This window comes from Zeugodacus cucurbitae, chromosome 6, assembly GCF_028554725.1.
Source record: "Zeugodacus cucurbitae isolate PBARC_wt_2022May chromosome 6, idZeuCucr1.2, whole genome shotgun sequence".
NCBI classification, from domain to species: Eukaryota; Metazoa; Arthropoda; class Insecta; order Diptera; family Tephritidae; genus Zeugodacus; species Zeugodacus cucurbitae.
The window spans coordinates 15,173,298-15,235,062 of NC_071671.1; the positions used below are offsets into that span (position 1 = coordinate 15,173,298).

Genomic DNA, 61,765 nt, shown 5'->3' on the forward strand with positions numbered 1-61,765 from the left:
TTTAAGTATCAACATTTTATTATGATTATTATTTACTTTTATGCTTAGATTATGAATAATATATATAAATGACTTTAAATAAAGAACTAAACGATCTTAAAAAAAAAACTAAACCAATCTTTAATTAACAAAATTGAGATGGAAATGGTAAGTCAATTGCATAAGTCACCCAAAACTGTATCAATTTAGTAGAAACTATAAAACATAGTGGCACTTTGACTGAAGAAACGGTTCGCGCAATAAAAAGGCAATAAAGTGAGCCGATGTATGCTAGAAGTCTAAAAAAACAGCCTTCGCAAGCTTAGCGCATTTGGATATTCCCATAGAGCTATTATGGCCTTTACAAAAAAATCAACGCTTCTAAGAATTTCAAGAAATGTTTTTGTTATCATTGTTTTTTTTCTGAATTCTATTTACAAGGTCATCTAAAGAAACATAACTGAATATTTAATTTAGCTCATTCTACGACCAACACGAGTCTCCCGTGTCAACATGCTCTTAAACAACAGTCGATCTCTGTAGTTAAAGGCTGTCGTCTCGCCTTGACGCTCATTTGTGGCAACATTGTTCTCAACGTTGCAGTCATTGTTGCCGCAAGGATGCTGCGATAGTCATGATGAGCATGCAAACTGGAACAACTGCAACATCTACTTAACCGGTTACAGTAAGCAAATGGTGATAAAAGCATTAAAATGTTGCTTTTCCCTAGCAAAATTCCGCCCACTTTTTGTTGGCCGCCTTGACGCCTTCACTGTTTTAATGAATGCCAACTGCTCCGCTCCGCACTGCGCGCTTCTTGATTTTACATTTTCCTCTCCCTCTTTCGCTCTTTTTCGCACTTCTCGGTCCCTTTGGATTATAACATTTTACTTTTCGTAGGTAATGCTTGTGGCAAAAATTAAGGTCTACTTTGTCATTTTAAGTGCGCACGCGGTGGAGAGCGGTGCGAATACTTGGAAAACATCATTTGATGAAATATCTTTGTGGATTATGCAAAAAGCTCTTGATGTAAATTTCATGCTTATCATTTTAACGCAAAGCGTTTGAGCACAATCTTTGTATCTCATTCTAACTATTTGTTGTTAGTTTTTTTTTTTTTTTTTTTTTTTGAGGTGAAGAGCTAGTTGAAATTTCTTGAATGAGTTGACAATTTAATATTTGTTATTATATAAACTATTTTGAATTTATTACACTAATAGCACACGTTATCCCTTACTTTATATCATTACTATAGGGTTTGAATTCAGAATTTGTACATCCACAAAATATTCCACCTTTTGTAACCAAAGCAATTGTAAACCATTGGTAAACCTCTTGATTTCACAAATGTGTTTATGTGTGAGGGTGTATGCGATTGTATGGATTCAAATTAACACCTTTCGCTGCGTGCAAAGTTAAAGATGAAATTTAAATCCCAAAAAAAAAAAAAAAAAAATAAACAAACATTGCAAGTAAGAAAATTGTGTTTGGTGTACAAAAACCAGTAAATTTATATAAACATATGCATGTTTTGAGCAACATTTGTGTGTGACATAACTTGCGGCAGGTCCAGCCGCAAAGCGATAAACACACGCGTTGCCACAGGTTGGCTTGAGACTTTCACGGCTTTTCTTATTTAATGATTTTTAGAAAATTTCCGCATTGTTTGGCAGGCAAGGTAAAGTGGCTGAGGTGGAAAAATTTTAAGCAAATAAAGAGTTAAAGTGATGACGTGGAGCGTGGAGCGGGGGGTGAGGGAGAGCATGTGAGTCGAAGGACATAACCACGATGCTTCATAGGTGGCGTATATGTGTGCATGTCTGTAGACCCCTGTTTATTAAGTTTATTTGGTCATGTTGTATGCTTGCGCTTGAGTTGCTAAATAAAATTTCACATGATTGCTCGAACACACATATTTGAATAGAAGTAGTAAAATTGTATCTAAACGTGAATATTTTTCAATTGCGATGAGTGAATAAGTAAACGTTACTTTACATAAATACATATTTTGAAAAAACAATTACAGAGTTTTATACATTTTGAGTTCAGTAAACTTTAGAAATGTCATTTTTCATTGACAAAATAAAGCCCAACTTAAGAGTTAGAGGTCGCTCATTATGCTTATTTATTCATATTATATTTTCTGAATTTCATGACAAGTAGCAGATGTCTTAAGGTTTAAATAGTGAGTCTCTCTGCTTTTATACAACTCAACCTTGGCACCGTTAATCGCGAAATGCCTATAATTCTCCTAATCTACTAAACTGCTTCACAAGCAGGCTTACTCCTTATTTCAAGTCATTCGTTCATTTAACATGACAATGCAATGTTTTGTTTCAAATCAACAACACACTCAGAGCAGCAAAAGCAAATGCTTGCATGACATTTTTCTCATCAAGCATTGTTTCTTCAAAACATTACTGATTGAGAAGGCACGAAAGGCAATGACAATGCAAGGCAAAGAAAATCAAGCCTATGACAACGAATGCAACACAACATTTTCCTAATGCATGTTAACATACATTATTGTTATATTTATGCTAAAAAGTAAATTATTTTATAAAAACATTAATTTCAAGAATATTTTTTACACATAAAAATACTATTTATTTTAGTATTAATGAATTTCCATGCATAAACATGTTTTCTCTACACAGATAGCGAACATTTGCATTGCATTGTCGTGAATACGAACAAGTGTTGCTTGATTATGTCTTTTTGTGTTCGTTGCTATTTAGGTTCACTGCTTATATTGTTTCAAATGCCATCAAACAAATCACATGCAATAGGTTGCACATTGCTTTGGTGATTTCAAGTGCACTTGTGCAGCAGTTTATAATCTACTGACTATTATGTAATTTCTTACCTCTATTCCGATTTAAAACTCTACCGAATCATTACTTAAGAAAATATTTAAGTATTTGAATAATTCACAAAGTTACTAAGTGTATTCATGAGATTGAGGCATTTCAGAGAAAGTTTCATTTAATCTCAACAGTAGTTGGTTTGTCAGTTTTGAATTCTCATTCAAATTAGTAACAAAATTCTCAGAATTTTCATTTAACTACGTAGGTTGGTCTGGTAGGCCTGCAGGCCACGCATAGACCAGTTATGATCCTTTGCGATACCAGAATGGAGTGCCTTTACGTATTCCCTGAGTAGTAGTCATCGTTCAGGATGCCTGCGCCTGTCGTGAATTTTAATAGTTTATGAGGCTTCACTGACGATATCTCGTCTAACTTATCGTACTGTGGGGCCCCTAAGTACCTAAAACGCTGTCTCGCTAACGCAGGACATACGCACAAGAGATGCTCCACTGTTTCCTTGGTGCCCCGCTCTTGACATTTTCTGCATTCCTCCCGTTCTGACAGCCCCATTTTATAGGCATGTGCCGCCACAAGGCTGTGACCGGTAAGAATGCCAACCATGGTCCTACAGCCCTTTCACTCACATGACCTTTGCAGTTTTACACCCCGGTAGATCCTTCCAGCGAGATATGATTCTTCTTGCCATGCACCTGTCTATGTCATCGTATAAAATGTGCATGGGTTTAGCGATGTTGATCATGTTTCCGGGTGACAGCTGTACACCACTCTTGGCAATCCCGTCTACGATTTCGTTGCCCTCGATGCCTTTATGGCCTGGCACCCAGTAGAAGTGTAGCCTCATATATCTGGCGACCCTCACCACTGCTGCCCTGCTGCTCAGGACACTTTTGGCCGATATTCGACACGAGGTTACTGCCTTGATTGCTGCTTGGCTGTCTACGTAGATATTAATTTTAGAGTATTGGCCTTGTGCGCTGGTGGCTAGCTCTGCTGCCTTCCCAATAGCAAAGACCTCTGCTTGAAATATACTGCAGTGGTTCGGCTGTTTCAACGGTTGTCTTATGCCTAATTCTGGACAGTATATTCCTGTACCTACTCCCTCATCCATTTTAGAGCCATCCGTATAGATGTTTAAGGTGTTGCGTGTAGTTACGGTGCCCTTGAGCCAACCATCCTTTTCCATGTTTACCGTTAAACCTCTTTCCCAGTTGTAGAATGGGACCAGATAGTCAATACCTGTCAGACTGCTCTTAGCAACCGAGCTGTGTCCGAAGGTTCTGTATGTGAATTCACCTATTGCCATCAGTCGACCCGCCGATTTCGCCGCGCAGCTTTCGGCAAAGAGATCTATAGGTGGCAGGTTTAATATTCGTTCTAGAGCAGCCGTTGGGGTGGTTCTTAGGGCCCCCGTTATACATAGCGCTGCAAGCCGCTGAACCTTTTCCATCGGCTTCCGATATGTAGATTTTCTGGTACCCGTCCACCATACCAGAACCCCATAGAGCAGAATTGGTCTCACTATTGCTGTGTAACACCAGTGCATGAGAGTGGGAGAAAGCCCCCAGGTAGTGCCAAGCATCTTCCTGCATGCATACAGAGCATTACTTCCTTTCCTCACTCTCTCCTCCACATTGTACTTCCACAGAAGTTTGGTGTCCAAGACTACCCCTAGGTATTTGGTACGGTCCTTGAGCGGGAGCTCGGTCCCATTTAGCGAAGGGGGCCTCCATGAAGGTATTCTGTACCTTCTAGTAAACAACAGAAGGTCTAACTACGTAAGTCTGGAATTGAATTCTTGAAAAGCTTCCACTACTCATCTACTTACTTGCGTAGTATTTTAAGCGCAATAAAAGTGAGTACATAGATATAAATTTGTAATGAAGCAAATCTCACACAGTGGCTCCAGAAAACATGCTGTTTGTATGCCATTTTGTATTTTTATAGTTGCAACAAAAATTCATTATTCCTAATGGAGACCAAATCTGACAGATAACAGCTTTGAAGATAAACTTTAATGTGTCTCTATTTATAGAGAAATACCCAACCTAGCACACTTGTATGTAGATAACTGTGTGGATGCATATGAAATGGCAGGACGAATGTAGTTACTAGTACATAAGTAAATATTTATTGTACTCCAATGCACAAGTCGAAAGCATTTAAGTAAAAGAGGAGAAAATGGAAAAAGTTGAACGGAAGTAAAACAAAAGTGGGAGTGTCAAATTCCACACAAACAACAGTTTTGGACAAGTCGACATCCGCTTAAATACAAAGAAATGTGTATGCATGCTGAAATTGTTGAAATGTTTTGCTTAATTACTTTAAATATTAGCATAAAATTTAAATTTCTGAAATTAAAAGTGATGCGAGATATTACTAGCACATGATAAAATTGACGGCAAAAGGTGGCTGAGCTTACACCTCTGAAACATTTATCCACAAGCTTTTCAAAATATGCGAAATATGAAATGAGAGCGCTTCTTTGATGTTCGAATAAATTATGTAGCCGCTTTTAAATCTGTGTCTGTCATCGCTTTGCAATGCTTTGTGATGAAGTGGCATGACCGTTCTGTGTACAAAATTGGAGGAGTCGAATAAAAAATGGTTTGATTGATATATGCGTAATCGTTTTTATGTTCATACTGGGCTTGGGTTAGTTCATGCACAGTGTGGTACTCAAGTGGTCCATTTACGTACTTTCGTATATAAATTGTATGGATACATCTAGATACTTTCTGCTCCACTAACCAGCTTTTGCTAGCTTAAGGTTGGAACCACTCGATACTCTTACAGAGGCTAGAATCTATATTAGCCGCCTATATGAATTTGTGGTAGGCTCAAAGCGTTTCGTCCTGATGATTTTTGTTCCATTCTAAGTTGTTGTTCTTATCACAAAGCACCGCCATTCTGATCCAATTGGCACCCACACTACCTTTTACGACCAGCAGTTCCGAAACCTAGCCTAATTTAAGTATGTGGGTAATAAATCTCAGTTACTTGCTCTCTAATGTTTCTTTTTATTTCAGTGAGATTTTAAGTTCTTCGTAATTTATTTAAAATTATTACGATATATTTTCTAAAATTTTCAAATGTCCGTTTCAGCAGAGCTTATTTATTATTACACAACACGCACCACTTAATATGCAAATTCCATCACATAATCCCTAATTATTTTCGTACCTATGATGACCACACACACACGCATACTTATAAAATTTTAACGTTCACACTAACGGTACGAAATAAGCAGCAACACACGTGTGAGCTGCCATTTATGATGTATGACAGTTTTATTTTAAAGCTTCAATTTAATGTTTTATGTGCGGCAACGAATCACCTTGGACATTTGACAGGTGATCAAGGGCAGTCGGTGTGTGGGAATTTGGTCAGCGCTGCATTAAAAGGGACATACGCGCATAAATTATATGAAAGTGCTCTGCCGTACTGTGACAAGTCCGGTCTTCCGTACCATAGCAAGGCTTAGATTATATGTTGGGTTGACCTCCATAAAATCAGTTGGGACATACATTTTGGATGAAATTTTCTATTCACAAACGGCTATGAAGTTACTATACTGTTCATCCAATATATATATGTATGTGTCCGGATATTTCACCGTCATTTCATAGCTTTCCCTCTGATGTGCAATTTTTCATTTTTATATTCCTCATATTATAATGTTTCGTTTTTCCTACAACTTTAAGTTCCCATAAAATTGAGGAAACTGTTAATAATGACTGAAATTTGAAGTCGTAAAATGGCGTTTATACAAACACATACACTCTCGTACAAAAAAACTTAATCAAAATTTGATAGATAGAACGTTCACGCCTCATTGCTGTAAGTTGTGGCAACAGCTACTGAATGACAGCAGCTTCCCGTAGAATTTATGTAACCGCATCAATTTATCGCACAGGAAGACTTGTCACGCTTAATGATGTTAGGACCTGTCGATAGACGCTTCGTGAGTGAAATGCGCGCAATAAAGCAATATGCCATTCTCTCATTTTACCATGAACTAAAAGAAGCCGATATTACAGTTCCTGCGGCAACTAAATCCACCGTCGAGTATTATTAAAGTCGTGCTAGGTATGTTAAACAAAAAAGGCCAAATTATTTTACCTCATAATCTTAAAAAGAGCCTCACTGCAACTAACAAACTATTTTAAATCCAACCAACTAAGCGATTTTATTGGACTTCTCGTGAGTTAGGCTGAGTTGGAGTCTGACCAAACGGACCATGCAAACCACCATTAACTGATAGTTAAGCTCACTAACTCCAAGCGAAATCCACAAAACAGTAGTAAATCTATCTTGCGATAGTACTCCAACCTATTCTAAATTTGATGATACGATGAAGGTATCAATGTATTATTTGAACATTAAATGAATAGATAAGGTTTTGGGTTTTATGTTTATTTGCATCTTTCTCCACTTTCGCCACTAAACTTATTCTCAATAACTCAGGGGTTCTTATAAGTATTTTCAGAAATATTCAGGCACTATTTTAAAATTCATGCCAGGAATGCGACCGCTGTGAAACTGCTTGATCCCATAAATCAGCATGAGGTCTCTTGAAATGGGTTTACCACCTCCATAGAAACAATCTTAACTTTAAATGTAGAGCTTACTTTGCTGACGCCATGTGAAAGGCCTCAGTCGTACTCAAGGCAATACTATAAAGATTATAGTATACATACAATTAAATTAAAACGGCACAAAGGAGCAATTGTTTAGTATTATAGTACGCATGCCACTGTAACGACTAGCTCTGGTCTCTCTTCTATATATTTGTGCCTTCATTTTGTAATTGTTGTGTATTCCGCTTACTGCCTGCCACTAGTGGTAGGCTCCACAGGCAGGCGGTCGCGCAGCGGCTATTAAGTTGCGTTGGCGGTGCGACAGGCATAAAAAATGGAAGCAGTTGCCAACATTGACAGGTACAATGAGAGGGGTATAACGAGGTAATTCGAGTTCGCGAACTCTGTAGAGTAGGTTACCTGAAGTGGGCATGAGGTAATCGCGTCTTTGTCACCACAATACAAGTGCTGCTCATTGTTCCTGGTCACAATAGACACGCAATTTAAATGGCACGAGCGAGTGTGTGCGTTCGCGTCTTCATATCTACATATTTGAAGTATCCCGCTGCTCTTCGAGCGTTCTTGTTGATGCCCTGCGCTATTTGCCCCCTGGAACGCGTTTGCTTCGCATAAATAACGCAAATGCGAGACAAGATTGCATGTAATCGCATATGTTGCGAGGTGAGTGCGTGCGTGCCAGCGTGCTTGAAGTGTTTCTAATGCATAACAACATCAGCATGGATGCTTTCCAATGGCCCAGTGAGCGGCTCATCCAGCCAGCCCATCTGCCAATGCCCTGTAGTTCCGCTTCCAAGCTTAAGAATCAGCGTATATTTTCAGCGCGAAACGGTGTATGCGATTTGTTTTCACATTGCATTGTTCAGCGACTAAGTTATTGCTATGCGTTGTATGTTGTTGTCTGTTTGTTTACAAGGTTGCGGCTGTAACTTCTGCTTTTTTGTCGGTTAGCTGTGTCCGTACGCTGATTGTCTACAGAATTTCAACAATTCCTTGCATTGTCGCGCTTGCAATGCACATACGACACTTTAATATCAATTTGAGTGTATTGAGTATGTTCATAACGTTTCCTTCCAATAGGAAAATGTGGCGATGTTTCAACTTAGAGGCGATCCGAAAATCGGCGATGATAATTCTTTAGTTCAAAGTCGGATATTTATCTAAAATATTTGGGGTATGTACTACTTTGAAGATTTTGGACACACTTTATAAAATTAATTTAACAACTTCGGATGAAAAATTGCTTTTTTCTGCTCTGATTATGAACATCTCAGGTCATTCCACCCTAATCTATAATAATTTGAGTATGCAAAATCGTGGTTTTTCATTTCCTGCTGATCATGTGTATGCATTTAGGGTTTCAGCTAAATACTCGTAAAAAATTTCTTGTAAATTGCTGCGTTAATGAAGCTGAAGCAAAGAGCGTGTTTCGAAGGCATTACAACGGCGCACGTTTCTAGCCAATTTACATGCGTTTACAAGGTAAATACACGAAATTTTAAACGTGGCGAAGAAGATACTCTCACAGGTAGTGGAAACATTAGGAGTAATTAGTGAGAACAAAGTAAAAATTACTTAGTTAATTAAATTACTTGGACGCTCCAATAAAAAAGGTGTTAAGGAGGAAAATCTTGAGTTTATGTTAAGGTTCGATAGGTATCACTAGTATAGTATAGTAATTACACAAGCTACTGGATTTAGCGAATCTTAATTAAAATGATCTTAGCTCTATAAAACGAGAGATTGTTAGAGAAAGGGTATTTAACAATGTGAATGTGTCACAAAGACAAAGAAACAAGTAATCGAAATAAATATATCAGAATCTCCCTTTCTGCTCCATCTTTCAGCAAACAATTATCTGTTCATTCAAGCAACAATCGCCTAACATTAATAAGAAAACGCGAGTATCACCAGCAGCGTCGGCAGGAAGAGGGACAATGTTGTCTTAGCTGTCCGACTGTTTTTATGGATTGGTGGCAATTGCCAATGCGCGGAAGACCACAGGCAGTCCTCCCGCATGCCTAGCTGGAGGCAGCTTACCTTCAAATGTCTCTCTTTCCTATTATCTATGTGAATATTTCCACGTGTCGCGAGTTTATTCAGCGTTTTTTTGTTGTAAATGCCAATATGCAATCGCTTGTGACGAAGCCATTAACTTTTGATGTGTGCATTGCGAATTTTTATTACAATATTAACGCGCGCGCAGACGCACCATCGAGTCTCTTGCGAAACGCCACAACATGAGCGTGTAAAAGGAATGGCGGTGGCACAAAACGCAGCTGCTTTGCTCATTGTCAATAAAATTTAGCGCTAAAATCGGCAATGTGTTGCTCATTTGCTGGCGGGTTCTTCACTTATTCTTTTCTGTGCTCATTTGTCGCGGCATTCAAGTCAAATTAACGCATCCATCTGCGCCTACGACTGATAGGCCTGATTGCCCTTTTGTTGGCGGCGATGTGGCTGTTGTTGACAGATATCATCCACGCTTGTTGGAATATTGGCAAACATTGCCGCGTGGACTCACACACAATTGATTGACAATAAAATGTAAATAATAACAAGTAAGGAAGGGCTAAGTTCGGGTGTAACCGAACATTTTATACTCTCGCAATTTATTGATGTAATTTTATAAAGACAACACAATTCGACCCATATATTCGGCATAAAGTTCAATAGAATAACGAAAATCATCATAAATAGTATATGGGGACTGAGGTAATTCCTAAACCGATTTCACTCGTTTTCACCACCAAGATACAACGTATCGAAGACTATACGCTCACTTAATTTAATATTACTTATAATTAGGTATATGGGATCTGGGGAAAGTTATGACCCGATTTTTACCATTTCAGGTACAGAGAGAAACTGTTATAAGAAAAAAATTCAGAGGGAATGAATTACATAAAAATAACTGAGGGATTTACCTATATTTTCGGTGAAAAATTACCCTAAGGCACTGAGTTCTTCATGTTCGATATCAGGGGCCTTGAAAAGTCATGGTTTGATTTTGACAATTTTTCCACAAGTGATGTCACAGCTCAAATACAGTATTTGTGTAAAGTTTTATTCCGCTAGCTTCATTGGTTCCTTATGAATACATTATAAAGTAAACGAATCAGATGGAATTCAAAATTGGGTTATATGGGAAGTAGACGTAGTTGTGAACCGATTTCGCCCATATTCCACCCGTGTCATCAGGGTATCAAGAAAATGTTATGTACCGAATTTCATTGAAATCGGTCGAATAGTTCTTGAGATATGGTTTTTGACCCATAAGTGGGCGACGCCACGCCCATTTTCCATTTTGTAAAAAAATCTCAGTGCAGCTTTCTTCTGCCTTTTCTTATGTAAAATTTGGTGTTTCTGACGTTTTTCGTTAGGGAGTTAACCCACTTTTCGTAATTTTCAACCTAACCTTTGTATGGGAGGTGGGCGTGGTTATTATCCGATTTCTTTCATTTTTGGACTGTATAAGGAAATGGCTAAAAGAAACGACTGCAGAAAGTTTGGCTTATATAGCTTTATTGGTTTGCGAGTTATATACAAAAAACCTATTTGGGGGCGGGGTCACGCCCACTTTTCCAAAAAAATTACATCCAGATGTGCCCCTCCCTAATGGGATCCTATGTTCCAAATTTCATTTTCATAACTTTATTTATGGCTTAGTTATGACACTGTATAGGTTTTCGGTTTCCTCCATTTTGTGGGCGTGGCAGTGGACCGATTTTGCCCATTTTCGAAAGCAACCTCCTCAGGGTGCCAAGGAACATGTGTTCCAAGTTTCATTAAGATATCTTAATTTTTACTCAAGTTATCGCTTGCACGGACAGACGGACAGACGGACAGACGGACAGACGGACGGACAGACATCCGGATTTCAAATCTACTCGTCATCCTGATCATTTATGTATATATAACCCCATATCTAACTCTTATATTTCTTGGTGACACAAACAACCGTTATGTGAACAAAACTATGATACTCTGTGCAACAGGTTGCGAGAGTATAAAAAATACAAATTGAATGAGGTAAAGAAATATACTTCTGCTTTAGACAGATGGGATGAAAACTGTTTTGAATAAATAAATTTTTGTTTTGTGAGATTTTTGGAGATAACAACTATGAATCAGATATTACTTCGGGCTGATTCGGCAGGAATTCTCTCTAGGGATCACTATATGTACAGAATGCAGTTATAACCCCCTCTTGAGAATAAGAAAATGAGGAATCCGCTGTCAGTTTATTGAAATATAATATCACCTCGAAGTATTCTCCGTTTAATCCTGCAGCCCTTCAACGGATGAACTGTAGTTAGCGAGTTACATGGGTTTGTTTAGAGATATCGCTGCTTCAAAATTCTGAAGTATGAAAGTGTCGTTTCTATAGTTTAGAAAGTTCTATTGATGATCCTAAAATACTATTTCAACAACGTGTGACAAATTATTTTCAGATACAGTATACTCTCGAAAAGTAAATCGATTGGTATTTTGGGTAATTTACTTTTTCGAATATATACACAAATTATCTGTTTTTATAATATTAAATGCATTTTTAAACTTAAAAAATTCATTCATTTATTTGCTTCAATAAAACATACATTTACATACATACATATGTATTAATATAATAATATTTCTGGCCATTTTTGTACGACAATTCAAAAAGTCTGACACCTGATTTGCATCGTTTTTATTTTTAAACCAGTGGATCAAGTAGGAGAGTTTATTTACTAAAAAGACGCGATAAACAAGAGAGTAAGTGTTTTTGCAACATCGTAAAAAACGCTGTTTGCTTCGTTTCGAATTTTTTATCACACTCTCTGAAAAGTAAATTTAAAAAATTACTTTTTCGAGGTGCATGTGTAATCTTAAAGGTGATTAAATTTTCCGCGATTATTTACTTTCTGAGAATTTACTTTTCGAGAGTATACTGTATTATCTAATACAAATTATCATTGGGAATAGCTAAGAACGCGTTAAATCTATACTTGAGGATAATATATAGATAAAACTTAAAAAATAAATCTGAAATTGGAGCAAAAATAAATCTAATGTTATTTCTAAGCAGCTTTAATAATTCTATGTGTAAGCTGAGTCATATAAATACATTTATACAACCATAATTAATATTGTAATTAATTAATTAATTGCTTGAGTGCTATATACTGCCATAAATGAATTATATCAGTAGTTGTCGCCCACTGTTCCTTGAAATATGTACCCACATGCTAATAAATAGAATAGTATATCAAATTCATTCGCACATTCAATAATAATAAATAAAGTGTATATTAAAGTCTTTGAGACTGCCTTTTTGAAAAAATAAATTCTCAAATATTTAAAAAACAAAAATGTATATACTATATATGTATATACATATATTAATTCAATTGACCAATTCAGTAAGTTTATTTTAGTATACATATTTTGTATGAAAAATTTGCTTAAATATCTTTAATGTAGAACTCATATATATACTTTTTAAACTAATGGTAAGTCATTAAAAATATTTTATTATATTTTATTCCTTAACTCTTTTAGTTAAATCGTCATTATTATAGTAAATTAAATATGTTGAAAGCTGGATACCTACCTCAAAACTATTTTTAACTAAACTTCTGAGTTGGATAACCAAATACGATCTTGTTTATTTTAGAGAAAATAGAAAATTGTAACCCTTCGGCATCCCTTGTAAAACAAATTAAACAGAAATCTTTACAGTAAGAGAATTTCTTTAATGAACATAATACATATATCCATACATATGTTTGTATGTTCAGATACATTAAGCTCCAGATTAAATTTTCTCTCAGCAAATTGGTAAGGTAATGAATAGTTTATCAAATTAGTTGCACAATTAAATTTATATTCGTCGGTGTGCTCCCTCCAGTATGCTTCTCTGCTTACAAATGTGCTTAAATAAATATTCCATTATGCCTTTGTTAGTTTCCTTAGAATACCCTTTTCGGCATTTGCATAACTTATGGGCACTCTATACAAAGCTTCGGCTTATAAGCATTTATTGCGGGTAATATACCTTTTCTCAGTTCTCTTTTGTTAGTTCCATCAATTTGGCTCATCATTTTAAGTGGTTTCACCATCATTTGCTGTTTCGTTGAAATTTGTCAGTTGTCATGCCAATCTATTTTTAACCTTTTCTAAAACACACAACGAACATTTGTAAATTATTTATTTATTAATATCTGTTGAGGGGAAGGCTTGTAAGGGTACGTGAAGCAAATCCATTCATAATCGTTGTCTGTGTTTTTCTAAGTACTTTTTTGTTTTCTTTGGGTTGGCAGACGGTAAGCAATGTAAGACCAAGCACAATTATTACCAGGAAAAAATTTCTCGGAATTAAGATATCTCAGGAGGAAAAGAAAGAAATATATAATTTCACTCAGGTGGGGTTTATGCATTTTTATGCAGTATTACAAACTTGCAAGTGGATTTCATTGCGAATTTTAAGTGTAGTAAATATCCAACTAAGTACGCTTCGCCACGCTTCTTTATGCGAGATTCTTGCCTTCTTATCATCAAAAAAATGTATAATCCTTTCAAGTGATACCATTAAGTTGAACAAATGTAATATGAACTAGCTGGAAAAACCAAATGCACCGCCAATGACTTACTTACCACAAGAAGTAACACAGAGGAAACAAAACTGAAATAAAGTAAAAAATATCGAGAAAAAGGAAAATGCAGTGAGGGACCAAAACCAAACCAAAACATATACACTTTGTTAGCTTCTACTCTAGATATACTCGTATATGTTTGTAAACATGCTTTCTAAGCCTACTTTTTCGCCATGTTGCAACGTAGTCGTCTCAGTCTCATTCTAGTCGGCTACTTTCAACAAGTGGAACACAAAAGATTAAAGCACAAAACATGTAAAAAATCTATTTTAGCGGCATATTGTGTTGCAAGATGGTTATGTGCCTCTGCGGTAAGCTGTGTCTGGATGCGATAGGCTTTGAGTGCGCAGTCTTCGTTGCAGTAGCCTAATCCCCGTCGCTTGGAAACCTTTTTTGTACTTTTCCCTCTTTTACAATTATTATGCATGTTGTTGTGTAGATGCTTGTTGGAGCATAATAAGCGGGAGTGGATAGAGCAATGCTCCATTTTTATAGTGTTTTGCAGCCGTTAATGACATAAAAAACAGAAGACATGACACAAGGATGCAAAGGGCGCTTTCGCATTAAAAGGATATTTGAAAATCCAACAAAAACAAAACATTTCATAAAAATTAATTTGAATATAATGGTATATGGTTCATTCCAATTAATTTATGAAGCGTATTCTCCCATATTTAGAATATTATGAATATCAGTAATGACTAGGCTTAATACTCCAAGCGTCATTCCAAATAATGATAGCGAGGGGCAGTCTTTTACTGGATTTTAATAAGCATCCGTTCCTAATACGTAGATCCGACTGCAGTAGGAATAGTGTAAACGACATATATGGATAACTAAGGATGACTGCAAATAATGGAGGACGACTAAATTCTTGATAGGATATTGCATGCTTATATAATTTGAGCTTGAACGCCACAATGTTAATTGACATTTGGAAGAACCTATAAGTCTGCTTTAAAGGATACTTGTTTTTCAAAAGTACCATTTTTCATTGCCGACTCACGACAAATATTACAAAATAGATTTCGAGCAATGATAGTTGACAGTTTTTACATAAGTCCTTCAAAATCTTCTGCCCATTGTATGAAGACTGCGAAACGGCGTTAGACACCCAATTTTTCCTTAGGTTTATTGTGATTTTCGGAGTTCCCACAGATTACCCATTCCCTTGTTGAGGAAACATGCAAAATTTTTATAAAATTTGCAATGAAAGTCTGAACCTTAGTTCAAAGTTATTGTCAAAAGTTGCAAGTTGTGCTACATAAAAACAACAAATTCTATGCAATATATACAAAGCAGAGATGAATTGTGGCAACTGCACAAATAATAATAATAATTTTTATTATAAGAAAACAGAGAAACAACAAAAGGATTCCAGGAAAAGAGTTCGCTGGCTTTCAGAAACATCAAGTAAAGAAAATATAATCGGAACGTTGACATTGTGATATCAGCGTTGTGAAACGCTGCGAGCACACTCACCCAAATAGGGATGTGAGCAAACACAAAACAATTGCAACAAATAGAATCAACGAACATCAACAAAGAGGGCCATGTGTGCCAAAGGGTATGTGGGAGTTTACACAAAAGTGGGACACAAATACAAGTGAAATACATTGGGAACTCGACAACGGGGGTGTATTTGTGTAAAATTTCAGAATGCAGTTTATACCACTTTGATTTGAACGCATGTAACTGTACCGGTGTGTACCTCTTGACAAAATAAACACACTTTCGGAAATTCGCTACAAATTGTTTAAATTTTCATGTTACTCCTGATTTTTAATTTTTTCATCACCCCCATTTTTTCACTTAACCTACATATGTATGTACTATACGAGTATTTGCATGCGCTAAATATTAAATTACATATGAATGGGAGCGAGTGGTTATGTGTATGCTATATTTTGAACCAATTTTACTTAGGGGAAGTTAAGGATATAAATGGAAAGGCTTTCAATTCTAACAAGTCGGTGATGACTTCCAGATTTAATCTAAAGACGCGGTATTGGATATCAATAGTTTGAATTCTCTAGTGACTCTTTAAGTGCAGTTATTAAATGGCTGATATTAAATGTCCTCCAAAACTCTTCAGAAATGAAGTGACTTCTGATGAAAAATTTATTGAATTTGTATTTTAAAAGTGGTAAATAGATAATTAATCGTGAATCATAAAAAGTGGAATATTCAGAATTCTGATGCACTGCAATTATCCACAAAGATAACATTTGTACAAATTTTAAATTTAAGTATTCAACTGGGAAAATGTTTAATTTTTTTTATTTCGCTGGAAATGTGCGCGTATATGAGTGTGCATTTGCATACGCTGGTATTTTAATGGTGCTTTTTAAACAAATGTTTATTATTTTTTTGTATTTTTTGCAAGCCATCTTTTATGCCATTTTCCGACGCAACGCAACGCATGCAATTTTCATTAAGACTACTCAATTGCCAAGCCACCGAACCAAAATGGGCAGGAGCGGTGGCACTTTAAAAACGAAAAAAACTCACATTCGCAGTGCAACTAACCTCAACGCCTTCACCAGCTGTGGCGCAATCAATCGGTGCATTGAATTGATGAAATGTTAAATTGTTAATTACACACAATCCTTGTATGCGCAAATATTAAATTAGCTGGTGGGTGGGAATAAAAATATGCCACATACATCTGTATGCACATACATACATACAAATATCACCATACAGGTATACAACATAGGTATATCAAAGCCGTGCTTGGCATATAAGCGAGCGTTGAATGCTGCCTGATAAATAATTCGTGACAATGTACAATACCGTTAGAGTTTGTGAGTGAGTGAATTGAAATGCATGTGGCAGTCCACGACGAATACTCAGATGTGGGAGCACTTTATGTGTCACATTCCGGATATGTTTCTATACCAGAAACGCATATATAAGTACAAACATTTACAGGATTATAGTTTGGTCATTTATGTTTGAACAGAACGGGCCGTACCTGGTTGATTAACTTTTTCATAAAAATCCCAGATTTGGAAATAAATTTGTTTGACCGTTAATGTCAATCTTTGGTATGAGTTAAATGGCAAAAAATATGTTTACTTTGGCAACGACACTTTCTCGCTGATTCTTATATTGTTCTAAATATTTTTGCACACAGGACCCATCAACAATGAATAAATGGAAAATTTGCGATATTGCTTTTTTGTTACACCGATTAAATGCTTCATTGATGTTCTTTTTTATAGCAATAAACATTTCACAAAGAATCCTAGTTTTCAAAGGTTCAGACTTTAGCGAAGGAGACGAGCAAGTATATAATAAATCATATTTTTTTGAACACAAAGTTTCTTTACATACAAGTTAGGAGTAACTAATTAAGGTTATAACTAAAATTCTTCAGTCGTCGTCTACATTAAGCCACAACACCTTTACAGTTAATTAGTAATACTTCAGTAGTACCAACCACTCGTTTAGGAGATCTACCGCCAATTCATTTGGTTAAAAGCTCGTACTAACCGTCTACAGTTCGTAAGGTATTCATAATAATTATTTTGTATTTATTCTTGATTTTTGAATGCTATTCAAATACAATTTAACCAATTTTTACAGTTTACGCACATTTTCTTCCATAATTTTGTAGTTCCTTCCTTTGACACTTTTATCTAACAATTCATCTTCTTAGTGCATTTTGTAAAAATCCGTATTGATTTTTTTCGTTTTATTCACACTTTCTCATCACAATTTCCAATTTTTTGACTTCGCTTTCACTGCCTTCATTTCCACTTGACATTGATAAATACGTGCAGTGCGTAAACAAACATGATCGCTTTACATAGAAAAGGGCACTAATACAGTGTGTATTAAAGCAACTAGCGTAATAGCAAAATTTTATATTTAAGTTTAATGTTTAATAATTTAAACTAATGGTAACATAACCTCAAACAAATGTATGTGACCTGACCTAACTTAACCTAACCTAGATTGCATATGTATAATTTCGTTGCATGAATTTATTGAGGCTACCAGAATCAGTGTCCGTTATGACCTAACCAGCTCGAATGGCTTCGTCTGCCATTGTCCACCTGCTGAAAAGCTCTTCATCAGCATAGGACACAAAGCCGAAATTAGCAACCGTACAATATTCACCTCAAACGTTTAGGAGCCATCCCCTATTACTGTAAATAGTGTGCGAGTAAAAGGAAACTCACACATTTATATACACAATTGACAAGCCGAACACATTTCTGAGGGCGTGTTCCCATACCCATTTCAAGAGATGAAGATGATATTTACACGTTCCACTACGCTGCATGTAAGCCACACAACAATAATACAATGCTGAACTATAATAGAAGCTGTAAAATCTATATTTCATTGCAGAAGGTATTACTTACTTACATAATATACATAGAGAGCGCGAATACCATACCATACCATACCATACCAATAGGCGCAAAGGTTGTCAAAGCCCATTTAAGGAAGAGAAAGCGTTGTATGACCGCGGCGGACATAAAGTTGTTAAGTAGGATAGATGTAAAATATTACTTTTTTACGTGATAGATGGAATGTTGCTGCAGCTCCAGTTGAATCTACATATCACTAACAGCGTAGAAACCTCAGAGAGAATATTCGTATACTCATGCCACAGCTAAGTAAATTGTCAAAGTTCTGAGCAGCTATCAGTAGTTTAATAGGTTTGTGGTCGTCTTATGCAGCATCAGCTTTTGCGCATTTCCCTACGTAAATTCTGCGTACATTGCTATCCCCCAAAAGCAGCGGGTGGCAGAGTTCTTTCCGAAAAGCTGCTTTGTCCGCAGACACTGCCTTTGAGCTACTTGAAAACGATAACTTTTGATTCTGAAATTAGCTTTCTTGTTTTACTTGAAGATTTATTCACATTCATTAATCTTTCATAGAACTCTATATATGTAGTTTAAAAATAAGTTGAGAATGTTAGACATTTCGCTATGACAATTATTCTTTAATGCTTCAGATCACTTTGCTTGCATTTAGACGACAGATCATAACAATAAACTTTAGCTTTAGATGTGGTAGTCCTCGACAGTTACAAATTCAGTTGATTTCCGATCACGAAGTCCGAGTTATGTAGAATATATTACGAGAGAGTAAAGTAGTTGGTTCGCTTCTTTAAGATAATTAGTTAGTGATAGCCTTCACTGTCTACATCCACAGCTCCCCTAGACTGTTATGAGAACACCTCGACTGAAAACAGGATTGATTGGATGGAATTGAAGAAATTGGGCTTATCATGTCAAACTGTAAGTAGTAAGGTTTGATTGCAGATAAGAGTTCAAGACAATGTAAAGAACCAAATAATTGATTGAGAAACTAAAGTGAACTATATTCTGTTTAGACCGACGTTCAGATTATACTTATATACCACCAAAGTAGTAGGGAAGTATGATATGTGAAAAAATGTCTCTCTTTCTCTCCAAAATCCACATGGAGTTCTAAAAATAATTACTTTTTGCTAAAGTTTTACGAGCAAATCGTGATAATCAGCAACGCCACATCATATCAAAAATATTTCGCTTTTGATATCGTAACCCAACAATTCAGTGGCCTATGATATACAAAAAGTCAAAGCTTCAAAAAAATTAAACAATTCAAATTGCAACAGATATCAATTTCCACCAAATAAACAGTAATAAACTGTTTGGAAAACAAGCGAAATAAGCGCAACGACAATAAAAACTATATTTGACACCACAATCGAGGCCACAGCTAACATCAATGGACAAACAATGCAACAAGTGCGTGAAACTGGCTATTGGAAATTTTTGCAAGCCAAAAAAGCGGAGAATAACACAGCACAGCGACTCGAATAGCAGCAAAAAACCGTTAATATTAGTCGAAATCTGTTAAAAGTTTTATTGCATATCAACTAACTAAAATGGCTAGCCAGTTGACCGAGCTTTTGACGGTTACAATGGAGAAACTGGAGTGGTATAACCGGCTGGGTCTAAATCTACACAGCGGTATTGAATGGGACGCAGTGGCACTTGAACGTTTAAATAGAGTGGTAAGCTGAACTGTGAGGAAACAGTTGAATTGTTTGGTTGGGGAGAATTGAGGGGATCGTTAGAGTATTTGTATAAGCTTGTAGTATGGCTCAACTGACAGACAATGGACGTCAGATGAGATATCGACACTTTGCTTGTGTTCAGCCCACACAGTAGGCAGCTACGAATTGCTTTTTTGCGAAGTCTAAGTGTCCATTTCGGTCGCCTACTTTGTCGTTAGATGTGCTTCGTAACTACCATGAAACGGCATGTAGGCTGACTTAGCGCCCGTTCCAACCGGCTTATTGATTGGCTGGCCGACTTAAACTAACTGCGCAACACAGTAGGCTAATGATTTGGGCTGCTTAGCGGCAATTGCTTTGGTGGCAGTTTGGAGTGTGCCGATTCTGGGGCAAGTTGCTTTTTTGTTGCACTTAAATATTTTTTTTAGTTTTGGCTTTTGATATGGAGTGTGTTTTTCTGACCGGCTTTAGACAACCAACCTACAGTGGTCCGTCCACATTCTGGCCTGTTTTTGCAGAGTCCTCTAGTCTTCTTAACATAACAATAAATGTATTTACAATCAACTATCCAATCTTTCAACTTTATGAGCTTGAACATTTAAGTTGCTTGATTTCGCCCATATGGAGTATAACGCTGTTCTACACACGCTGTCCTCCAGCGAAAAGCATTCAGCTAAATTGCCCAGGAAGGGGCTCATAAAGACATTGGTCATGACTTCTCTGTATGTACTCATATAATTAGCCCCAACTTGGACTTGGCAATGTAAAGTATTTAATGCCGTTATTTGGTGTTGGTTTTCAGCTACTGCTGGTGAATGCCATACGAACAAGTGACAAGCGCTACATGCTGCGAATTATGACAATGTGGATTGAATGTCTTCGTTTTCAGGTTTTTCAATGACATGACATTGAAATCGTAGTATCAAACTGAACTCTATATAACTCGACATACTTTATATAAAACATTAATTATTATTTCCTTGCTCCGCTTCAACTCTATTTCTTGATTTTATCTTGTTAATTGAAACTTTTATATAAATATGGATTCGGTAAGCATAGCATTAGTCGCAAGAATGTGTTTATATAAAAATATACAATGTGAGATAATTAGACTTATTTATAATTTTAAGTATTCCTTGTTATCGCGAACTAATTAAAACTGCTTATAAGAAACTCTTTTAAATGAAATATTTTAAAATGTTTATATACCTTCACCCTGAACCTTCACTTAAGATATATCGACGAGTATATAAGTATATATATATTTATAGGTATGTCCTAGCTTAACTCAATACATCTGTGACTATAATTTATTCTACAAAACACCCCATGTAAAAGCATTAATTACAGCTAATGCGGTTCGGTTCTACAAGCGTCTAATTAGACGTCTGTTTTGTAACAGGTCATATATTTATTTATTTAAATTGCAGTATGTTCCATTGCTCGCATACATTTATGATAGCTTCAGTTATTGACAAGCATTCTTTACGCCTATTCACCATTATTTTTTTATCCTCATACATATGTATATATCAACCTTGCCCGTAGGTTCTTTGCACTTTTCACAGATGGTGGAGTCCCGCGCAGCGCTACTCAATTGCAATTGTTACACTGCGACAAAAAAAATATTCCACGAGAATGAACTAAAATTCTTCTACGGTGCGCCAATAAAATAAGGTATGCCTGAAAGTGCTGGAAAAATATGCACATATTATATTGAGTTAAAGCAGTGAAATGGAGTAGCGGAAAGTAGTGCTGTCTGCCACTGCGGTTGTAATTGTAACAAGACTCCGGAAAAAGTAGGTGTTGTACGAGTAGAGCACGTCCAACTGCTGCATGAGTTAAATTGTAGGTTTGGTCGGTAGCTGCTGCTGGAAAGTATAATAAAATAAAGCTCGGCATGGACATAAAAATGAGTTTGAGTCCTAAAAAGAATGAACTAGTAAACAAGCGGCACACCTAGTGTAATGGCCTAAAAAAAGTGATTTTTGAGAATTTTTTTTTAAAAAACTACTTTATCAATTATTTCAAAATTTTAAGAATATATTTATACATGTTTCAAGAATATACAGTGAAATTAAAAAAAAAAATTAAATATTTTTTAAGTTATAGTCGATCTCCAACGGGTCCTTCACTGCTGCAGAGGTTCCGGCCTTCTCCGTGGATGAAATCTAAAAAAAAATCTCCTTAAACTAGATAATAGTGTCTGTACAATGACCTACGATAAAAAAAATTATAAATTGACAATATGACGGCTTTTTAAAAAAAATAGTCGCATTTTACCCAAAATTTTGGTCGTTTTTGGCCTGCCAAAAATCGATAGGTCATTGTACGGAGAACTATATAAAGAACATGTAAAAAAAAACTAGTGATCGGATCATTTGTTTATGAGTAATCACTGCAGCAAATTCGGAAAATGATGTTTCGAGAAAAACGTGTTTAAAGATAAAATGATCGTATTCACTGTTACCGAGCGGCTGCTCTTTAAATTGCTATAACTCAAAAACTATTTGAGATATCGATTTGAAATTTTAATATGTTATTGTGTAATCTACCGAAATATGAACAATAAAAATTGATTTTTTGATTGATGCCCCTTAAATACAAAAGTAAATACAAATTTAATTCAGAGGTAACGTATAGTGAACCGGCCGGAAGACATATTGCTCAAATTCAGAGTATTCATATTATCCTCAGTATTTAAATTAAATTTTGTTTAATTAGAAACGGGGAAACGGACCGACTATTTTATTGCTGGTTCAACCACATGCATGATGTACTTTATTCAAACGTAGAGCCATTATATTGGGACCATTTATCTTTTATATATTTAAATACGAGCTATTCGTTTATATCGTGGTTACTCCACTAGTGGAATCGCAGTCAACTCAGTTGTATCCAGCATGGCTTTCTTATTTAAATATGGGATTCTTAAAAGAGGCTAAAATGCTAACTTTCCAGATCTTCTTGTCTTTACAACAAGACGATCAGTTTAGCTTATATAGAAAATATCTGAAATTAAACGAAAAGGGAATGTTTATCGTGTTTATGTTCCGACTGTCCGATGATTTCCGGATGCAGCTCTTTTATTTAAGTGAACAAAATCGATTTTCCTTAACAAATTAGTAAGGGTATTCGTTTAAACGTGTAAAAGCCCCGTAAACCTCTTAAACCGTGTATATTTACGAATGCGTAAAAATCTGGCAGCAACTTATATGGAAATTCATTTAAACACATTACGCACCAATGTCAGTGTGTAAAGAACACTTGTAAATTTACGATATTGCAAAAGCAACCCTACCAAACGACCAGCTGATGAATATTATTGTGAAAATTAAAATGGAAAAGGTAAGAATGAAACTCGGAACATAAATTTTATTTAATTGTTGCAATTGTTTTATATTTCAGGATAAAAAGTTAAAGCAAAAGCGTCTACGGCTGAAACCGTCCCATCGCTGGACAGAGTCGCAGTCCCTGCAGCTGTTGCAAGCAGTATCCGACGCAATTAAAGATAGTCCAGAATCTTTTGAGGTAAGGGTTTTAGAAAAGTGAAAATGTTTAGGTACATATGTTTGTTTTAACACGAATTTACGCATATCTTCCAGAAACCGACCTCCCAAAGGTTTTACGAAAAATTGCAGCAAAATACACCGGCACTTCAATCTGTCGTTTGCGTAGCTATGAAAAGCAAAATGAGGTATCTCAAAGCGTTGTACGTTGCCGCGGCAGCCTGGAAAAACAAAACTGGGTCTGGACTACTCGCTAATGGTGACGAGTCAAGCGTATCAGCGCATGTCAACAAAATTTGTCCCAACTTTGACTTACTGGAAGTTATCTTCGGGCAACGCTGATAGTTCGTTAAACCCTTGTGCTGATAGTTCGTTAAACGATACCATCGATTCCTACGACTTGTGTGCGCTCGATTGTGAGGATTTAGTTGACCCAATATTACCTATAAGTATAAGTAGCGATTGCAGTGCCGCCGCCGCGGCAACTTCTACACCACAAAGTTCGTTGGACTTTAGAAGTTCAACAAAAAAACCAAAAAGAAAGAGTGAAGCCCCGTTCAATAAATTGATTTTTATTCAGGAGAAAAGGTTGGAATTAGAAGTTAAGAAAATAGAATTAGAAAAAGAAAAAGAAAAGAATGAGGTCGAGTTGAAAAGAATTGAACTGAATAATCAATTAGAAATGAAAAGAATTGAAACTGAATCAGAAAAAGAAACCAAACTGGAAATTGAAAAACTGAAACTTGCTAGTGAAGAACGCATTAAAATGTTTGAAATAGAGTTAAAGTTAAAATCAAAATAAATGTGAAACTTTAAGAGATTTCACATGGTACTTTTTTCGCAAATTTAAAAGATCTTTATTCTAAAAGGAGTAATAAGGGTCGAAGTTAATTTATATGCACTGTCTGCAGCTAACCACTCTGATCCTGTTAGCATTTCAGTGGCGTTTGTGGATAGCTCGCAATTGTTGTATATCCTAGCGTCGTGAACACTACCGGGATACCCCAATACCATATGACGAATTACTAGTTTGTGGTCACACACACATTGAGCCTTAAGTGAATATATATGCTTGCGAGAAAAATATGCTTCGCAATCTACAGTGGGTTTTTCCGCCAATTTTATCTCCGTTCCATCTACGTAGCCAACACAATGTGGTAGCTCACTGAGTGTTTGAACAACTAAAGCTCTACGCTCTACAGGGTCCGGCCAAAACAGAAACTGAGTTTTCCTTTTAATAATTGCATCAAATACCCTGTTGGTCATGACCTATTGAGAAATTTAAAATACAGCTGAAACACAAATTTTAACCGATACATATGTAAATAGCTCACCTGTATTACTCCACCATCGCTAATACCAAACAAACTAGCAATTTTAGTAATTGTTGCTCCTTCTCCACATGAACCCAGTCGGTACATTACTACAGCCAATTGAATTTGGATAGGAAACTGTTTACATGAACGTGGACCATTGAACACTTCGTCATCCTTTATCAGATCAATGATAAAATCAAATGTGGTTTTGCTGACTCGCACAATTTCTCGAAACCTGTTTTCATCCAAATGCGGTAATACATCTATTAAAAAGTTGGGTGATTTTGGGACAGAATGATGAACAAATGTAGATCCATATCTAAAATATGCAGCAGCTGCCAATGCAAAGCTAAAGTCTTCCATAATTTCATCTTCCTTTTTGCGTTGGATTTCTGAAATCATTTATATATTTATGTATATATGCGCCTTTAAAAAATGTAGCATTGACGCAAAACAATTACCGTCATGTTTTCCAAACAGCTCCAACATTAACAAATCAAATACTAGTGATTTTTCGCAAAGTTGAATAAATTTTGCTTTTTCGCTAACTTTCGGCATTTTAATATTTTGACACCCAAACAGCTGTTTAATACATAAATAAGTGGCATTTACACAAAGAATTTGAAGTGCGTTCATGTAACACACTGCGTATTTGCATAAATTTATGCGATGGGTAACATTACACGTTTAAACGAATACCCTTAGTGTAAATAAGTATCAGTACTCTATCAAACAAAACAATATTTCTAAGAAAATATATTGTGCTGGCCTTTTTTCCTTGTAAATAGGTATAATAACTATATACATACAAAGCTATATATCTGCCTGTCCACCGGTAAATATGTTAGTACGTGATTACAGTCTTCTCACTGCTTACGTTTATTCCAACCGACCGCCCATCTTAGTAGTGTCCTCTGCAGAAGCACACTCATAAAACTTCTTCGGTGCTCTGCATAGTGCATATCTTCTTGTTGGTTACACACTTTACGCTGAGTTCAGTTGCCTTAATGTTGTTGTTGTTGTTTGGATCTCAGTCATTGCCTTGTTGACTTTGGCTATTAACCTGTATCGTAAAGTGTAATAGCGAAGGCAACAAAAGTGATAAATACTGGAGTAGTGCTAGTTTTCAACAACAGCAGGGGTGTACTTAAATGTTGTTAATAAGTGATATGCAATCAACGATTACGAATACCAAGGAAAAGGGGGGTCGGATTAAAAATAGTTGGATATTAACATGGATGCTAGTTTGGTTAGACTTAAAACATTTCTTTCGAATGTTTAAAGATTAAAATTATAAAGAATCCTGCGAAATTCGAATGAATTTGCAATCAGTGAGATTATAAGGAGTTAGTAGGAGGCAGATGAAGGAAGTCTGACCGCTATTTTTTCCAAAGCGCATAAAAATCCGAGTCCATCCTTACGGTGACCAATTGTAAAATTAATCTTGTGTCTCAGTAAGATATTTATGCTCACTTGGGAGCGCAGCGTTTAGTGACTCTGTCGCCTTATTTTTTCATGTTTCAAACAAACTCATTCATGCAAACTCTTTTAACATTTTAATGTTGAAAATTGTTTATTTCACTCTGTTAATCCGTTACAATGGTGACCAATTGTAAAATTAATCTTGTGTCTCAGTAAGATATTTATGCTCACTTGGGAGCGCAGCGTTTAGTGACTCTGTCGCCTTATTTTTTCATGTTTCAAACAAACTCATTCATGCAAACTCTTTTAACATTTTAATGTTGAAAATTGTTTATTTCACTCTGTTAATCCGTGCTTATTGTATTCTCATTTGTTTACGCGGGATATTGTGGCAAACTCGTCACGGGTTTTTCCACTCTTCCATTGCCCACTTGTTCAGTTCCCCGGAATAATAGCATTTGTTGAGTTTATTTTTCCACTAACAAAATGATCATTACGCTAAATCTATTTATTACAGCTGTTCGTAAGCTCTAACCAGCGGCAAGGATAACAATGTTATTGTATTACTATTATTTTATTTGACTTTATTCCTTTTTATGGCGTTTTTCAGCCCATGAATGCGGCGTATGATGGTTGGTCTGTGGAATGTCGGTAGTGTCCTATTAGTATAAACATTTATTCATCCATAAACTCAGTGTTCATTTGTTCACTTGGCGTTTTTGTGCCTTCACTCGCTGTTCGTTTTATGTTCGCCATTTGTTTTGTATAATTTATTTATGGCATCGTTGTTTCTTTTTGGCTTTAATATTTATATCTATGTTTAGTATAAGTTTAAAATCCGAGATTTAAATCAGACTTCTTGATTATTTTGCTTTTTTCGTCTTCGAATCAAATAAAGTCTTTCTTCGATTAGCCACAATTTAGAGACGGCGAGAAAATTTAAAAACTAATTTAAATGGAATGACATAATCGAAGAGAGATATAATTGAGAGTTGTATTTTCAATTAAAAAATATATCCCGGTACCATTTTGTTTTCGGATGAAACTTTTTTCACAAAAGCGTAGAACCCATATTTTTTTTAAATATGTGTTGGTATTGAAGTCAAAATGATGTCTATGTGCTTTGGAAGGTGCGTTAGTCTATTAGCTAACAGACATTATAATAGCTGGATGTATGTGTTAGTAAAACCGCAAAGTCTTAAATTGAGTTGGGTTTTGCTAGCTGTTTCTAGCGGGCACGAGAAGTGCGAAGTAGTACGTGCTTGTGGCTTGTGAAGCTTATGCTTGCGCCATTGTTTTTACTATTCTTTTTGCGTCCTAGAAACGGCATTTGCAGAATAAAGTGCATTATGTTACACAGATGAGTGTAAAAGAAACGCAAATGGCTCACTCACACACACGCAGTAAGATTTTTTAGTTCCAAAGGGAAGTAACTGCGTGTTGCTGTCATAAAACAAACAACATGTTGCATGCAACAATGTTGCTTATATTCTCAGTCAAAGGAAATATGCAAAAATAAGGAAGAATACAGCTGGAGAAAGCAGTTTCACAAATTTCTTATGTCGTATGGAAAAACGGTGGCATGGCAAAAATGATTTCTTTCGCATCAGTGCCTTAAGTGTAGTATACATTTGCAATCCTTGTAAATATTTTGTAATGGAAAGCAATTTTCTCAAAGCTAAATTAAATTGTCATTTATTCGCACACTTGTACCGAGCATATGTGACGTACAATAATAAAGTATTTTTTTACTGCAAGAAAGAAAATTGCTTTAGTAGTATACAAAAAGTGGAAACGAGTTGTAAATATTTGCCTTGAGAACACAAGGAGAGTGCAAAAGTGTTAAAATAAATGGGGGAATGGAAGAGTATACAAACATTGATGAAAAACTCAATGCTCTAAGTACTACTGCTTATTCAAGTAATACTCATACTCATAGTACAACTCTTTATTCAATGTGCTAGTCTTCTTCCTGAAAACAGTACTCGTTGTGTCTTCAATGTGCTACTTAGTACACAAATTATTACTCAAATAATTATTAATTTTTCAAGAAAAATTATGGAAGAGAACTGAAAAACTGTTCATAAATATCTAGCCAATATAAAGTTTCGGTACGTCATCTAGATAATTTTTTAATGACAGAAATCGATTATTTGCAGTATTTTCGTGTATTATAATTAACAATTTATTATATATAAGGCATTCCACATACTTTTAAATTAGGTTTAATAAAATCAGCCAAATTATTAAAGCCGCCATATTTTCCGTCTTAGCTTAATTCACTGTGCCCACTACTACATATATCTTAAAGGAATATTAACACCACACATAACTGCAAATGCTTTCTTTGTTTGCGGTAAAACTATAGCGATCTTCATTTTTTCTGCATTTTTCACATTTCTTTTTCTTTCCCTGCTTTGCTCTTTTCTTTTCATTTACTCTTATTATTCTTTTCTTTGCACGATATACTGCAAGAATGGCATCTTAAAGATACACATATATTGTATATGTGTAAGTTTTGAGTGTATGCATTTCTGTTGCATATCTCAGCAGACGTGATGATGCATGTGAAAAATCCCCTCGTACTATTCATATGTTTCTATGCGTGACAATATACTTATGAAATTTAAATTCTCTAATATTTATTTTTTCGGAACAATTTACAAAAACATTTTCGTCCTCATAATGCATCCTTGATTTTTTACTTTATCGTACACGTTATTTGAATCTATTACTTATAAAACTTGACTTATTTAAAACTACACATTTTTGCTTTCAAACAAAAACAATTGAAAATACACTCACCGCGACTTTCGTCGGCAGAAAACCATTTATAAAATGACAATGATTGCAGTTAGGACGAATATCACATTGATGCGATGGCACAGTAAACTGCTTAAAAAATTTAAAAATCAAGAAAAGCGTGGTAGTAGGACATTAATATAATTATCAAGAGCATTTTGCGCTAGAAGTAGATCGGCAAAGCTGTTGTTATCGAAGCGTTACGCAGAGAACCGAGGTCCCAAAGAATTTTTAATTTACATGGACTCATCAAAACAAACAATTTAAACAAAGATTTCTTTCATTTTTACCATTTTCAATTGCAATATTAATTATCGTTCCTTACTGGATTTCTTTAAAATACAAATAGAGCTAAGACATAGCGATATTAATATATAATACGTCTCACATTTATTTGACAGAATAGCACAGATTCTCAAATCTTTTTGTATGTGCTGCACCCTTCTATATTTTGCACGTATCGTAGTTGTAGTTAGTTGGGTTAAACGACGATAACTGGTAATCCATGTGCTGAACTTAACCTAAAATTAGCTTTATATTGTGCGTTATCGAACAATTGTTATTGGTTGATTGACGTAATAAATGTTTGTTTGTGAGACGATAGGAAAATGGTAAAAAGACATAGAATATTAAAACATTCCCAAAATAACCACACAATCATCAATTGGTGAATAGTTGCTCATACGCCCTGTACATCTTATTTGCATATTGCCGTAATAAAGAGGAAAAAACATTGAATTGACCCTAGTATTTGTTATTCGTATACTATTTGTTGTCGATGCCATTTGCTTGAATGCTTTTTCTGGTTTGGTTTTTGTTTCACCTGTAACAAAATGAATGTTGTGTGAAGCGTTGTGATACACTTTATTGCTTTGAAATTTTTGCAGGACTAAGAGTTGATAGCAATTTGTTAACCACAGTGTACTTGACAATCGAATAATAAGAGATTATTTAGCAGAGGAAGGCGTTTTCCACAAAAAATTAAAATTTAGTTGAAAATATATAATATTCTGCGGTCATATTTAGATACCAGAATTATTTACAATATTCATATAATGGCGGGCTTATTAAAACATCTTCATTCTCATGTAAAGTGCAAAGTATTAAACATTGTACTCTGATCTATGGCGCCTGCTACACGTTCAGTATTTATCGTGATATTTCCTGTATCGCGATATTTATTGAACGTTTAGCATGCAATATTGATGGATCACGATCCATATCACAAAATATTTAAATATTTTAAAATCCAGACCGCGGATCGTGGATCGCGAGATAAATATTGAATGTGTTGCATATTTTGTGATTTAGAAGTCCGTATTGGTGAAATACAACAGTGCCAAAATTTTAAAATGAACTTTATTCTAATAAATGAACATTAATTATACTGTTTGCAATAGAATCTTTGCCAGAGCTATGCAACTCATCTGCCAAAGGTTTTTTGATAACGTCCAAATATTGGTTACATATAATGAATTGCTGTGGGAGCAAAAACAATAGCCAAACATGATTTTCTTAGGGTTTCTTCCGAAATTTTATGAAAAAATTTACAAAAAATAAACAAATAAATTTTTAAAATATTTTTTCTTATGAAAACACTAACAACATCGTATAAATATTGACGTAATATATATTGAACGTCTAGCAGTCGCGAAGTAATCCATCAATATTCAATATAGATCGCGATGCAAATATCACAATACATATTGAAGGTGAAGCAGGCCCCTATGTCTTCAATGGAGATTGTTTATTATTTCGCAAAGAAGGTGACATTCTGTTCCAGAGGAGTTTCTAATAAAAAATAATTTCGTTTATGTAATCCTCAATATTTTCCGTGGGCTTGAATAATTTTATGGAGATATAAAAAAGGGAAAAATAACGGGTGATTTTTTTGAGGTTAGGATTTTCATGCATTAGTATTTGACAGATCACGTGGGATTTCAGACATGGTGTCAAAGAGAAAGATTCTCAGTATGCTTTGACATTTCATCATGAATAGACTTACTAACGAGCACAACGTCGAATTTTCAGTGAATGGGCCCTAGAAAAGTTGGCAGAAAATCCGCTTTTTTATCGACAAATTTTGTTCAGCGATGAGGCTCATTTCTGGTTGAATGGCTACGTAAATAAGCAAAATTGCCGCATTTGGGGTGAAGAGCAACCAGAAGCCGTTCAAGAACTGCCCATGCATCCCGAAAAATGCACTGTTTGGTGTGGTTTGTACGCTGGTGGAATCATTGGACCGTATTTTTTCAAAGATGCTGTTGGACGCAACGTTACGGTGAATGGCGATCGCTATCGTTCGATGCTAACAAACTTTTTGTTGCCAAAAATGGAAGAACTGAACTTGGTTGACATGTGGTTTCAACAAGATGGCGCTACATGCCACACAGCTCGCGATTCTATGGCCATTTTGAGGGAAAACTTCGGAGAACAATTCATCTCAAGAAATGGACCCGTAAGTTGGCCACCAAGATCATGCGATTTAACGCCTTTAGACTATTTTTTGTGGGGCTACGTCAAGTCTAAAGTCTACAGAAATAAGCCAGCAACTATTCCAGCTTTGGAAGACAACATTTCCGAAGAAATTCGGGCTATTCCGGCCGAAATGCTCGAAAAAGTTGCCCAAAATTGGACTTTCCGAATGGACCACCTAAGACGCAGCCGCGGTCAACATTTAAATGAAATTATCTTCAAAAAGTAAATGTCATGAACCAATCTAACGTTTCAAATAAAGAACCGATGAGATTTTGCAAATTTTATGCGTTTTTTTTTTTAAAAAAGTTATCAAGCTCTTAAAAAATCACCCTTTACATTATATGGATAAATAATCAAAATTGTATTATAGCTCTGGCGCTCTGTGTTTTAATTTTTTATATTTATTCTTCCAAAAACTGATGGATTTATGTCTATACTATTTTTTTAATTTTGTATATAATTTGAGGTCTCACCACCCTGATGATGATCACACCCATGGGTACCTATTTCATTACTATCAATGCTCGCACGTCACATATCACATGCTACATATAATTGTGTGCAACACATGCTGGGTATTTTTGTTTCGCGATGCCCTTGTGCCACATGCACGCTCTTATATAATAAAACTAGCAGACCCGGCCACACGTTTTTGTGGCTAAGGTATACATTAAATTAAGTTGGTCCAATCTTGGCTTCGGCGACGATATTGATTACTCGAGGTCGATTTATGTTACGCAGCATGATTACAACTCACACTACTTTTAATTGCAAAGTGAGTGGTGATAGTACAGGATTATTACATTGATATTAAATAGTTTGGGATAATTGACTACGTCATCCTGGTTTGTAGCTGTGTCAACTCTTCTGGACCGAAATTCTAAATTGTCGCATTAAGATCATCTATATCTTTGTTTTTTTACCACCAATATAGGTCATTCAATCAGTCATTTATGGTTATCATATTGAGGTTTCATGTCAGGAAAACTACTCTTTCAAGTCAATGTGACAGAAATCTGTTGGAAATGCTATTAATCCATCGAGGTGTCAACTGCGACCCTACCATTTCCAACTGCTTCTACAATCGCAATTTGATATTGTTGCAAAAACACTCATATGTTAGTTGTTAATTGGCGAAACTTTATGTGTCGCCACAAATTAAATGACTTTAGGCTTGCGATTAGCCCGTCAGTAACAGTTGATCCAGGAATAATTGGAAGAATCTGGCGTAAATCACCTGCCAACAGAATCATGGCTCCACCAAAAACGTTTATCGACAATCAAGATCTTTTAAAGTCCTGTGCAGTATCTCCAGCGACTTCTTGAATAATTGGAAAATCCTCGTTATAGCGCTATATTTGGCGATTTTGGCGACTGGTGTTTCGTTCATTTGCAATTTAGGAGTAATTTCAAGGCCGAATGTGCCGTTTGTTTGCCTAGTAACAGGTGCCAAGTTACCCCTATTCCCGTTAACCTTGGTGGTGAAAATGAGTGAAATTGGTTCTGGAATCACATCAGCCCTTATATTCTATATATGATGATTTTCTATGGGACTTAATGCCGAATATATAGGTCATATTGTGGGTTATCTAAATAAAATTACATCAATAAATTGCGAGAGTGTAAAATGTTTGGTTGGACGTGAACTTAGCCTTTCCTTATTTGTTACAAATTGTTTTGCGCTATCGACACAACCTTATACAATTGAACAATAACAAAAATATTTTAACAAAGCAACAATGACAACCTTCAAAATATTTTTTTTTTTGTTTTCTCTTTTTATATTTTTCTTGTCAACTCGAATAAAATTCTCTTATTGATATCTTCCTCGTAATTTTTCCATATTTACTCACTTTCTAATGTTTTTCTGGCCTTCCACGAATATTTTAAGAGTAAAATTAGCCAGATCGGTTTGAACTTCAACAACCAATAACTTCCCGATTTTAGAAAATTTTTAATTTTCTTCGCGGAAAGTTAAAAAAATTTAGGGGTGGACCACCCTTAACTTTTAGGAGGATGAAAAATAGATGTTTTCCGATTCTCCACCCTAGCCGATATGCACGCTAAGATTCACGAAAATCGGTCCAGCGGTTTCAGAGGAGTTCAATAACGTACACCGTGACACGAGAATTTTATATATTAGATATTTAATTACTTCAAAATACTCAAACGCTCAACTGCAGGCTGCGCGAGGAGTACAAAATATTTATAAAGTGAAAATTCAGCTGAAGACGTATCTGTCAACATAAATTTTAATGGAGCACTAATCTAAGTTTGTGTGGGGAACGGTGCATAAGATGTTTATACGCATGTACTCTTGTGAAATTTAAATTCAAATGGACTGTGCGCCTACAAGTTAAAATTTTTGTTGAAGTTTTTCATCAAAGTTGCCCATTGTAAGAGAAAGGCACATTTTTCTGCGGTCTCTAACTTTTTTAATGTTGACTTTTTTGGTAAACTTTCATTGGCAAAGCTTCTCAGAATAAGTCCGTCTTTAAGTTCTTAAATGACTGTAAACCCCAAAATTAATGTTTTTTGTGTCCTTATAGCCAATATGTCGAAAAAAACTGAAATTTAATCCATTTTTTTTTAATGTTTTTTCCCTCTATCTCTATTCTCTGCAATCTATGCTTAAATTTTGACTCTTAGGCAATCGTTTAACGTTTCTTTCAAACGTTACTTGTTGTTATTTCTTATCAGTGCAGTGGTTAAAAATTTGACTCGTTGCTTGCTGATTTGTGTTGGACATTGATAGATGAATCTTATTAAATTTAATTTAAATATTGTGTACAAATTTATAATACTTATTGATAACACTTACAAGATACAAAAAAAATAAAATAGCACACAAACATAGTATATATATAAGTACATATATAAAGTATAATGTATGTAATTTGAATTGATTTGGCTCTCCCATGTCTTTCTGCGTAGGAGACATTTGTGAGGCCTTAATTTCTCTACCATTGATATCATGCTCTCTAACCTTTGTTAAAACATGCATTAGTGATATTCTGGGCACATCTCAAGCAAGAGATCGCTCTTTAGTAGAGAGTTCCAGTTGTTTAAGAAGCATTTTCGAAGCAAATTGAAGTGTTATGTCGGGCTCATTTGTTATAATTTATTTTAGAACTTATCCATAACACTTGTGCAGCGAAGTGTATTACTTTATTTTTCTACATATTCCACATCGTGTGCATAGGTGCGCAAATATACCTTTTATTCACCTCTACACCTCATCATGACCTAAAAGTATAGGTAAAAGTGAATGCAGCTTCTGTGAGAGTGGGTTGTTACTTTCATTCAAAATAAACATATTTGTTTGTGTGTGAGTGAGTGTGCATATGTGGCATGTGCGAAATAAAATCTTAGTGGATAATATAAATTCGAAAAATACATGCTCGAGGTGCTTTTATGCGCACAAATAAGCATAAACTCTGCACACATACAGGAGCAGACTTTACACAGTGCGCATGCGTACATGAGAGTAATGAAAGTAAATTGTTTTTATTGGTTTACATAGATTAAGTCGGCATACCGTGCGGTTCACCGCAAAGATGAAAGGTAAAAGTTTTCACTGCACTGCTTGTTATTGGTATTGTTGTTTTGCAAGGCTTTTATTGTTGTGCACTGAATGCGCATGTAGAGATGAAAGGAAAAGCTTTTTAATTTAGCAGGAGGCCAGTTGTGGTTAGTCCTTTATAGTAACTTCAAGATTTCTGCAAGTTTTTTTATTTTATTGATATGTGTATGGGTGAGTACACATTAAAGCGTGGGAAAAATATATTTTTGGAAGATGAAATATTTGTGTTTTAGATAGAAATTTGTTACTAGCTCTATCTCTGATGGAATCTTGTTGGTTAACTACTATTAGCGGAAATAATTTCTTGCTAGTTATTATATCTAAAGAACCTATCCTCATTATTGTAGAAGTATGGACTTGTAGAAGTATCCGAAAACTTGGTTAACTTGCAACTAAAGCAAACCGTAAATGTAAGTCGGCCCTTCATTGCAAATACACTCAAATAACCGGCAGTGCAATTCAGTGAAATGCAGTTTGCGTCTACATTTATAATGTCTAATCATTGACATAAATTCATTCACATGATTGGCTCAAGTTTGTGCTTAGTAGCATTGAATCATTGAATCCTTGTGTGATATGTTGCAAATCAGGGATTTAATTTTGAGGTGACCGGTGGAGTTCATTATATGTGTAAAGGCTTACTAGGTTATACGATTTTTTAAAGTTTTGGTATTCACACCTTGGTAATACTTTAGTCTCTACAGATAAATATTTATTTAACCGATTTAGTTTAATTTCCATAATTGAATATTCAACTTGTTTCATTTTTTTTTTCTTGATTCGATTATTCAACAGGTGGCAAATCTTTCCAAGATATTTCGAATGTATACATTACATTATACTTTAATCTTATTGCTCTTTTATCTTCATTTATCTTTTAATTTTTATATAATCAAAAATGATGTGCCGGTGGCATCTGTTCTCAAAAAATATTTTCAACGGTTAGTCTTCTTAATGAAAAATATTTTCAAACGTATGCTTCTTTAATCCTCTTAATTTAATGTTTGTATAGTAATGAGTTTTATCATAAATATGTTCGAAGTTTAACATTTGCAAATCCGGTGGCAAGCATCTAATCTTTTTTGCAAAATTGTGGAAAGCATTTGCAAGAGGTGTAGAAGGTGTGAGGAAGGATATCAAATATATTTTGCTAATAGATATTTAGGGTAGCTATATCTAAGTCTTGGCCTGGCCTATTTTCACCTTCAGCAAATACAGTCAAAGTCATATTATATTTACCGTCAGCTGTTTTAATGTTACTGTCATAGTTGAAGGTTATTGGACATATGTAGATTTGATCAACCAAACAATCCTTATAGTAATAACATAAATCAGTTAAAGAAACAAAAGATAAAAATTTCCAATCTCGCGCCCATGGGTATGCTTTGATTTGTCTAACTTTCGTCTTTATAAGTCAATTCGTTGACAATTACAGCTTAAAGTTACGGTTATAAGTGCCATTCTATGCCTATTTTTTCTCTCAAAGACACATCAATACATTTTAAGTGGATTCCATTTACAATTCATTATTGTTATGAACAGCATAAAGCCTTCACCACACTGCTCTCATATATCTTTAATAATTGGGTCTGTATGCGGCTTCTAAGCGACACGCGGAAGTTACGCCTATAAGCTCACACTCCCACAAAACACGCTAATTTGTAACGCTTTTCTTCCTTTTTTATTCACTTGTTAAATATAACTTTTCCTCTATTCAATTACTCCAAAATCACATATGTTTCTACATTTTTCGTTTTTTCTCTCTTTAAGCTTCTAAGTACTTCCTCCTTCGACACGAGCTTTTCAACAACTTTTTCATTGCTGAAGTTTTTAGTAAAAGCCAAGTTCAAACTCGAGTTGACACACAAACGCGCATTTGTAAGACATGCTTTATTAAATTGTGAAAATTCGATAAAGCAGAGGATATAAGTTTTTTGCTAACTGATACATTTTTTAAATACATACATACACATTCCTTAATTCATATGTGATTGCAAGAGTTCGACGTTTCGTCAGAAGGTTTGATAGAAATTGTAATTTAAATCGAAGTACAGTGGAACGTCCATAACTCGAAGATCTCCATAACTCAAACTTTAGTATTGGCAATAGCGTTTAGATATCAAATTTCATACAAATTTCCTTCCATAACTCAAACTTCCTTAACTCGAAGTTCTCCATAACTCGTACAAGGGCATAACACAAAATTTAAAATGTTACTATCGGGGCAGAATTTTAAAAGAGCCTCTCTATATCGTAAGGAGGCGAACAAAAAATATGATATTACACCTATGGATAAATCATATAACAAAGGCATGGGATACAGAGTCAAGAGTTAAAGAATAGTAAACTTCAACAAACAAAATTACAGAATTTATATTTAAACGTAGTTAAGTAAAACGTTATGCGAAGTAAATAATTAAAACTGTGTATAAATCTATATTTTACAGCTTTTTGAAAAATTTATGTTTTATAGAAAATTTCTATAACTCGAAGTCTCTCTAACTCAAAATTTTCTTGTGGATTATGGTGATTCGAGTTAGAGAAGTTCCACTGTTTTTCAAACTTTACATTTTCAACTGAGTATTCAAGCTCGTTATTGTAAGATTAAAAATTGAAAGTATTAAAATGTCGTATTTTCTACTCTCTTACACTTTCTATTACAAATCCTTTCTTATGACTTGAAGGCTGTGTTGTTTATTATAGTTTTAGTTCAGTAAAACCCATTAAATGAGTAAAAGGAGTGCCAGGAGTCCTTACTAGAGGTGTTCTACGTTATATGGAGATTTTTGAAATAGTGTTTTAAGTTAACAGAATGGGCTAATTTCTTTCCTTTTTATGTAAAAATGTTAAAAAAAAAAATTTGGGGACAATCGGATGATGGGAAGACGGCGCGGAAACGTTTTTAAATTAAAAATTGCCTTCCTATAGGAAAAAACAAGTTTTATGTATTCAAGAATCAATTTTTCTTTTAGTGTATTTATTAAATGAATATGTATGCTTTAATATGTCTCAACTAGCACGATATAAAGAATAATTTTAATAATATTTTGTTCTTATTTCGAGTGAAAAAACGGTAAATAATATTTTTTTATCGCACCATCGTCGTAACTGGGCCATTGCACTAGCGACTTGGTAGTCAATCGTTCTACTCTCCATAGACTGAGGGAAGAGCATCGCAGAAAAGAATCACAGAGGATTCAAGAGAGTTTTATTGACAAAGTATACCATGATTGAAAATATACGTATAGGTTATTTAAATACTAATAAAATCCTATTCTAGCTAAGTGATACACAAGCAATGGTCGTCCACTGGGATGGTAAAGTATTGCCAGATCTAATTGGAAAAATAAAAGTTGAGCGAAATGCAGTGCTTGTTAGTTATAATGGCGAATCCAAATTTCTAGGCGCTCCAAAACTTATATCTGCCACTGGTAAAGATATAGCTACAGCCGTTTTTGATACACTTAGTAAATGGAATATTTTAGATCGCGTAGAAGGCATGTCTTTTGACACCACGTCCACTAATACTGGTCCAATAAATGGAGCATGCGCTCAATTGCAACGCATGTTAGGAAGAAATTTGTTGACGTTACCATGCCGTCACCACATTCTAGAAATATACTTGCGTAGTGTATTCGACCTGCATTTCAAAGTGACTCAAGCACCAGAAGTCTCAATTTTCGAGAGATTTGCCAAAGCCTGGCCAAATATTGACACTTCATCATTTAAGAGTGGGCTCGACTGTGAAGATATAAAATCTCATATAAGTGATGGCATCTGCAATGACATCAAACAATTTTGTCATTCACAATTACAAAAAACGTTTGTTCGTGCTGACCACGAAGAATTTTTACGTCTAGTACTTACATTTCTTGGTGACAATGGTGGTAAATTTAAAACTCCCGGAGTTACAAGTCATGCACGTTGGATGTCAAAGGGAATATATTCCTTGAATATATTTCTGTTTCGTGATCAATTTCACTTGAGTAAAGCTGAATTAAAAGGTTTAAGTCACATTTGCGTTTTTTTAGTGCGTTTATATATAAAAGCTTGGTACAAATGCTCCAATGCAATTACCTCTCCCCTGCAGGATTTAAGCTTTGTAAAAGAATGTATTAATTATGAAAATGTGAACCCAAGTATTTCTTCGGAATTGCTGAGAAAAATGCAACAACACATGTGGTATTTGTCAGAGGAAAACGTCGCAATGGCTTTCTTTGATTTCAATGTTTCAGTAGATGTTAAGAAAAAAATGGTAAAAAATTTAAAATCAGAAGAGCCAACTTATAAACTACAAAACAATCGCAAAATAAAAAAATTAAGTGACTTAGGCAATTCGGATTTAAGCGAATTTGTATCCAAAAGAACTTTAACATTTTTTACGAAGTACAAGTTGTCAACCAACTTTTTGTATTTGGATCCAGAGTGTTGGGAAACAAACGAGGAATTCCAAAATGGTCGCACAATATGCCACAAATTGCTTGTTACTAATGATACAGCGGAAAGAGGTATTAAATTTATAAAGGATTTCAATACTATTCTTACAAATAAAGAAGAAGAAAAACAGTTCCTCCTTCAAGTTGTTGAAGAATACAAAAAAAAATATAAGTCCTATAAAAAATCAGAATTAATTTAAGTTTTAATATTTCTAGATGTATTAAATAAATTGATATGAACAAAAATATTTCCTTGAAGTAGTAGTTTTAAGTTAATATAATGAAAAAAATTGGAGAAAAATAATACACTAAAAGAAAAATTGATTCTTGAATACATAAAACTTGTTTTTTCCTATAGGAAGGCAATTTTTAATTTAAAAACGTTTCCGCGCCGTCTTCCCATCATCCGATTGTCCCCAAATATTTTTTTAAACATTTTTACATAAAAAGGAAAAAAAATAACCCCTTCTGTAAACATAGAATACATTTTGAATTTTAAGGACAGGTCTAGTCCTTACCTAACCTCTAAATTTGTATTAGTTCGGACCAACAAAGATATCCACTTCGTTTTTTGCTCTACAATATTTTTGGAATATACTTTGCTTTTCCCTTTCAGTCAACTTTTTCCTTTACCGTTCCTCTATTAGTCAGCACTATAACACTTATATACAGATTTTTCTCTTAAATATTTTTGTCACGTACGAAGGCTTACAGCCGAATTGGTAAATCGTACAGCTTAACGAAAATGTCATAGAGTTAGGGCAATAATTCAACTGTTATGAGAAAAAGAAAAATACATGAGCGGATTACCTTACTTCATATAAATACAAAACTATTGGCTAAGTATTTATATAATATGTATTGATATAAAGATATAAGGTGTTTTGTCTTAGTATTTGTCTTAGAAGTATAGAATTGCTAGAGGATTAGTAATGAAAGCTGTTTTTAAAACAAAAAAACATATATGTTGAACGTTCATGTTTATTAAGATCTGGTAAATATCGAATTAAGGATTTTTAATTGACTATTTAGGCAATGTACACATTACTTTTTTAATTAAAATTAGGAAACCTATGCGGTTGTGGTTAAGAATCACAATCGAGATGATCATGCCTCTGAATTTCTGTCGATAATACCCAATTTATAATAGTACCAACATAAAGACTTGCCAGAACTTAAAAAAACGTAAAATAATTCGAAAGAACTCGTTACTCACAAGCCCCCAAGCTCTTAAGATAATTTAGGGTTTCAAATAACTCGAAAGTATTTATTGGAACTTATTTCGTTAAAATATTGAAACCGTGATATGTATCTATATATTGTCAATAATTTCATATATAGTTCATCCTTGCTTACTTTCTGATGATTTTCTCTCCTCCATTTCTTGCATTCGCTCATTGGCAATAATTCTTCGGTAGTGAATGTAGGATAATGGACTACAAACGACGGAAAATGAATATAATATTTTATGTTATTTAGTTAGTTTTAAAAGCAGAAAAAAGTTTTGAAAGCTGTTTATAAATGTATTGAGGAAACGGAGTTTCATATTTTTGCTATACTTATTTATTATATGCAGTGGATTTTAATATTATTTGAATACTTTAGCAGATAGTATACTGGAGAATTTCATTTGATTCAAACCAAAGTAGTAGTAGTAGTGTTGAATACACTTTGATTCAAACAAATGTATTGTATTGGGGTATTGAAAGTGTGATAAATTTTATAAATAAAAATGTATGTTGAAATTTTTCAGTAATTCTATATACTGATTAAAAATATCGGTATACTGATTAAAAAAAATTAGTATTTAATTTACTCACCGGTTCCCATCCAATTTAATTGCATCATCATATGTGTTTTTGTCTGTTCTATCCACAATATGATATGAGCTGTTACGGAAACTATGAGGTAAGTAGTTACCCCAATAAGTCCCACCAAGAGGTTAATTTTGTGTGTCTAAAGAGAGGAAAATGAGATCAAATTGTTATTGTTGCAGTAGCGTGTACATATTTGTATGGCAGTACATATAGAATACCAAAATACATATAAGAATAGACCACAACACCAACAGCGTTCAGAATTAGCGAGAACCAACTATACCATTTGGGATGGCAGTCATCTGAAAGTGGTAATAAGAACGAAATTCGAGATTTTGAAGATATTTGCATATAATTTTTTATGAAACAGCTACAAATACTTACCTTAAGCCTTTGTGGCCAATCCTCAGGCAGTTCTTCGAGTATGGCAAATGACAAAAGAAAACAGAGAAATGTTTTCACTAACAATATAAATGCTAGAACCAATGCAGTTATTTTTATGATTTTTGGGCACAAATTTTTATTTTCTGCCATTTCAATTATATTGTTAATATTGAAATGAAAAACAACCATCGAATAGTTGCAATGAGAAACAAGCACACAAAAGAGTAAAACAAATGAAGAAACAGGATGTTTCGCACAAAAAATATTTAATTTATTCTGTATTAAAAGATTTCATAATGTCTAACTATATATTCTTGATCCAATATTTGATCCGCAATTAAACTTTGAAAGATTGAAACAGTGTATTTCTGGTAACAAATCTACCTCATATTCTTCAAGTCTTCTCATCATTCTATTAACCTTTTGTTATTCTTTATGAAACCTTCCTTAACACAAAATGGTAATATTTGAACGGCTAAAACACTCGGTATCGTTCTGATTACATAGCAGTTACTGTCGTGCGGGCGATACGCATTTCCTATCGCTTGCTGTCACACAATTAAACTTCAGCAAATTAACAGGACATTCTGTTGCTACCTGTCTTCATTCTACTGAAATTCTTAAAACTGATACTTAGCTAAGTAAATGCATATCTATTACTGTGTACTCAAAATGAATCGTGTTTTAAGTTGACTTGAGTTACAATAGTCCATGCTCATTCATTTTTAATTTATAATGAAAAACTTGCCCGTAATACTTTGCATGAGTTGGCTTAACCAGTCACTTCTTATCCGCGCCCCTCAACTGAACTGATACAGATTGAGCTCGCCTCCGCACACTATCATAAATTTACGCGCAAAACTTCAATTCACTTTACTCTTTTTAAACAATTTTATTTGCATAATTAGTTGTACGATTACTCTTCTCCCCGGTAGTTACATCTTCTTCGCATAATGCGCATAAATTCTTGCGAAATTTCTTGACTCATTTAAAACAAAGAAGTGAATAGAAACTACAACAAGCAGGGAAACCATTGCAAAGTCATATCGAATAATTTAGGAAATTCGCGTTGAATGTATGTATGCGCTTCGAGGGTGCTGATGAAAATTACGAAGAAGATGAAGATGTGGGTGAAGTTGGAATAAAATAAAATGAAATTCGCTGCCGGTTAATAAAGTTAGAACTGCGAAAAAAGGACAAAAAAATAAAAACTTGAATCTTGAAGCTACTACATTACAAAATGGCAGCGAGTCCACTTTTGTGCATAATTCCTTTTTAAGCTGCTGGAGAAAACAGGGAAACTCCAATGATTACTAGTTGAAAGATAAGAAGTTATCGTCCTTCTTGAGTTTAATACATGGCGCAACTTTTTTGGCGATAGTAATATTTTCCATAAATTTTTTGTTGGTTTGATAAAAAAGGGTGTCTTTGTGTGAGTTTGCTTTTTTACTAACTAACTGTAGGCATCCGTTGCTTACATTGTTCCGTCAAACGGTATGCGTCCGCTTACAACATCTTTGTCCAGAAGTTTCCTTTGCACATCAAAAGTCTTCTAAAGGTATTTTTCCACTTCCATTCGTTTTGTATCGCAAGAAAGTTCCTCTCCTCGGTATACATGTATGTCAATATTTATAACCATAAATATTTATAAAGTATAGATAATTGGTGAAGAATGAAATTTTTTTTAACTGAGGAACTGTGAGTTGACTCTTATAGCGTTTTCTTTTCTCGAAGAAAATGCTGCCTTTTTATATTTCAACATTATACAAATGCTGTAATACCTTTTTGAATGTTTTCTATTTTTTACGTCATAAAAGAACAGAGAAATGTCTTCCTATTATGCTAGTCAACTCTCATCCACAATTTGAAAATCCGAATACAGGGCCAGAATAAGTGTTAAATTTCTTTTGAGAAAAGAAAACGCTATTATAGTCGCTTGAATGGGAAAATGAAAAATCCTTACGCAAAGTAAAATTAACAAGATGCTCAGTAGGAAATATTTTGTTCCTCATAATTAACCATAAATATGGTTAGTACTTCATATCAGCTGTCAGTGTAAGCGCTTGTATTTGACATTTCTTTTTTTGAATGGGATATCTACCCGCCGACTAACATTTTCAAGCCAGAGAGGGTACTTATACTATATTGAATTCATAGTCCCATCGCGACGGAAAAAAGACTCGTAGAACGTTCATATATTAATATCTGTACCAACCTTATGGCTATTATATTTGGGTTCTCCATCATTATTCCAGTGTTTCTTGAATGATTTCCTTCAATTACTGCATTTGTAGGCGGCTTAAAGCTTTTAAAATTTTACCTTGGTTGTCCGATGATTCTTGAAAAATTAATTACTTGCCTGTAAATCCTGATTCGTTTGTTTTTAAAAACCTTTATGTATGATGAAGGGTTCACGAGATAATCACGTCTACTTAACCTCATATGTATTGGGAGTAATAACTGTTTACGAAGGAACACTTTAAGAAGTCGAAGTAAAAAGGCAATACATATTCAGAAATACAAATAAGATCAAAGAGTGCACTTTTGATTAATGATCATATAATGTATTAGAAGAAAATTTAAGAATAGATAAGAAGACTCTAATAAGGACAAAAAACAGAAATTTAATTAAATAAATTCTCCAACAACAAAAAGTATAATGTGTGAAACGATTAACGTATCTCTAAACAAATGTATAGATTAGAGGAACCCAGCTCCATGACTGGCTATATCCATAACGAACCGTGACTAATGGAATGCTTGAAAGAACATTAACTATGTGAGCCGCTCTATGCACAATTTCTATCAAAATGTTTTCATTTTCATTAATTTAACCAGTAATCAGTTAACTTTTGTAAATAGTGAAACTCATGGCTTGTATTAATAGAAAATCAGTTAGACCGCCGAAAAAGACATGCCGTAATTTTTAATACACAGGATGAAATTATTTCGAACTTAAAGGTGTTACACGTTCCGATTCTCTTAATAAATTATTTCTTGTTTAGGTTACTTAAGGAGCAAACAACAATTAGGATTAATAAATTCTTTAGAAGTAAATTTACAATTTATTTACCGCCAAATTTTCGCATGCGACTCCAACTAATTACATCAAATATTTCACGACTTCAAAAGAAATAATAAAGCGATTGCAACAAAGTGCATAACAAACACACAACCGCCAATCAAGAAGACCTGAGCATGGACACGGAGCAGCAGTACTAAGTACTAGTCTGGGGGCATAAATCCGTATTGACCCATGGACGGCACATTGCCAGATTTTTCTCCATTTCGCGCTCCGAATTTTCTGCGGCTTGCTGTTGCTTTGGTGGCATGCACCAGCAGACGAAGTGGATTTTCATTTTGTGTACGCGCCATCAGCAGCGTATCATGATTTTGTGGTTGGTCGTTTTCTTCTGCACTTCGGCACAGTTTTGACGGTGGCCTCGAAAATATCTTTAATGCATCAGGTGAATGCAGCTTTGAAGCCATCGGGACATGTGTATGTGAGTTGCCCAGTGTTTGTGGCTCCAATACAATGCTAGGCTTAGTCCGGATTTACTTAGATAATTTGGATTTTCTCGGTGGAAAACGGTCTCTAATCTTTTTACCCAGAGATGAGTGTTGAAGTTGATGCTTAAATCGAATTTCAAGTTTGGAAAATGCTCGTAGTGAGCAATTGAATTTTCATTTCTATATGTATAGATTTAGTGTGAGTACACAGTAACCATTTTCTCCAGGTGAGGTGGTGTATGATTTCTGAAATCCGTTTCTGCGAGTCTAAAGACAGCGTTATTTACACCCTACAAACTGAATAACCTGAGAGATATGAAAAAAAAATGAAATAAAAAATTAAGGATTTAAAGGCCTATAACCAATAAGATATTAAAAAAGGAAAATAATTTAAGTAAAAAAATGATATCAGTTTATCAAGTGCCAATATATTATGTAAAGACCTAGGGAAACGTAGAGTCAAAGGAAGAACAGAACAGTCGCAATAAGAACAGGGATATAAATGTAGTTTAATTACTTGCCGCCGAATAACAAAAATTTCATCTAAGACCTTACTTTCAGTTTCGATGAATCCTACATGAGGTCCACCTTATAGTTTCTTTTACTTATAGCCATCTTCATTCAGCGTTACAAACATATATAACTAAACGCATGACCACCGAAAGCGCTGTTGGAACTCACATAAAAAGTTGACAATATAATAAGTCGGTTTAAGTCTTAGCGATGTGTTGTTGCTTTTATTGTTGATAAATACTTATTGTAGGCAACTAGTTGCTTGATGCAAACCATACATACTCACCACGACTGTTGTGCTTTTGATTTCCTTCAAGCCTAATGAGGTAAACGTCGTAGAGCACGACATAAAATGTGAAACGCAATTATAGTTGAAATGAAAAGTCAATTGGAAAGTAAATACAAGTTTATGGCAAGTCAAAATCATTTGCTATTGAAAATCTCCATCAATGTTGCGAAAATGCATTGCAGGAGATTCCGAGAGAGCGGGTAGAGAATTTCAGTTCCACTTACTTTTCGCCATGTTTTTACTAATGAGCTGAAATACTAATGTGAGAAATATATAAAAGGAATGGAAGGAGAAAAAGCAAATGAGGATAAATAATGAAGAAATGTGACACGTTTTGGTAAATAGGCCAGTGAGGTGAGTGGTAGCAGTGATGATCTCAATGTAATATTCAATGCAAACTTTGCATGGAAGATGCAAATGAGTTTGTGAATTAAGCAGTTACCATCTATTCGCCAGTGTACAGCACTGGATTCATTTACTGTGAGTAGTTGAGTAATTTTCTCATTATTTATGAAATATTGTTTCAATGAGAACTTTATTTTGCTTTAGAAATTTCTTCTGTCCTAGTAATTTTAGGTTCTTCCTCGATTTAGGTATGGCTCATAGGTTTTAATAAAGAAGCGCCCCTCAACTGAACTGATACAGATTGAGCTCGCCTCCGCACACTATCATAAATTTACGCGCAAAACTTCAATTCACTTTACTCTTTTTAAACAATTTTATTTGCATAATTAGTTGTACGATTACTCTTCTCCCCGGTAGTTACATCTTCTTCGCATAATGCGCATAAATTCTTGCGAAATTTCTTGACTCATTTAAAACAAAGAAGTGAATAGAAACTACAACAAGCAGGGAAACCATTGCAAAGTCATATCGAATAATTTAGGAAATTCGCGTTGAATGTATGTATGCGCTTCGAGGGTGCTGATGAAAATTACGAAGAAGATGAAGATGTGGGTGAAGTTGGAATAAAATAAAATGAAATTCGCTGCCGGTTAATAAAGTTAGAACTGCGAAAAAAGGACAAAAAAATAAAAACTTGAATCTTGAAGCTACTACATTACAAAATGGCAGCGAGTCCACTTTTGTGCATAATTCCTTTTTAAGCTGCTGGAGAAAACAGGGAAACTCCAATGATTACTAGTTGAAAGATAAGAAGTTATCGTCCTTCTTGAGTTTAATACATGGCGCAACTTTTTTGGCGATAGTAATATTTTCCATAAATTTTTTGTTGGTTTGATAAAAAAGGGTGTCTTTGTGTGAGTTTGCTTTTTTACTAACTAACTGTAGGCATCCGTTGCTTACATTGTTCCGTCAAACGGTATGCGTCCGCTTACAACATCTTTGTCCAGAAGTTTCCTTTGCACATCAAAAGTCTTCTAAAGGTATTTTTCCACTTCCATTCGTTTTGTATCGCAAGAAAGTTCCTCTCCTCGGTATACATGTATGTCAATATTTATAACCATAAATATTTATAAAGTATAGATAATTGGTGAAGAATGAAATTTTTTTTAACTGAGGAACTGTGAGTTGACTCTTATAGCGTTTTCTTTTCTCGAAGAAAATGCTGCCTTTTTATATTTCAACATTATACAAATGCTGTAATACCTTTTTGAATGTTTTCTATTTTTTACGTCATAAAAGAACAGAGAAATGTCTTCCTATTATGCTAGTCAACTCTCATCCACAATTTGAAAATCCGAATACAGGGCCAGAATAAGTGTTAAATTTCTTTTGAGAAAAGAAAACGCTATTATAGTCGCTTGAATGGGAAAATGAAAAATCCTTACGCAAAGTAAAATTAACAAGATGCTCAGTAGGAAATATTTTGTTCCTCATAATTAACCATAAATATGGTTAGTACTTCATATCAGCTGTCAGTGTAAGCGCTTGTATTTGACATTTCTTTTTTTGAATGGGATATCTACCCGCCGACTAACATTTTCAAGCCAGAGAGGGTACTTATACTATATTGAATTCATAGTCCCATCGCGACGGAAAAAAGACTCGTAGAACGTTCATATATTAATATCTGTACCAACCTTATGGCTATTATATTTGGGTTCTCCATCATTATTCCAGTGTTTCTTGAATGATTTCCTTCAATTACTGCATTTGTAGGCGGCTTAAAGCTTTTAAAATTTTACCTTGGTTGTCCGATGATTCTTGAAAAATTAATTACTTGCCTGTAAATCCTGATTCGTTTGTTTTTAAAAACCTTTATGTATGATGAAGGGTTCACGAGATAATCACGTCTACTTAACCTCATATGTATTGGGAGTAATAACTGTTTACGAAGGAACACTTTAAGAAGTCGAAGTAAAAAGGCAATACATATTCAGAAATACAAATAAGATCAAAGAGTGCACTTTTGATTAATGATCATATAATGTATTAGAAGAAAATTTAAGAATAGATAAGAAGACTCTAATAAGGACAAAAAACAGAAATTTAATTAAATAAATTCTCCAACAACAAAAAGTATAATGTGTGAAACGATTAACGTATCTCTAAACAAATGTATAGATTAGAGGAACCCAGCTCCATGACTGGCTATATCCATAACGAACCGTGACTAATGGAATGCTTGAAAGAACATTAACTATGTGAGCCGCTCTATGCACAATTTCTATCAAAATGTTTTCATTTTCATTAATTTAACCAGTAATCAGTTAACTTTTGTAAATAGTGAAACTCATGGCTTGTATTAATAGAAAATCAGTTAGACCGCCGAAAAAGACATGCCGTAATTTTTAATACACAGGATGAAATTATTTCGAACTTAAAGGTGTTACACGTTCCGATTCTCTTAATAAATTATTTCTTGTTTAGGTTACTTAAGGAGCAAACAACAATTAGGATTAATAAATTCTTTAGAAGTAAATTTACAATTTATTTACCGCCAAATTTTCGCATGCGACTCCAACTAATTACATCAAATATTTCACGACTTCAAAAGAAATAATAAAGCGATTGCAACAAAGTGCATAACAAACACACAACCGCCAATCAAGAAGACCTGAGCATGGACACGGAGCAGCAGTACTAAGTACTAGTCTGGGGGCATAAATCCGTATTGACCCATGGACGGCACATTGCCAGATTTTTCTCCATTTCGCGCTCCGAATTTTCTGCGGCTTGCTGTTGCTTTGGTGGCATGCACCAGCAGACGAAGTGGATTTTCATTTTGTGTACGCGCCATCAGCAGCGTATCATGATTTTGTGGTTGGTCGTTTTCTTCTGCACTTCGGCACAGTTTTGACGGTGGCCTCGAAAATATCTTTAATGCATCAGGTGAATGCAGCTTTGAAGCCATCGGGACATGTGTATGTGAGTTGCCCAGTGTTTGTGGCTCCAATACAATGCTAGGCTTAGTCCGGATTTACTTAGATAATTTGGATTTTCTCGGTGGAAAACGGTCTCTAATCTTTTTACCCAGAGATGAGTGTTGAAGTTGATGCTTAAATCGAATTTCAAGTTTGGAAAATGCTCGTAGTGAGCAATTGAATTTTCATTTCTATATGTATAGATTTAGTGTGAGTACACAGTAACCATTTTCTCCAGGTGAGGTGGTGTATGATTTCTGAAATCCGTTTCTGCGAGTCTAAAGACAGCGTTATTTACACCCTACAAACTGAATAACCTGAGAGATATGAAAAAAAAATGAAATAAAAAATTAAGGATTTAAAGGCCTATAACCAATAAGATATTAAAAAAGGAAAATAATTTAAGTAAAAAAATGATATCAGTTTATCAAGTGCCAATATATTATGTAAAGACCTAGGGAAACGTAGAGTCAAAGGAAGAACAGAACAGTCGCAATAAGAACAGGGATATAAATGTAGTTTAATTACTTGCCGCCGAATAACAAAAATTTCATCTAAGACCTTACTTTCAGTTTCGATGAATCCTACATGAGGTCCACCTTATAGTTTCTTTTACTTATAGCCATCTTCATTCAGCGTTACAAACATATATAACTAAACGCATGACCACCGAAAGCGCTGTTGGAACTCACATAAAAAGTTGACAATATAATAAGTCGGTTTAAGTCTTAGCGATGTGTTGTTGCTTTTATTGTTGATAAATACTTATTGTAGGCAACTAGTTGCTTGATGCAAACCATACATACTCACCACGACTGTTGTGCTTTTGATTTCCTTCAAGCCTAATGAGGTAAACGTCGTAGAGCACGACATAAAATGTGAAACGCAATTATAGTTGAAATGAAAAGTCAATTGGAAAGTAAATACAAGTTTATGGCAAGTCAAAATCATTTGCTATTGAAAATCTCCATCAATGTTGCGAAAATGCATTGCAGGAGATTCCGAGAGAGCGGGTAGAGAATTTCAGTTCCACTTACTTTTCGCCATGTTTTTACTAATGAGCTGAAATACTAATGTGAGAAATATATAAAAGGAATGGAAGGAGAAAAAGCAAATGAGGATAAATAATGAAGAAATGTGACACGTTTTGGTAAATAGGCCAGTGAGGTGAGTGGTAGCAGTGATGATCTCAATGTAATATTCAATGCAAACTTTGCATGGAAGATGCAAATGAGTTTGTGAATTAAGCAGTTACCATCTATTCGCCAGTGTACAGCACTGGATTCATTTACTGTGAGTAGTTGAGTAATTTTCTCATTATTTATGAAATATTGTTTCAATGAGAACTTTATTTTGCTTTAGAAATTTCTTCTGTCCTAGTAATTTTAGGTTCTTCCTCGATTTAGGTATGGCTCATAGGTTTTAATAAAGAAGAATAAACTGTTGTAAAAAAGACAGTTTACAATTATCCTTTCGGAAGGTCTTGAGGCAAAGTCTATCAATCGGTGAGTTCTAAAATTAGAATTTTGTTTGCAAAACTGTGATTAAAATGCATCTCTTAGTAACTGACAGAAAACAATTAAATATGAACTGTCATCCACATGATTGTTCATCTCTGAGGGAGTTTGACACAGATATAAATACTTCAACAAAGTGCAGCAGCAAGAACAACTAAATGCTCTTGGCAGAGATTTTTGCTACAATGTTAATGACATCGTCAACGGCAACAACCCGAATACACAATTCCGTTTGAAGAAATGCGGACTAGGAAAATATGTGTCCGGAGCCAGAACGGTCTGGCCAAGGCAACTAACTGTGGCTGGTGGCCGGTTTGCCTTGTCATGCGAATATACAGTATTAAAATGTATACGTACGTATGCGGGTACATAATGCCTATTGGCGGATAACAAATCGACGTAGCCAACAACATTAAATATTTGTATTAAAATAAAACAGTTGAAATGGGTCAAAAGGATGATGGAAGGAACGCCAGCAGAGCAAGCTGGCAGATAGTTGTGGAAAAAGCGGCAGAAATGAAGGACGCACCACATAGAACTGAACTCACTGCAGAGCTGCCGAAGTCTTAACTCAAGATTCTAACCCCAGTCTGCGGAGAACCGGAATCCATAAATACATATAATATGTACATGCCAACGAAATGGGTCAATGAGTTAGGCAATTGCAGTGATTCACCACTCTCTACGGCACGTGCAGTTTGTTGAATGAGCAGAGCAGAAAACATGATTGATATTGATGGTAGCACTCGTTTTCACAAAGCCAAACTCAACAACGGAAAATGAGTATAAAAGTTGAAATGGAACACAGCAACTGGAATAAATAATATTAAAATATTTAAGTGCTTGAGCTATACATATATACGTATGCATTTAAAGGGTGATTTTTTAAGAGCTTGATAACTTTTTTTAAAAATAATAAAAATAATAAAATTTGCAAAATCTCATCGGTTCTTTATTTGAAACGTTAGATTGGTTCATGACATTTACTTTTTGAAGATAATTTCATTTAAATGTTGACCGCGGCTGCGTCTTAGGTGGTCCATTCGGAAAGTCCAATTTTGGGCAACTTTTTCGAGCATTTCGGCCGGAATAGCCCGAATTTCTTCGGAAATGTTGTCTTCCAAAGCTGGAATAGTTGCTGGCTTATTTCTGTAGACTTTAGACTTGACGTAGCCCCACAAAAAATAGTCTAAAGGCGTTAAATCGCATGATCTTGGTGGCCAACTTACGGGTCCATTTCTTGAGATGAATTGTTCTCCGAAGTTTTCCCTCAAAATGGCCATAGAATCGCGAGCTGTGTGGCATGTAGCGCCATCTTGTTGAAACCACATGTCAACCAAGTTCAGTTCTTCCATTTTTGGCAACAAAAAGTTTGTTAGCATCGAACGATAGCGATCGCCATTCACCGTAACGTTGCGTCCAACAGCATCTTTGAAAAAATACGGTCCAATGATTCCACCAGCGTACAAACCACACCAAACAGTGCATTTTTCGGGATGCATGGGCAGTTCTTGAACGGCTTCTGGTTGCTCTTCACCCCAAATGCGGCAATTTTGCTTATTTACGTAGCCATTCAACCAGAAATGAGCCTCATCGCTGAACAAAAAAAAGCGCGAAACACATTTCGAACCGAACACTGATTTTGGTAATAAAATTCAATGATTTGCAAGCGTTGCTCGTTAGTAAGTCTATTCATGATGAAATGTCAAAGCATACTGAGCATCTTTCTCTTTGACACCATGTCTGAAATCCCACGTGATCTGTCAAATACTAATGCATGAAAATCCTAACCTCAAAAAAATCACCCGTTAGAACTACATTACATATTTACAAAATATAAATGTAGAAATTCGTACATATATACGTTCTATATAGGTGTATTAAGTGTTCACCCTCTTAAAGAACATTATACACCAAAGAGTACGAGCAATTTTTAATCAATTCATTATAAACTCATTAGTTAAATTCTCCACGTTTCTTCTATTGCATTTGCTTTGAATATCAAAAAGCAATTAAATGTTTTTCTAACTCCACTCCTCTTTATTACTCTCCCCATTCACCAGCTCTAAGTCAATATTTTCTTAACTACTTTATGGCATTTGCAAAATTCAATCTACCCCGGAAAAAATATTAAAATTTCGGAAAGGGAAATCGTTGCAATATGAGCTTCGGTGGAAGGCGAAAGGAGCGCGTTGCAATTTCAACGTTGCACAGCAATATCGTTAATTAGTCTCTCTTCTTGTCTTTAGTGCAGTAACTTGACTCTAACCGCAAACTAAGTTGCCATTTAATTTCGAACATTCATCTTATTTAAAATTTTCCCAGGCGATTGTAAGCTAAAGGGGGTGTGAGATATAAGATGCCGCTCCAATACATAAGCAAAGTAATCAACAGTAGAATATCAGCAATCGCGACCCCTTGCTATTACGACATTTTGGCTCGATGGCAATAAGTTTTAGAGTTAAGTTTATTTGCATGAAATGGCAAAGACTGAACTCCGAGGATGACAGTAATTTTTCGTAAAGTGATTTTACTAAATCACGACTGAAGTGTGAATAATAAGATTCTTCCCCATTACTACAGATTGGGACTAGTACTGAAATATATGTATGTATGTAAGTAAGATGGACTATTTAGTTTTATTATATCTACAAGACTTTGAATCTTTTGCAATATATGTATAGCTTATATCATATTTATGATGTCCATGATTACTCTAAATTAATTTTCAATATAGATATTCTTGAACCTCCAATGTCATCGATTACTATGAGCAAAAACTCCAATAGGGTCTTTTAATTCCAATCTTATAAAGGAATATTTTGACAATATTCCAATTTATAAGAAAAAAGAGACCCCATTTTAAGACATTTTAGACATAGAAACAGTATGTCAAATAATAACCAATTTCATGGTCTCATTTTTCTCCTGAGTTTCTTTTTAACACGTTTGTTGTTAAGTCTCTAAAGCAGCGTTGTCCACGGCCTACGCGCACAATAGCGCAGGAACAAGCCAGACACCTCACACCAACATGTCGCGACAAGTGTCTGTGAAAGCACGATTATTGAATACAGTAATTCAACTTCGTAGGCAAGCAAAGCAGAATTTTGCGATCAGTTGACGCTAGAGAACAGAACGCACTAAAAATGTTCCAACAAATTTGGGAAATATGTTATTTTTTTATTGAGAACAATGAAAAGCATTCGGAATGCTTAATTTGTTATCAAATAATAAAGCGTTGTAGCAAGCATGATATAAAAAGACATTATGAACGTTGTCACAAAAATCTTGTAAATATCGAGGGAGACGCCCGAAAAAGTCTTCTTGAAAATTACAAAAGAAAATTTTATTTACAATTAAATTCTCAGCTATACTATCAAACAATCACATTTTTGATCTCATTAGAATTAAGCAATATAATAAAGAAATAAATATAAATAATTTAGTTGACCGTAATTTTTAAAAAGTACGTTTACTTATTTTTACGCACTGTTCCGTATTCGTGTTGTCTGCTCGTAGCTTTCCGAATGTACGCTAATAACCAACACAAGCATAAGGTGCACACAGTCACGTTGGACAACAGTGTCTTAAAGTCTTAAAGCAGTAACTCTTACCTTCTGTTTTTCCATTGCAGTTACAAGTGTGTCACTTTCATACACACACTTAAGTGTATTAAGTATTATTAAGTGACTTAAGACAGAATTCTGTTTTGTGCGCAGATGTAAATACAAACATATATATTTTTATGTCTGGAATATCTTACTATTTTTCAGACAGATATTTAGTATAAAGCTTTTTATAAATTTGAGATGACGCGCACTTGAAAGCATTTGTTCATACATGTTAGGCGTAGCTTCCTTTCTTTTTGCCATGTTATTATTGTTGAGTATGCTTTTTGATAGCTATGTAAATATAGCGTTAGTTTCCTATTTATTTTAACTACTTCTTTAGTTGTGCATTTACAAACTATCAAAATATCAGCGATAAGTTAAGTGTTTTAGCTTTTACCAAATTTTAAACGGGTTTAAAATTACTCAGATACAGGAAACATAAGCTGGACTTTGAAGAAATTAAATATTACTGTATAAGAAGTGTTACGCCAAATCTAAGTTCAGTTTTGTCACAAAAATATAGTTCATAAACTCGATAACGTTTCATAGAATTTGTTCCGATTTTTTGTTCGAGAGTTATTTAGTTATCTGTTTTTAGGGGTTTTCGCGCTAATTGCGAATAATTACATCCCACATAGATGAGATAAGTTTTAAACCTGTAATAGAACATACATTTAATTTCACTCATTTAACTCACTCAAGATCATCCAAAATTTACTGAGAGATCCGAATAATGTGTTACGGAGCCATTTGCGTTAATATTTAATCTAATTCTTATTTGTCACTAACAGAACAAGCAATATTTATGCCAAAATAATAATTCGGCAGTACAAACCAATATGTTTATTTATGTATGGTTGTATGCATAATGCTACAGCATTTGTATACTTCATAAGCCTATAACAGTCATGTGCGTCACAAATTCCCACCGAATCCACCTAATAGGTACACAAAAGCCATTGAAGAGCTTCAATTGGATGAAGCAATTGAGCAGGGTAAAGTGGTTTAAGTAGAGCTGATCTATTGAAGTGTCTGCAGAAAGTGAACGGAAAGCGGATAAACGGAAGCAAGTTGTCGGGATTATTATTGCGGCTTGTGTATACCGATTTTAAATTTTATTTCGACATTTCTATGCAAAATATTATATGTAGGTTTCTACTACAGAAAACTTAATTTTGACATAAATTAAAGCTTTTTCAAATCTGATATAAATAAGTACGAACTTAAAAATTATAGATCTTTGAATTTAGACCATAAATGCGGTACTTTGGTATGCTGGTATGTTGTCGCTGCCCTTTATATCCACGTAATTAAATTTTTCTTTCTTCTGCTACATAAGTAGGCCGCTCTTCTCTGGTTAGGAAAACACAAACATGGATCAAGTTTTGTTTGAGATAATTCCAGTATTATTCTTTAACTTTTGGGCAAATGTTGTTGTCTACCTCAAGAAAAAACCCGTGGCTGTTTGATTCCTTCAGTTCCACATAGCCTTTTTGTTGTTTCTAAGTAGTTGAGCTATGCTCATCCAGTATCATTATTTTTGACACGCCATAAAATCTTCTCGAAAATTCCACAAATTTGCTTGCTGGGTAAATCATATCCACACAAGTGGCATCTGGTCATGACAAAAGATCGGTAATTGACTGTCAGACATGTCGGCGTGGTGACAGCTAAATGTATGATGCGTTGACGAGCGATAAATTGTCGCAAAAAGCCAAATACAAGAAAAAAAAATTGAATATATCAAGTATAGAAATAACAGATAAAAACTTTAACAACAACGTGGAAAATAAATATTGGAACTCAAGCACTCATTGGAAGACTCAGTTAAAGCTGATGACGCAGGTATCATTGATGGCGATGGATGTCGACGAGAGTAGCTCCGGAAGATGCGTGCAACTTCGGAGTGTTGTCAATGTCTCAGGATTTATATGTGATATTTCAGGTGGCAGTTATAAGAGCCTGGTGGAAGCCGAAGAAAAGGGAGGCCTCCACTCCGATGGAAGAACCAGGTGGAGAAGGACCTGTCTTCACTTGGTATTACCAATTGGCGCCAAACTGCGGCGAGATGCGTGGCACTTCGCAGAGTTAGGCGACTTCAGTTAAAGCTCTTTGTAAAAAAGGCTCGATCCCCTAAGCCAATGTCTGAAGGTAGCCGTGCTGATGACTGATTCTTTAGTTGGTCGTTTTGAAAGCTAATCACCCCCCTCGTATGCCCGGGAGAGGTATCAAATGCCTTCATCGAGTCACCAAAAAATTTACAAGAAACAACAAAACTAAAATAAAAGTAACGAACACCTTTGCTACCAATGCTAGAATAAAAGTGACTACGGAAATGACAACGACCTAATGGAATCCTCGCCTCCAGTCAGGAAACGATAAAGACTTCTGCCGGATGTACCACCCAAAGTACGCTCGTAGTGACAGCAATGAAAATAGTGTTTTCAACGTCTCTCATATTAATAATTGAGTATTTAATATTTGTATAAATGTTTGATTATGTATTACACTCAAACAAACAATGTCTTCATTAGCTAGAAAAGTAATCAAATGTGGCAATAAACCAATAAACTTGTCAATTAAGCGAAGTTTCTAGTTTTACTGATTTTCTTTTAGCCTTGATTTTCACTTAAACCCTCCTTCTCATTCAATTGATAGGTCAATACTTTACACATTTTGATTTCACTATTTTACTACTTCTTCTTTGTAGAAATGCACACTCTCTCGCCATAGTGTAACAACATCTTTCTTGTTTAGCATAGTTGCTTAATCAAAAATTCTTCGATGCAGAAATGTCTAAATAAAGTGGATGGAGAAAGTGGACTGTTCCCTCTCAAGTAGTGACATGCAACAAATTTAAATGCCATTACTTTTCTTAGATTGACAAATGAACAGATTTGCGCAAACACAAGATCCTTAGAAATGTTAACGACCACTTTGCAACCGATTTGAAATCAATTTCGAACGATTAAATGTCATTGAACTACAACAAAGCTTTATTTGCAAACAGATATGTATATATGTGCGTGTATGCAAGTAAACATGTTGCAACACAATGCCACAGGCTATTTAATAAAATCAAACAAAGAGCAATGACACGAGAATGTGTTACCGCATTTGTCAATGGCAAATACGAGTGTAAAGGAGCAATTGTACTCAAATTAGGCAAAATCCCAGTAGGTAATATGTATGTATATGAACTTAGTGCTCACGTACAGTAGTGGATTTTCTCTGTATGTGAAATGTAAGTTCCGATTGCCTAAATATTTTCCTTTTCGTTTGTAGTAAAACTCATAGTTTAGTAAAATAATGAAAATAAGACCTAGATTAGTTGTGATTAGAAATAATGATGGAAATTTAGAACATATTAAACATAATTTTTTAAATATTTATCAAGAAGCAATGTTCTACCCACTGTGCTCCATTGCGTCAGCTAATTGTTCAATTTTGGGAAAAAAACATCAGGTAAACAGGCATATGTGTATGTTTTTGAAAAATATTGTTTGCATATTGCCCCTGTGAGCACAAGTCTGAGTATGAAAGAAGTTCATGAATAATTTACGAAGTTGAAACTTTTTCCGGCGATAAGCAAATGTGTATTGTAACTATGTATAGCTGTATTTACTTCATAACCCATCAATTGCCAACTCTTATTTACTAAACTTCTAGCAGAGAACGTCTCCCCTACAGCTTATCCTTCTTACTCCTTTATCGTTTCGTTGCTACGAAAGCCATTACATTTGCTCCCCAGGATATCAATTCAAAAATCTCTTTAAGCTCAGGTACCCACCTATATTATTCCTTACGACCACAATCCCTTTTAATCTTAATTGATGAGTTTTTAATTAATTGGCTTGCCTGCCACATTAAAGTTTCTGCTTGGAAGGTTGCCTATCCAAATATTTGAGAATATTTTTTTTCAGTCGAAAATTTTATGAATTTCTAATTAAGCGGACAGCGGTAAATGTGCACTCTTTTATGATAGTTACATACCTCATTCACTGACATAAACTCCACTCCTACGATAATTGCTCACTCTTCACTTTTACCTTACTGTTGGAATATTCACTAATTAATTTCAATAAGAAGAATATCCAAAAAAAAAACTAACCGAACAAAGTTTGAATTTAATTTTTAATGTTAATTATTTAATTATTAATGGGCTTGGTAGCAAAAAAATCAAAGGACGAACAAAGCCAACTGAACTTTTAATACACAAATTAGCCGAGATGAGCAAAGGAAAAGATCGAAATTAATATTTTTTTCACTAAAAGCAACAGTTTTAGACTAAAAAGCTTTACAAATCATTCATTCCTCTATTAGTGACTCCATTCTGCTCTGTTTCAATGAGTAATTCCGTTGATCAGTAATTTTGAATTGCAACAACACCACCAAGTAAGTAGCCATGAATGAGATATTCTGCCAAATGTCAATTAACTTTGTCTTTCAAGAAGCAAAAATATATACTTAGCGTTGACGTGATTAGTTCTCTGTTAATATTAGCATAACCGTCCAAATTCATAATCGGCGGATTCTTCGTTATGGCCATTAGAAACATTTCCACTTCTTTTTGAGTAGCGCTATCCACAGCCGTTAGATCCGCATTCAAGAGTTTCGTTTGAGAATCCAAACTGACACTCTGTGTGGCGTAATGCGCCTCATTGCAAATGATATAGAGCAGGCTCATGCAATAGAAAACGATAATGAAGAGACCAACTTCCTTGTAAGTAGCGCCATGATCCATAATTTCACTCAATGAGCCATAAGTAGCAATGATAGTAGTGAAAAATATGACCAGACAGTACATGCCATACATATTGGAGTAGGCGCGACCTAGAAAAAAGAGTGGATATACAGAAGATGTGAGATCAAAGAGTATAAGAAAAGCTGGCTTCAGAGAAAGGATGCAGGATTAGTGTAGAGCTCAGAAAATCAGTGAGAAAAGAGTTTAAAATGAATCTTAACGATCACAACTAGTGCGAAAATTTCAAAAGCTTTGATCGGATCCGATGACTTCAATGTGTCGGTATAAGTATTTAGCGCTTGATTTGATCTTTATGGTTACGATCTTGCAAAGAGTTAGACCCCACTAGAATATTCTTCTAACGGGTTTCATAACTTCGTCTACTTTACCTAGTTGCTGCATCATGTGACTTAAATCTACCCAAAGATGTCGATATTCGGTGAGCTTCTTCGCTGGTTTATCACCCGTCATTGGTAATTCCAGTGAGGCGGAAAAAGCGCGACTATCGGTTCCAAAGGCTGTGCAGTTAATATACCTATGGAGTGAACATGCAATGACTAATCTCATGGAGAAGACAACTGTAGAATTGCTCAACCTACCACAAGCTGCAGAAACCATTTAGCCAATATTCTTGAAGAACGCAACCTGCGGTCCATGTCGCCAACTTGCAACCGGCAACAGGAAATTCGTGAATAATAAACTTATGAAGATCACGTTGTAGATTGCCTCGTCGAAGCGCCGATCGGAATCGTTGAGAAATGTATTCACGCGCTCACGCAACACCAATATCACTATCGTTGTATGCATCGAGAAAACACATATGGCCCAAAAGACCAGTTTTGATGTCCAAGAGTAGCCGGTGCGTGGCATACCCGGCTTCTGCGGATTGCGATGTATCGGCATAACACCCATTATCTGGAACAGCACCAGCAAACTTTTGGTGGTATGATGAAGGAATCGTGTTTATCCAGCAGCACGGGATCGTCGATATCCTCGAATTTCCGCACAAATAAATTTCTTGCTGATCGTATTGTTCTCGGCTAGTATTTCTAGTTTTTCGCGGTAGAGCAGCTCATCTTCGAGGAATTCACATTGATTGGGATTCAGCACTGGTGTGATCTTCATCGGTGGCGACCCTTTGCGAGTCGCTATCGCCCAGTAAGCCATGCTTAGGTGTATAAGCGAAGTAGAAGCAAAATGCACCAAATAAGAGTTTTAAACGACGCGAGCGCTTTTCGTTAATATATAGAAATTACTGCGAAGCTTGTGGCTTTATTATACTGCATTTTATACCCCATACGAATAATATATATGTTCTTATTACCTTAAGTTACTTAATTATTTACACATAGCAAATACAAGTATTGCATAAGTTTACTTTTCGTTTACTTAGTTGATTGAGAAAGGTCGATAGTTTTGCTTAAGTTTAGTTTTCCAAGTCAACACTTTGCAGAATGAAATACTGGTGGTACTAAATTAATGTTAGTCTCATCCTATACTACCATCTTAGTTTGTAATCGTTATTCGATAAAAATTTTAAATAACATCTGTAGAAAGTAAAAAAAAGAAATAATGTTATAATTTTTGCCACAAGAGCTACAACTTACCGATTAAAGTTTTGTTCTAAATTGTCTTAAGATTCCTACATACTTTCCACTTTCTGTTAAGGTTGCAAAAAGTAAGCTAATCTCGCTTTATATGTAGATATACATATAGATTGTGGCTTCGTCATTCAGACCAAAATATATACTTCCCAAATATAATATTTGCTTTATCGCACATATATTTCTAGACGAATTCTGAAACCTCAGAGGACTACATTTAAAAGTATATCAATTTTCAAAAATTTATTTTAATCTAGTTTTCTATATTTCATATACATTTTCAGCATTAAAAGCTAAAGAAGCTGAAGATAATGTCATCAAATATTTCAGTTGGTTAGACAACATATCAGTTAAAACCAACGAGCGCATGTGGGAAATACCGGCAACTTTAAATTAAATCACCAGTATTGTGAAATACAGCCACTCTTTAAGTAGAATTAGTCATATTAAACTTTACGAGGGCAGTAAGATAAATATTCGAATTTCACAAAGCCTATAATGCTATCTAGTCCATTATGATTTTCTTAGTAGCCTTAGCAAGAAACTATAGTTGAAGACAAGAAATAACATGATACGTGTTATGTTAACTCCGAAGCATTTATTACCGAACATGGTATGGTTTTCCTGGACTCTGTTGTTGTTGAATTAGGATATTTGATGTTCACTGTTTCCTAAAAAAAGTATATCTTCAGCCACTGTATTTATTTAAATCCCTTGAAGAGTTATTTAATCGCCCGCCATCAGCTGTTAAATTAGTTGTGAGTCTCGGTCTACGAGTATATCCTTGGACCGACTTATCTGAGTTTACAGACATATTGTATTACAATCACTTT

General features: G+C 34.9%; 2 protein-coding genes, 1 long non-coding RNA gene and 1 pseudogene across 3 annotated transcripts; 1 reads left to right on the forward strand and 3 right to left on the reverse strand.

Moving 5' to 3' along the window:
• Window positions 1–23,203: 23,203 nt before the first annotated feature.
• LOC128922890 (uncharacterized) lies at window positions 23,204–23,922 on the forward strand. The gene is made up of 3 exons (XM_054235277.1): window positions 23,204–23,419; window positions 23,480–23,602; window positions 23,677–23,922. Exons 1-3 carry the CDS (start codon window positions 23,387–23,389, stop codon window positions 23,920–23,922), a joined length of 402 nt encoding a protein of 133 aa, XP_054091252.1. The 5' UTR covers window positions 23,204–23,386.
• A 504-nt stretch (window positions 23,923–24,426) lies between these two features.
• On the reverse strand, window positions 24,427–25,597 carry LOC128922891 (putative nuclease HARBI1). The gene is made up of 2 exons (XM_054235278.1): window positions 24,915–25,597; window positions 24,427–24,849 (listed from the first exon to the last, which is right to left on the reverse strand). The coding sequence occupies exons 1-2, from the start codon at window positions 25,296–25,298 to the stop codon at window positions 24,427–24,429; spliced, it is 807 nt and encodes a 268-aa protein (XP_054091253.1). The 5' UTR covers window positions 25,299–25,597.
• A 15,304-nt stretch (window positions 25,598–40,901) lies between these two features.
• Window positions 40,902–42,091, reverse strand: LOC128922820 (uncharacterized). The gene is made up of 4 exons (XR_008472009.1): window positions 41,819–42,091; window positions 41,653–41,736; window positions 41,438–41,573; window positions 40,902–41,053 (listed from the first exon to the last, which is right to left on the reverse strand). It is a non-coding gene; the product is annotated as an uncharacterized LOC128922820 (long non-coding RNA).
• Window positions 42,092–58,903: 16,812 nt separating this feature from the next.
• Window positions 58,904–60,568, reverse strand: LOC105220544 (gustatory and odorant receptor 21a-like; annotated as a pseudogene).
• Between the last annotated feature and the right edge of the window lie 1,197 nt (window positions 60,569–61,765).

What these genes read in the sequence shown, in the direction of transcription:
- LOC128922890 (XM_054235277.1), top strand. Translation starts at nt 23,387, where the DNA reads ATGAATATTATTGTGAAAATTAAAATGGAAAAG. An exon ending in TGAAAATTAAAATGGAAAAG is followed by an intron (nt 23,420 to 23,479) that starts GTAAGAATGAAA and finishes TTTATATTTCAG; the next exon opens with GATAAAAAGTTAAAGCAAAA. An exon ending in ATAGTCCAGAATCTTTTGAG is followed by an intron (nt 23,603 to 23,676) that starts GTAAGGGTTTTA and finishes CATATCTTCCAG; the next exon opens with AAACCGACCTCCCAAAGGTT.
- LOC128922891 (XM_054235278.1), bottom strand. Translation starts at nt 25,298, where the DNA reads ATGATTTCAGAAATCCAACGCAAAAAGGAAGATGAAATTATGGAAGAC. An exon ending in GCGATGGTGGAGTAATACAG is followed by an intron (nt 24,850 to 24,914) that starts GTGAGCTATTTA and finishes ATTTCTCAATAG; the next exon opens with GTCATGACCAACAGGGTATT.